Raw genomic sequence first — 72,089 nt, forward strand, 5'->3', positions numbered from 1 at the left:
ACTTCCTGGACTCACATGTTGAATGCCAATTCTGGACTCCCTCAATCTCCCCAGGCAAGCGTTGGAAGGGCTGGAGACAAGGAATTACAAAGGAGACAAGTACTCCATCAAGATCTCCTAGTGCTCCAAGTGCTCCATTTATTCACCAAAGCAACATTGCCTAAATACCTTTCCAGTCTCTAATCCACTCCCACTCCCATGGTAGTTAGCCAAACAACCTTCTGATGCTCAAAGGAACCAGGTGATGATAATAATAATTCACAATGTTTCCCAACAACCTTCGACAAGTCACTTAGCCCCAATGCCTTGCAAAAACAAAATAAAAACAATGATATAAACAGATCTTCTGGATACCAATGTGGATTTGGGCAAATTATTGGAGCCCCAAGTGACTGGACAGTGCTCATCTACTAGATTTTTACAGGGTCTTAAATCTAAGTTCAACAACCTGGAATAGGAACCAGAAGTCTAGAATGAAAAACTGATTCTGATTCCTACTGGTGAGGAAAAAAAATTCTCATGGGGAATTATAGACTACTTGATATTCAAACTCCTCATAGATCATGGGAACAGGGACTTTGGATAACCACTGGCTGATTGTACTTGGGTGACTCAGCTTCCCTCTCATGATATTTGGACTTCCCTGGGCCTTCTTTGTTTAGTGGGTCAGGGAAATTATGCATTCCTTTCACACTACCACCAAAAGGGCTGCTGTGGCCTAACCCCAAGAACCACCATCAAAATTCCACTTGCGATTGGAGGTACCACTGGAATTGCTAAACATCAGTGGTTTCAGTAGTGAAAGTAACAGTTCCCATGATGACGCTTAGCAGCTACATTCTGTCACTGGAAACAGTGGTCCTCAGGTACACTCGAAATCGATGGACAATACAGATTTAATTTAGAAAAAACATCTACAACTGCTTGGAAATGCAATCCTGTGCATAAGGTGAGATATGACAATGGACTCATGTTTTTAATGAATATCAAATGCAATGCCAAATAATTTATTGTATTTTTTAAATAGTTTATTATTTCCATTTTCCTAATCAATACTATTTTTTTGAAACATTGCCAAGAAAACTTTCTTGGGTTTAATTTGTTTTAGAATTTACAAAGAACATTTTGATTCATTTTTTAAGAAGTATAGCTAGAAAATGTTATTTTTACTTCTGGTGATATCTTTTCCTGAAAGATTTGGATGGTTGGTAAAGTTTGAAAGTAAAATACCAAGCTACACAGAATTGGCCTTTCACAATCGAAACTGACAAGTTCTTGTTCTTTTGGAGTATCTCCTTTTCTTATCAGCTTCCACAATCTAACAACAGATGTGTGTATAAGTGTGAAACCTAAACGCATTTCTAATCTACCCAAAGTAGAGGTTTGCCAGAAGTTTGCTCCCAGTTCACTCTAATTCTAAAAATGTTAAAAGATTTCTTTTTTCTTAATCCTTTGAATGTGTTTAAGTCACTTTATAAAAATTCTCTAAGATCATAGTCGCTGTTTTATTCCTAATTCTAAAATAATGGAATATGTGATACAAATATAATTAGTGATATTTTTGTTTATGATTTTGGAGCAGTGAACTTCATATCTTCATAAAGTAGCACATGTGCAAATGGGAATATAAGCATGCAATTCCTGGAGTCATTCATATAGAACTGTATGACTAATGAGAGTTGAGCATAGTATAGAGATGATATCATAACTGAATAAGTGAGGGTAATATGTTTTGTCTAAAATAAATGCATCCCAAGTTGGGGATTCATTATAATATTGAAATAAATTAAATATCACATTAAGATTTCTTATAATTATCTCACTTATCATCATGTCTTTTAGGGAAAAGATTTTTAAAATTGGGATGATATATTTTCAGGATAACATAACTACATACCTATGTTACCTACAAGATTAATATTAAATGTTTTGACATGTGATAGCACTTTGCAGCTGAAGAAGTAAAGTAAGTAGTCAAACAAAACCTCAAGAGTTTGATGACTCCTTTGCCATCCTACTCCCAGCAATATTAAATAAATATGTCAAATAACCCAGATTCTCCACCTATTCCTCCTGCTTCCATAAACTATAATGAAAATGCTCCCCCCCCACACTAAGCCTTTTCTAAGTCTGTTTTTTAAAAGTACTGTTTTATATTAAGTAGAGAATTTCTGAGGTTTTCTAACCAATATCATCTGGTGTATATATTTCTCCAGTAAAGTCTGTCTCATAAGCAATTCTACATATAGTTGTTTTTGTTTGACCATCATCTGATGTAGCCATTATATGCACATGATTTTCCTGATTTTGACTCAGATTAAAATTTAAAGATAATTAGTAGGGATTCAAGTTACATTTCATTTATGTTAAAAAATTGCCTACGATCTTTTTGTCAGGAGGATTAAAGGAAATTCTGTTTTAGATGAAATGGATTTTGATTTCTCTTTCAAGTTTCTTTTTCTTTTTCTGCAAGGCAACGTGGTTAAGTGACTTTACCAAGGTCACACAGTTATTATTAAGAGTCTGAGATTTGAACTCTTGTCCTCCTGAGTCCAGAGCTGCTGCTTTATTCATTGTGCCACCTAGCTGTTCCTCTCTTTTTAAATTTTAAATTTTATATTTCTATTTATGGTACTTCAGAAGTAATTCATGTTCTAAAAATTACTAATGACTACATTTCCTTTTTATTTCTTGTTTAATTGATACTTTGTTTTATTTTTCCTTCCTTAAAAAGTCAGTAAAAGTTGCATAGGGACAAGTTTTACATGTTTACATATTAGTCATTTTGAGTATGAGAAATTTGTACTAAAATAATTGAGAGAAAATCATGGGATAGGAAGGAAAAACATAAAAGAAGTTTCTAAAAAGTGACATAATATCCATTCAGATTCTGTGTTTTTTGTTTTTTGTTTTTGTTTTTTCTCTGGATGTAGATGGTATTGTCCATAACAGGTCTCGCAAAATTGTACTAGATCTCTAAACTGCATCCATCATAGTAGGTCATTTCACAATGTTGTTAATATTTATAATATTCTTTTGATTCTACTCCCATCACTCAGCATTAGCTCATGTAATTGTTTCCGTGATTCTCTAAAGTTCAACCATTCATGATTTCCTATAGAACAATAGAACTCTATAATATTCAAATGCCATAATTTATTCAGTCATTTCTCAGTTGATGGACATCCCCTCAATTTCCAATTCTTTGCCACTTCAGAAAGAGCTGCTAAGAATATTTTGGGATATGTGGAACTTTCCTCACTTTTTATGATTTTTTTTTTGGTTTTGGACTAGTATTGGTATTACTAGGTCAAAGGCTATGATTAGTTTTATTGCTCCTTGGGCATAGTGCCATATTGCAATCCAGAATGGTTAGATTAGTTCACAACTCCACGAAAAATGCACTAATTCCCCAAGTTTAGCATAATCTCTCCCACATTGATCATTTGCCCTTTTTTTATATTAGCTAATGTGATAGTTGTGAAATGGTAACTCATAGTTGTTAAACTTGCATTCCTCTAATAAAAATGATTTGGAGCAGTTTTTCCATATGATTATATATAGCTTTATTATCTTCATCTGAAAACCACTTGTTCATATCCTTTGACTATTTATCAGTTGAAGAATTACTTGTAATCTTACAAATTTTATTCAGTTCTCTATAAATTTTAGAAATGAGACCTTTTGCAATACTACTAGCTGTGAAAATTATTTCCCAGCTTTTGGTTTTCCTTCTAATCTTGGCTGCATTGTTTTATTACTGCAAAATATTTTTAATTTAATATAATCAAAATTATCTTTTTTGCAATTTATAATTTTTTATATTTCTTGTTTGGTCATAAATGTCTCCTCTCTCTTTAGATCTGACAGGTAGAATATTTGTTGTTTTTTAATTGGACTATTGCCCTTTATGTCAAAATCTTGTACCCATTTTTACCTTTTGTTTGTTATAGGGTGTGAGATGTGGATCTATGCCTAGTTTTTGTTATACTATTTTCCAATTTTCCCAGCAGTTTTTGTGGAATAGTGAGTTCTTATCTCAGAAGCTGATGATTGGGTTTCTCAAACAATAAATTACTATAGTCATTTACTACTGTTTCTTTTGTACATATTCTAATCCACTAATCCATTACTCTTATTTCTTAACCAGTACAAAGCAGCTTTGATGACTGCTTCTTTATAATATAGTTTTTAGATCTGGTATAGCTAGATCACCTTCTTTTGCTTTTTTTCCCCCATCAATTGCTTTGATATCCTTGACCTTTTGTTTCTCCAGATGAATTTTGTTACTATTTTTTTCTAGTTCTGTAAAATAGTATTTTTTTGTAGTTTAATTGATATGCCACTGAATAAGCAATCTAATTTGGATAGAATTGTCATTTTTAGTTTATTAACTTGGGCTAACCATAAGAAATTGATTTTTTTCCAATTGTTTAGGTACAACTTTATTTGTGTAAAAATTATTTTGTAATTGTGTTCATACAAATTCTAGGTTTGTTTTGGGAAATAGATTTGCAAATATTTTATGTTGTCTGTAGTCACTGTAAATGGAATTTCTCTTTTTATCTCTTGTCCTTGGACTTTGTTGTTCATATATAGAAATGCTTAAGATTTATGTGTGTTTTTTATGTCCTACTATTTTTCTAAGATTGTTAATTGTTTCAAGTAGGTGTCCAATTGATTTTCCAGGGTTCTCTAAGTATATCAGCATATTGCCTGCAAAGAATGAAAGTTTTGCTTCCTCATTGTCAAATTCTAATTCCTTCAATTTCTTATTCTTCTCTTATTGTTAAAGCTAACATTTCTATTACTATATTGAATAGTAATGGTTTTAATGGGTTCCCTCCTTTCACCCCAGATCTTACTGGACATGCTCTTCATTTATTCCCATTACATATAATGTTTGCTGATGGTTCTACATAGATATTGCTCAATATTTTTAAAGAAAATTCCATTACTCTATAGTTTTTTTTAAAGGAATGGATGTTGTATTTTATCAATGATTTTTTCAGCATCTATTGAAATAATCATATGATCTCTGTTGGTTTTGCTATTGATATGCTCAATTATGTTAATTTCCTAATATTGAACCATCCCTGCCTACATGATATAAATCCTACCTGATCGTGCTGTATTATACAAGTTATTTGTAATCTCTGCTAAAACTTTATATAAGATTTTTATCAGTGTTCATTAAGGAGATTGGTCTATAATTTTATTTGTTTTTGACTTTTCTTGGTTTAGGTATCAGCACCATATTGGTGTCATAAAAGGAATTTGGCAGAAATTCTTCTATTTTTAAATAGTTTAGATGTAATTTAAATTAATCATTCCTTAAATGTTTGGTAGAATTCAGTTATAAATCCATCTGAACCTGGAGACTTTTTTTTCTTAAGGGGTTTATTGATGTCTTCTTCAATTTCTTTTTTCTGAAATGGGGTTATTTAAGTATATTTATTAATCTGGGTAGTTTATATTTTTGGAAAAAATTATCCTCCCTCAAGTTGTCACATTTATTTGTGTTCAGTTGGGCAAAATAGCTACAATTTAGCTCTTTAATTCCCTCCTCATAGGTAGTGAGCTCACACTTTTGATTTTTGATACTGGTAATTTGGCATTCTTTCTTTTTTAAAATCATATTAACCAAGTTTCATAAAACTCACATTTTTTTAGGTTTTTGCAAGGCAAATGGGGTTAAGTGGCTTGCCCAAGGCCACACAGCTAGGTAATTATTAAGTGTCTGAGACCAGATTTGAACCCAGGTATTCCTGACTGCAAGGCCGGTGCTTTATCCACTACACCACCTAGCCACCAAAACTCACATTTAATTTCATTTATTAGATCAGTGATTTTTTTTGCTTTCAGTTTTATTAATCTCTCCTTTGATTTTCTGAATTTCTAATTTATTATTTAAATGGGGATCTTTAACTATCTCATCTTTCTCTTTTATTCATATAAGCATTTAGAGAGAAAATTTACTCTAAAAATTGCTTTGACTGCATTCCATAAATTTTTGTATTATGTCTCATTGTTGTCATTTTCTTGGATGAAATGATTGATTATTTCTATGACACGTTCTTAGATCCATCCATTCTTTAAAATTAGGTTATTTTAATTTCCAATAAATTTTTGGGGTGGGGGAAGGGTTATAAATAGTAGAACATAACTGGAAGAACTGAGCAACAATAAATCTCATAAATCATGAGGTTCAAATTATGTGGTATATGATGAATGCTATTAAACAGTGTCATATAAATATGAATTGATCATTATTATTAAGGAGACTATATGGCACAATAATATATTTGAGTCAGAGGATATGAGTTCAAATTCTGTCTCTTGACTTAGTTAATAGCTTAATCTCATAGAATTTGTTTTCCCATCTATTATATAAGGGGTACGGACAAGGTGATCTCTGATGTACCTTCTACTTCAAGTTCTTTGATTTTATGATTATAGTTCTTTTTAGAAGACAAAGTCAGAAAGACTTGGATCAAGTTTCTGACTCAACATTTACTCTGTGAGGTCCTTGATAAGTTCCTTGGCTACTCAGTACCATAGACACCTCTTTAATCAAAAAAGTTACATATTAGTTGCTAATCCATGTCTTTAGAGGGGATGTGATGCTATTAATACTGTTTCTCAAAAAACAAATTAGTGTAAAGGAAACAAAAGGATATGTAGACATTATTGCAAAGGAAACACATGCACTATCAATATCTATATGTGATATTATTTATTGACCTAATGAAACATTTGGTGCCATAAATAGGTTAGTTGACCTCTTAATATTTAGTGATCTTGAGCAGATGTTACATTTTCTAACTTTTTGTGTGTGTTATAGTTATCAATTATTAATCTCTTTATTCTCAGGAATGAAATTATATATATTATTCATATATATATATATATACTTGCATAATCATTTTGATTGTCTATTGTCCATAATAATATTTATTCTCCTATTGTTCATAATAATAATAATAACAACAACAACAACAACACAATAATAAAAATTGAATGAAGTTCAGATAGAATTGGTCCAAAAACCATTTGCCAATCTGCTCAAAACCTGCATGATTTTTCAGCTGGAAACTAAGGAGGGTAGAGAGGATGATATATCAAGATCTGGTATGACTAGGAGAAAAGATTTACTGGAACAAATCAGAAACTAATATTCCACAATATTCCACATTCAGGACATAAGCACTTCCCTCTAATAAGGACAATGCTTAGTACTCATGAAGATAGGAATTCATTAATGATACAGGATACCACATTACAGTTAACTTAGAAACAATTTTATTATCAATTGATGGTAAGACCTTTATGTTGATTTTTCTCAATTGTCCCTGCAGCTCCAAGTCACTTAGCAATTGATTAGACTAAACTTAAGAAGCAATGTCATTAGTAAGATCAGATTAGACAAGAACTGAAAGCAAGGAGATACTAAAATCTGAAAACGATAATGAAAAAAATTGAGATCATTGAAAATATTCACTAAAAATCTGCTCAAACCTCATTTGAGAAAATGGATGTAAACTAAAAACAATACTGCAACCCCAATAGTCTTGAAGAATAGAGATGCATAATTAGAGTAGAATTGAAAATCTTTTTTAGGCGTGACAGTACAAATCCAACTAGAAAACAACTATCTCATGAAGGAATAATTTGAAAAAAACTAGAATTTTCTGCAGCTACTATAAAGGAATATATTCTTACACTACCTGTGACAAACATTGTCACAGTAAAAAATCATAAGAGTGGATGCCATCAGACTCAAAAAGTCACACAAAAGAATATATTAAAGACCTAAAAAAGGGTTGGGAAGATTAGATCAATAACTAAGTCCTACTCTTTACCAAATGAATAATTATAGTCTCCAGTTAAAGTCAACATAAAAGAATCATCTGAAATAGAATCCAGAAAACAAAAATATGCTAAAAATTCTATATTCCCTTAATCAGACAATGAAAGCAAAAGTCAAAAAATTGAGGACATTATAGTCAAAGAATATCAAAAAAGAAGAAAAAAAATTCAGAATCAATAAAAAATGTCATTTTAGTGTCTTGGGGAAAACTAAATTGGAGGTGCAAAAAGAGACAGAGACAGAGATAATCTGTTACAGACAGAAGGATAGAGAGATGGAGAGAGAAAGTGACATCCTTAAAGAAATAAGTGGGAAATGTAGGGTCTCAATATCTTGCACAAAAACAACACAATGAAAAGATAAATTGAATTAAATGAGAAACAGAGTATTCCATTAAGCATAATGAATGCCAGAATAATAACATCAAGGGAAGTGACTGGAACTCTAGTTTCTCTGAAAAAGTGGACAATGACTGGGTTAGATAAGACACATAATTAGTAATTATTTTCTTCCCAGTTTCACTTGACCAACTTCCTCTCTGATGTGAGTCTGATATCACCTTTCTTATCAGAACCCAAAGATAACACCAGAGAAACTTTCAAATATAGTTCAATAATTTATTTACTTTACACAAAGCATTCTTGGCATGTATTACTATTAAAAAAACTATAATAACTTAAAATAAAAAGTTCTGTGGGGGAAAAAAGTGTCAAAATGCCCCAGTTATAAAAAACACTGAAAAATTAATTCTGCAATTTAACAAGCCACCAGAATGTCATAATATTCATATTAATTTGATTGAACATTGCAAAGAGTTCGACAGAGTTCCTCATTAATGCATTATTTTTGAAATTTATTTGTATTACATATGTCCCAGTGTAGATAAGATGAAAGATTGTCTGATGTTCACTTGGAAAACTATTCATTCATTAGAAAATTGAACCAGAACGAAAATATTGAGAACAAATGGAATTAAATGTGAAATTTAGGAAGATAATTTGAGTCTCTTATAATTCTTAGTATCATCAACTATATCAGAACTCAGTATGACATCCAAGTTAATGAGCAAGTCATATCAAACCAGTTGCAACAAATTCATTGTGACCTCATATAGGCAAAGATATTGGAGCGATTTGCAATTTCCTTCTCCAATGGATTAAGGAAAACAGAGGTTAAGAGACTTGCTCAGTCACCCAGCTAGTAAGATCTGAGGCCCAGTTTTAAAGTCAGGTCTACCTAATTCCAAATCCACGGTTTAATTCACTGAGTGATATAGTTGCTTCTTCATGTAACATGGATAACATCAAATTATCTGATTCTACTAAATATACACCCATATTACATACATATGCATACATAATACACACACTAAGCTATGGTTTGAAAATGTCATCTGGATTCAATTAGGGTAAAATCCTGAATGTATGACAAACAGTGATGGTGATTGAAGGCATTGAACTGCTGCCCAAGGTCTACCCAGCATATTTGTTTTTGAAAAACAGATCCTTATGATATTTGTAGTCTCCAAGCTACATGTAACAAAAAACTCTAAAAATGTAGATACTTCTAAGAAGAGATCAGAATCTTAAACCTTTGAAGGTACAGGTAGATATAAAACACATGCTTTTTGTTTTGTTCACTATGGGAAATCATATTAAGAATGTTTGCAGAAAGCCTATAGATAATGAATTGATATCCTTATAATTTTGATCAACTACAAAAAAATAGTTATTTTATTGACTGTTAACAATAACTCAAAGAACATCAGATACTAGCGTAGTTAATTGTCCTTGAATCATTTTTAGTTTAACTTATAAAAAAGCTAGTCGACTGAGAAGACAAGAATAAGAGTAATAGTAGTAATTAATAATAAAAATAATTGCTGTTCTAGCATTGTTATTTGAACTCAAAAGAACAGAATAAGGTAACAATAACAGTAGTCAATCTATTTATTTAGCCTTTCTCCAAGTGTTTCTTCATTTTCAATAAAAATTTTTCCCAAGCTATATAATCCTACCTTGGTCCCAGTTATGGATTAAATAAACTTTAAAGTATGAACAGATGAATTTTCTTGAAAATTGTTATATAAAACCAAATCCACTGCTTATTAAAAATTTAACTATAATTGTATATACAACTACTAGACCTTTAACCTACATATTGATATTATGTGTGCTTTGTTGTACTGTTATTTAATTCATGAAATGTCTTCAAATTAAATTTGGTTCAAACTACTCTTGGGAATTTTTTGAACCTCATCTATATGTTTTTGATACCTCTGTTTAAGAAGACCTCAAGAGCAACAATGCAAATGGTATTGATCTAACTGGTTGAGGGAACACTGATTTTTATTTTCTGATAATTTGTTAGTGATCTTGATTATTTTAGCCATATTTTTCCTTGAAAATTGTTCAACATGTTTTACCAGATTGAATGTCTTACATATTAATATAGTTTCCTGCCTAGTTATTGTTTTGTGTGTAAAATTGTTCACAGTTTGCCTTATCTGTGAAAAAAATTAAAAAATATATTTTAAAGTCTTTCTTTTGTCAAAGGGTTTTAAAAAGTTTTCCCTTTGGATTTAATAAAGAGATAGTCATAATTATTCTTGAAATTCATAATAAAACAATTTTATGCTCAAAAGTCCCATGTATTTATATCCTTCCCAATATATTTAATTTGGTTAGATATTTCTGCTTTATTTTAAATTTTTTTTAATATTTGCTATTTTAAAATTCTGAGCTCTAAATTTCTCTCCTCCATTTTTGAGAATAGAAATAATTTAAAATATATTATAATTGTGTATTCATGCAAATATATATTTCCATGCTGCTATATTGACAAAGAAAGCTCTCAGCTTATCTCACAATTTTGCTGTCAGGATCTGTTGATTCAATTGCATTCCTGAAACAAGATGATGAAGGTCAGAGTCAATGGATTTTGCCATATTTGGCCCCTGCTGACCCCAGTTGCATTCAGCTCATGGAGAATAGACATTGTGGTTATCAATGACCCCTTCATTGACCTCAGCTACCTGGTTCTTGTGTTTCAATATCATTCCATCCATGGTAAGATCAAAGGCACTATTCAAAGCAAGAATGGAAAGCTGTTGACAAATGAATAAATCATTACCATCTATCAGGAAAAGAATACTGCCAATATCAAATGGAGAGATGCTGGAGTCAAGTATGTCATAGAGTCCACTGATATCTTTAACACCATGGAAAAGACTGTGGCTCACTTAAAGGGTGGAGACAAATGGATCATGATCTCTGTCCTTTCTGCTAATGCCCCAAATATTCATGATGGAATTGAATCATAAGAAACATGATTATTTCCTGAAGATTGTCAGTAATGCCTCCTGAACTACCAACTGCTTGATCATTTTGGTCAGTCATTCATGACAATTTTGGCATTGTGAAAGGACTCATGACTACAGTCAATGGCATAACTGCTACCCAGAAAGCAGTAGATGATTCCTCTAGCAGGCTGTGGCATGATGGGTACATTACTCCCCACAAGCTCATCCTTATTTCCACTTGTGCTGCCAAGGCTTTAGGCAAGGTCATATCTGAGTTAAATGAGAAATTTTTAGGCAAGGCCTTCCTTGTACCTATTCCTAATGTATCAGTTGTGGATGTGACATACCACCTGAAGAAAGTTGCCAAATATGATGATATCAATAAATTGGTGAAGCAACCATCAGAGAGAAATTTGAAGGGCATCTTGAGCTACACTGCAAACTATAGTAGAAACAGCTACTCTTCTACTTTTGATGCTGGCTCTGTTATTTCCCTCAATAACCATTTGGTCAAGCTCATTTTCTGTTATGACAATAAGAATGTAGACTGCATGATCAAGGAATAAAGAGGAAAGTCATGGACTGTTCCCAGTCAAAAAATGAATTCCTTCACTGGGGAGTTCATTTCTAACCTTTATTCCTATGCTAGTGATGCCATGCCCCATTTACAACCTTTCCCCAAAGAACACTGTAAGAGGGTGGAGAAATCTAGGGTCCTATGCTATGTCCCATCAATAAAAGCACCTTATTCAGTGCAAAAGAAAAAATCATGAATAAAAAAATGAAAGAAAAATAAAGAAAATTGTAAGTATCTTTCATTCTACATTCAGACTTCATTAGCTCTTTCTTTGGATCATTGTACAATATTTCTATTACTATGTACAATGTTCTCCTGGTTCTACTCATTTTACTTTGTATAGCTTCCTGTAAATTTTTTCCAGATTGCAAACAGTCTGCTTCTTTTAAACTGCAACTTATTCAGTCATTCCCATCTTGATGAATAACCCCTCAATTTCCAATTCTTTTCCACCATTAAAAAAGCTACTATAAATATTTTTGTGCATCTAGGTCCTTTTCCGTTTCCTTTGATATCTTTGGGGAAAAGACAGTAATGAAATTGATGGGTCAAAGGGTATGAATAGTTTTATAGGCCTTTGGACATAGTTCCAAATTGTTCTCCAGAATAGTTAGATCACTCCCCAACTCCACCAACAATGAATTAGTGTCCTTACTTTTATACATCCCCTCCAACACTTGTAGTTTTCTTTTTTTGTCATATTCACCAAACTGATAGATATCAAATGGTACCTCAGAGTTGTTTTAATTTGAATTTCTCTAACCAATAGTGACTTAGAGAATTTTTATATGACTATAGATAGGCTCTAGATATGTTCCTGAAAACTACTTCTTCATGTCCTTTAAGCATTTATTAAATGAAAAATGACTTCTTGTTGGAAATTTGATTTAACTCTCCATGTATTTGGGAAATGATATCATTATTAGAGGGAATTGCTATAATTTATTTTTTACCCTGGTTTCTTTCTAATCTTGACTGCCTTGGGTTTTCTATTGTTTCTGTTGCTATTGTAGTTCAATACATTTTTAATGCAATGTAATCAAAAGTTCCATTTACCTTGTATAATGTTCTTTATCTATGCTTATTCGTAAATTTATCTTTTATCCATAATTATGACAGGTAAAAGTTTCCATAATTCACTCATGATACAAACATTTCCATCTAAATTATGTATTTATTTTAACATTACCTTAATATATGGTATGCCATATTGGGCTATACCTAATTTCTGTCAATATTTTCCAGCAATTTTCATCAAATAGTGAGTTCTTATCACAAAGTCTTGGCTATTTGGGTATATCAAATGCTAGAGTTACTGTGTCAAATACTAGTATGTGTATTATATATCTTATCAATTTCACTGATTGGCCACTCTATTTCTTACCAGTATCAAATTGTTTTGAGCACTTTGGTTTGAAAAAATTCCATCCAAAAAAAAAAAAAGAGAAAATATGAAAGAAAAGATCAGAGAGAGAGTGAGAGCGAGAGCAAGAGCAAGAGCAAGAGAGAGAGAGAGAGAGAGAGAGAGAGAGAGAGAGAGAGAGAGAAAGACTGAGGGAGCATAGATCGGTCCAAACCCTCCTTTTTTGCAGTTGAGTAATTTGATTCTCAGGGAGGTTAAATAACTTGCTCAAGATCATGACCACAATTATTAAATATAATGTTTGGGCAGTTGTACTATTGCAACTTCTGATATTTGTTCCATCTTGTTTCAAATTTTAATTAATTTCTTATTTAAGAGTAATTCAAGGAGCAGCTAGGTGGCACAGTAGATAGAGCACTGGCCCTGGAGTCAGGAGTACCTGAGTTCAAATCTGTCCTTGGACACTTAATAAGTACCTAGCTGTGTGGCCTTGGGCAAGCCACTTAACCCCATTGCCTTGCAAAAAAAAAAAAAAAAAAACCTAAAAAAAAAGAATAATTCAAGAGCATAAGACCAGAGATTTTGTTCTGAAAGAAACCTAAAAACCTACTTACTCATTTTGCAGATGAGGAAATTGAGGTCTAGAAGTTGCCTTTGAAATGCTATGTTCCCATTTCCAGTTTTCTTCTTCTTAGGGTCATGTATTTCTTTATCAGAAATGTTTGGATGTATAAACTTGAAAGTTTCTCACAATAGTCCCTAACAATTGAAGATTTAGTCTAGTGACTACTCCATGAAGAATTTCAATAATCATTAAAAGCATTCTGAAGTTAGCATGTCAGTAGAGACTTCAGCTTCAAATTACTTTGAGAAATATGAGCCAAAATAGTTTCCCTGTGCTAACATTAAACTTCACCAGGGAGCTTCCATATGCATTTGGTTATATGGTTTGCACTTCACAACATTTCCATGCAAAGATAATGCTTTGCTTGCTTAAATAAATAATATCCTTTCAATAGTTCCCCAGTCCTGCAAAACTTCCATTAGAATGTTTCACAGCAGGGTATGACTTTTGATTTCATCATAGCATCTTTGCTCAAATATGATACAGGTTTCAGATATACCCCTGGGCATAAGAAGGGAGGAAAAGTTCTTCCCAAAAGAATACACTATAATAAAAAATATTGCTCCCCCTTTATTTTGGTAGATGAATTTAACTCTGTTATATTCCTTGAGAAGTGAAAAGTCATTCTTCTCATGCTAAACTAGCTTCAAGGGAAATGTACCCATTTGGTTTGATGAAAGAATGACAACTTGTCAGAATTGATGGACATCTTCAACTCAAAATGTTTTCAACAAAAGTTTTGCTAAATGATCCTAAAAACCCAGGTGTTCTGAAATGCTGAAACATGGCTTCTGAACAAGTATTTAAGTTCTCTGATAATATGCCATAATTTACTTCATTTTCCTTTTAGAAAACTAGATGTTATAAACACAGAGGTGGCATTGCTATTATTTTAGTCTTCCAGGCTGAGAATTAGTATTAGAAAGCCCCAGTAATAAAGAAGAGAGAAAAAAGTATCTGATGTTAACCACAGAGCCTTGCAATTGAAGCTTTCTTCTCTTCCAGTGTTCCCCAACATTTTGTCCCTAGTTCAGAACTTTAGGTCACACTAATGACTACACTCTGGTAACAGAAGACACACTAACTCATGAATAATTCTGAGATATTTTCCTTTTATCTTATTAGTCTATTACATTAAGAAGTACTTTTCAAGAGAAACTTTATTAAAAACAACTAAAATTACATTTAAAAAGAGAGTTCAAAGAACAAAGATTTTTCTGTCATCCTAGGCTTCAATCCAACAACAACTAACATTTGATTTAGGCTTTGTATCTGGAGTTATTTTGATAACTCTTGAAGTTAAGTGTGTTAAGTGTTATTATTGCCATTCTACAGATGAGAAAATTAAGACTTAGAAAAGCTTAATGATTTTATTCAAGTATGATTTGGAAATTCTGGAATTCAGACCCAAGCCCCACATCTATAAATTAATCCTTTTTTGACTATACAACAGTTCAGGTAGCTTTGGTAAGCATATTACATAGATAGATAGATAGATAATATCTCTCAGTCTTAATTTTGTCTTTTGTAAAATTAGGGGGTTGGACAAAATTAGCTCCCTTTCTAGTTCTAGGTGTATTAATTAAGATTCAGTGTGAGAATATGAAGAACAAGGATGGTGAAATGTGTCAAGTATTTAGGCTGCTTAAAAATAAACAATTGGGTGGATAAAGAAGAAAATGATGTCTGTATCCAAATATCTGAAAAAGGATTCAGAAGGCAAAATTAAGAGCAAAGGATAAATGTGATACAAAGGCAGATGGAGGTTTAAAGAGAGAAAGAAAAAAGACTTTTAACATTTTTAACTATCCCCAGAAAGAATATGATGCTGTGAGAGATGATGGACCTTTCCTAACTAGAGATTTTTGAGCAAAGCATGATGACTTCTTGTTGGAGATATTATAGAAGGCATACTTGAACTATGGGGGGTCATCAGACTCTGTCTTGGACCCCTTTATTTCTCCATACAATTTCAACTGGTGATAACATCAGTTCCCATGGATTCAGCTATCATTTTTATGTAAATATTTCTCAGATGTATTTATCCAGCCCTGAAATCTCTGTTGACCTACAGTTTTGCACCTCCAACTGCTTATTGGATGATCTCACATTGGGAAATTCACTGATTATTAAACTCAAGACACAGAAGAAACACATCCATAGTCTTCCATCCTTCTCCGTTACTGATAAAGGTACCACCATCTTATCATTTCCCTCAGGCTCCTAACATAGTTTCATATTAGAATCCTTACTTTGTCATCCTTACACCCCACATCTATATCTATCTATTTTACCTTTATAAGATCTGTATATACTTCCTTCTCTCTTCTAATACTGAAGAAACTCTCATCACTTTATGCTAGAATTATTGCAATTACTTACTGGTTGGTCCCCCTGACCCAAGTCTCTTCTCACTTCTAAGCCATCCTCTACTCAGCTGTCAAAGTAATTTTTCTAAAGCATAGGTTTGATCATGTCACCCTCTACTCAAACAACTCCAGTGCCAACTTTAAGGCAGGAAGAACAGATTGAATTTGTGAAGGGTCACTCATTACATTTAGAAAGGGGTAGTTTATGGACTCTAGGATCTTTTGGCCTTGTGAAAAGAGTGCTGGTCCTAGAATTAGGAATATCTATGTTTAGATGTGAATTCACATACTTAGTAGATGTGGATCTAGGTCCATCACTAACTTAATCTCATCCTCAGTTCCTTATCTATAAAATGGGATAAATAACAGCTTCCTCCTAGGATTGTTGAGAGGATAACATGAGATAGTTTTTATAAAATTTTTATAGCTAATTTTCTATAAAGACTAAAGGATTCTGGGAAAGGAAAAATGTTGAGATTTGTTAAATCATTCATATCTGATAATCTTACACTATTGCTGTTATTTTGTACAATACATTTCACTTGTATCAGCTTTTGTAAGATCAGGTTTTTCTGAGAACTTCTGCATCTTCTAGCACAATGGCATTCTTTCATAATCACATACCACAATTTGTATAACTGTTTCTTAATTGATAGAAATTCTCTCATTATTCAATTCTTTACCTCCAAAAACATGTCTTAAAAATTTGTGTACATATAGATACTTTTCCTTTATGCTTTTTTTTATCTCTTTTTGGATATAGACTTAGTAGTGTTATTGCTAGGTCAAAGGGTATGCATACTTTTATAGTCCTTTGGGCATAGTTCCAAATTACTCTACATAATGGTTGAATCTGTTCACAATTCCACCAACAGTATATTAATGTCTCATTTTCCCACATTCCCTTTAACATTTCTCATTTTCATTATATTGTATTACTCAATCTAATAGTACCCCAGAATTTTTTTACCATTAAAAACGACTGTGTGAAGGATGAAGCCCAGAGAAAAAGAGGTATTCTGACTCTGAGCTACCCCACTGAATATGGTATTGTTATCAAGTGAGATGATATGGAGAAGATCTGACATATTTTCTACAATGAGCTTTGTGTGGTCCCTGTAGAACACCCTGTACTGTTCACAGAAGCTCCCCTGTACCCCCAAAGTCAACAGAGAAAAGATAACAGATTAAGTTTGAGACTTTCAACATCCCAACCATATATGTTGCTATCCAGGCTATCCTGTCCCTGAATACTTCTGGTTGTACCACTGCTATTGTGAAAGACTCTGGTAATGGTGTGACCCATTGCCCATCTATAAAGGTTATACCATTCATCATGCCATCCTCAAGCTGACCTAACAGGCTATAATCTGACAGATGACCTCATGAAGATCCTGACCAAGAGACAGTACAGTTTCACTACCATAGCTTAGAGGAAAATTATGCATGACATCAAGGTAAAACTGTGCTATATCATCCTAGACTTTGAGTAGCATGAGGCAACTTCTGCAACTCAGGAAAAGAGTTATGAGCTCTGTGATGGGCAGGTTATCACAACTGGCAATGAGAGTCTTCGATATCCAGAAACTCTCTTCCAACCACCGTTTTTAGGTATAGAATTCTGTGGAATCCATGAAACTATCCTCAACTCCATCATTAAGTATGATGTTGACAACCAGGAGGATCTGTATGCTAATATCAAATTGTCTGATGGTATCACATCCCCCAGACATTGCTGACAGGATACAAAATGAGATTATAACCCTAGTCCCCACAATGAAAATCAAGATCATTGTCCCAACTAAGTGCAAATACTCTGTCCTCATTGGACTCAATTGTTGTGGTTCTTTTTGCCTTCCAGCAGATGTGGATCAGCAAGCAGGAGTACGATGAATCTGGGCCTTCCACTGCCCATGCAAATGTTTATAAATGGACTGCTTGGTTTTTTTTTGTTTTGTTTTGTCTTTGTTTTGTCAAAAGGGTGTGATAATTTTCCAAAATAAGAGATGAGATTGGCATCGCTTTGTTTTTCTTTTATTGTCTTTTTTTTTTAGCACTTGACTCGGGATTTATAAAATGGAAGGTAAAAGTGATGAGCAGACTAGATATGTTGGAGGCAACTTCCAGCCAAGATGGCAGAGAGAAGAAAGGCACAGTTCTAAAGTCTCTTGATCTTTCCCATCTATGATATGAAATAAACCTCTTAACAGAAATCCAACCCACAAAACCCAGAAAGAAAAGCCAGGAGAAAGAAAATCTACCTCAGGATTTATATTCCACAGCCATTGGTAAGTATGGCACAAATGGCAGATCAGCCACAGATCAGCCAGATAAGAGGCCCCGAGCCGCCATACCATCCCTTAGGCCCAGCGTCCACCTGGCCCTATGGTCCCAGACAGGCTATCCCAGCCCCTTGCAAGAAGTAAAAAAGAAAATGTGTTATATCTGACCACTTGCCCCCCCATGGTCCATCCTCTCCTCCATCACTCACATCCCCCCCTTCCCCCTGTCCCCCCACTCCTTCTTACTCCAGATGTCTATACCCCATTGAGTGAGTGCAGGACCTGCTGGATCAGCGGTGGGGCTAGACCTTGGGAGCTTAGGTCTACTAGGGAGCAGAGGCACTGGTGTTGGTACTGACCCTTTGGAACTTGTCAAAAGGGCTGGGGGAGAGTTCCGGTGCAGGAGAGCTGTGGACACCATCCCAGGGCTCCTCTGGTCTGAGGAACTCTGATTCCAAGCCTCCATTGCAGCTGAGGCCTCTTCCCAGAACAAACACAATTGAAGACTACTAAATAATTGTATAGTTCATCATTATAGAATCACTTGCCTCTATGAAGACTATTGATCTGCAAATGAGTAAAGGAATTACTTAACAGAAAATACAGAAGTGAAGAGGAAGGAGGGGGTTTTACTAGTATTGCTTTACATGTAAATTAATGTAATTCTTAAAAAAAAAAACCTTTGAGTATCTTCCACCTTAATACTTATTACTTTTTGTCAGTCCTAATGGATGACCCCCTAAAATATCTCCCTGCTCCCAACTTGAATGTCAATGAAGATTGATGCCAGTACTTAGGGAAGGGGAGGGACTTTTCCTATACATTGACTTTAAGACCAACTCAAATAAAAATGAATTCATTAAGGACAAAAATAGAATGCCTGAAAGTCCTCTATTTCACTGTATATCCATTCTTTTCACCCTGAAGAATGACCATGATTCTATTGCCTATTCTGAAAGCATCTATTTTCTCTTTATAAAATGGGGGGGGGGTTAAAAAAGTAATTCCTAATTTGTTTCTAGTTATAACATCAAGATGTGAGATTGGATCTTCATGGACTCCTTTTTTTTTAACTTTAAATTTTATTTATTTATTTTCATTTACTCGTACATGTATATCTTCAAGTTACAAAATTTCCCTCTACCCTCTCTTCCCACCTCCCTCCCCTCAGCAGGGAACAGTCTGGTTAGCATTTTACATGCATATTTTGTTAAACCTATTTCAAATTAGTAATTTTTGGCATGATGAATTAGGATTGAGGGAAAGAGATACATAAGAGATACTTTTTTTTAGGTTTTTTCAAGGCAAATGGGATTAAGTGTGCCCAAGGTCACACAGCTAGGTAATTAGTAAGTGTCTGAGACCAGATTTGAACCCAGGTACTCCTGATTCCAAGGCCGGTGCTTTATCCACAATGCCGCCCAGCCGCCCCATAAGAGATACTTTTTATCAAGTGTTCATCAAATTTGTACTGTTATTTTTTCCAGTTTTGTTTTGTTTTTCCTCCCTCTTTGACTCCACTTCAACAAAGCCTCTTCAGTTTTCATAATAGTTGATCAAACTTTCTTCTGTGATTTTCAGCAAAGCACATCCCTTATCTGGGATCTCAGTTTCCTTTTTTTTTTTGTAATCTTGTAGAGCTGAGCTTAGATGATTTGTAAAGTTTTAGAGAACCAGAATAATATTTTGATGAGTTAGTTTAACCACTATCACTTCCTACCAACTTCCTACCCCAACTTGATTTCTTAGAAGCTAGATGTGATAAAGCAACTGTATATCAAGAATAATTAGCATCTAAATAGAAAGAATAATTAGTAAATAAAGGAAACTATCCATCTTATTGAATACTTGGGAAAGTTCCCCACATTTCCCATCCCTACCCCAGATCTAGTCTTCTGATATCTAGATTTCTATCTCTTCACCTGGGGGCAGAGCTTGCCCCTCTCTTTCTGCTACTGTCACTTGTACCTGGCTCAATTTGAGAAAGGTGTAAAATTTCCTATAATTTTGTTCTGAATTAAAGAGATTAAGAGATGGGGATGGTAATTCACTAAACATGTGACAGAGAAGGTGCAGTAGTTAAGAATTGCTCATAGCTCCACCATCATACCCCTTCCTTGAATGAATAGGAATCAGGAGCAAGAAATGATTCCTTTGAAGAGGGACTCCAGTATAGGTTAAGTATGAGCTCTGTAGACTACATTCACCCTCTTTCTCCTCTTAACTCATTCTCAGTAATCCCTAAAGACTTATAGAGAATTGTCTACCTACCTATGCACTGCCTGACTTATGGTCAAGGCATACTTCCAAACTTTCACACAACAAAGGGAATTGAAAGCCTCCTCGCTTTTGAAATCCTTCCAACTCTTCTCCCTTTTTGGGGGGACTGAAAGAATCAGAAATTGCTAACCTTCAGAGAGTATCGGAAGAATTGATGGAAATTCACATGTTCAAGTATGCTCATATTCCATCATTCCTAATATATCAGAAGTCAATATTTTTAACTGTCTCTATTTCCCCAATCCCATCTCCATCTGTTTCTGTCTCTCTGCCACTCTCTCTTATCTCTCTTTTTGTGTCTTTGTGTGTCTCTAAATTGTTGTCTATTTATTTCTACCTCTCTATGTCTCTATCTTAACTGTCTTTTTTCCCCTCTATCTTCCCTGTCTCTCTCTTTTCTCTTTTTTTTTTTATGCACTCAATGGTCTATAACTTCTCCAGAATATGAGTCTATGACTTAGGTAGACAATTATTCCAGAAAGTTGCCTGAGGAAGAGAAAGGTTAAGTGATTTATCCTGGATTAACACAACTGAAAAAGTCAGAGGGAAAATTAAATGAAATATTTTTAGATTCATAGACCATCAGAACTCTATACTACTTCTATAATAAACAAAGTGAATAAATCATAAAAGTAGAAAAATGTTCCCTCCTAAGTGAGAAGAGAATATGTGGAGAAAGAGAAGCTGCCTAAAATGGTACAAGAAAAACTTTTGATTTGGCATTAAAGAATCTGAATTCTAATCCTGGATCTGTCACTTCATATCTGTACACTCTTGGGAAAATCATTTCCTCTTCCTGTATTTATTTTTTTCCAGTTGTAAAATGGAAATGTTAGACTATCTATGAAGTTTTTAATCTCCAAATCCATAACACTATTGCAGCTGCTGGCTACTTAGGTTCAATTCTGCCTATGAGGAATCATTATTCAGACTGGGAAATCATGGGTGGAAATAAAACAAAAATTTATTTAAAAAGTTACAAGACCTAGGAAGGGCAAGAGAGAGAGAGAGAGAGAGAGAGAGAGAGAGAGTAAGAGAGAGAGAGAAAGAGAGAGAGAGATAAAAGAACAGCTAAGCATCTTTGGCTATGCCATGTTTAGAGAAGCCTGAGCTGGCCCTGAACCGGAGTCCAGCTCAAGTTATTATGTCTTGTCTCTCATACAGAGGGCAAAAGGTGAACTCCCTTCCCCTATACTGGACCCAGAATTAGGTAGAGCCCAAGTAGATCAGGATACAAATTTTACATTAAACAATGGTACTTTAAGAATGGGGAGGGGTACCCACCCAAGATTACAATTATTTCTATTAGAATCATAATCTTCTACTTAAAGTTAATTTACATATCTAGAGTCAAGTTACATCTCCACCCAAATTCTTTCTGTTACATTCAAATTCTCTTCATCTTCCCCTGCATCATTCCTTCTCAATCATTTTAGGACCAGAATGTTCTGGGCCTTTCAGAGTCCATTTGGAGATGAATATATTACACAGAGGGCTTCATTGAGGCAGGGTCCAGGGAATGATTGGCTGGCACAGCTGCCTGGCATCTGCAGAGGTCTGGTCTTGGAGCTATACAGCTAAGAGAAACAAAAACTCAAGGGAAAAAAATTGAGTAAGCAGAAACCAGAGATATTGTAACAGAGAAAGCGATTTAACAGAGGTCAAATTATTAGGAAAAATTTAGAAGGTCTATAAGGGGGAGGAATTATATTTTATGATCCTAAGCTAGTACCAAAATATCTTTTTATAAGAAGAAGAGTTCCAATATAATAGATTCATTGATGGATACCATAAAAGTTGCAAACAAAAGCTCAAATAATATAAACAAATGTACTGAAAAAGCATTTTAAAACTGCACATGTCCATAAAGTAATTTTCTATGGCTTTCACCATGGTTAGAATAAATAAAAATTCCATTTGAAGAATGGATCTCTCTTTAAAGCAGTTAAATATGTCAATAGGCATTATCCTGATCCACTGGCTCACTTTCATACTTAATTATGATGCACTTGGAATGATCATGGAAGTTTGCTATTACAGAGTAGAGAGGGACACCAATATGTGTTCCCTTATACAGACAATATTTTTTAATGGGCCAGGTGAGGGAACTTTTAGAAGAATCCTAACCCAGTTGAGGCTAGGGCCATTCTTTCAAAGGTCACTTATTCCAACTTAGAATCAAATCCCATAGGACTAAATGACTTCATTGGCATATTGTCTTTCTATTTTATTATACCCAATGTCAGGCAGATCAATATGTTGTAACATAGCAATTACTTATAACCAGAGCTTCAGGTGGCTTGAGGACAAGGAGAAACAAGAGTGTGTCAGAGAAAAAAAAACACAATTCAATTGTTGCTCATGTAGCTAAGGACAGTGCTGTAAATGAAATACAATAAACAGATTTTGAAATGTAAAAACAAAAATTCTAATTCATATATACTTATAAAATCAACTTTTTTCAATGAACCCATTTAGTTATTAATTAGGTTTAAAAGAACTAAACATCTCCTTCTGGCTAGAAGGTTGCCCATCATCTCCATATTTCTCACATAACAATTTGCTAGAGATAGCCACAGGGAAAATCTCAAATTATCATCATTATTTTATCTTCCTCATGTTATATATGTGCTTTTCCCTCAAAGCAAATAACCACAGTTTAGTCCCAGTTCACATCTATAGCTAGACATTTCTATGAATTTTTAACTACTAGTCATCTTCAGAATACAAATTGCTTTCAGAATTCTTTAAAACCATTACATCACCATTTTGTCTTGGGTGGAGCCAAGATGGCGACAGAAGAGCCTCTCCTTGGTGTTCTCCCCATAATATTTCAAAAATTAAAAAATTACGACTCTCACTAAATTTTTGAGAGACAGAACTCACAGAGGGATCCAGTGAGACAATTCTCCAGACCAAGGTAACCTGGAAAATAATGGAAAGGCCCTGATCCACAGGGTTAGAGGGGTGGCCCACCAGAGTGAAGGAACTTCAGCCTCCTGGCAACAGCCCCAGGGCACCTGGGAGCTGTGACTCAGGCCACAGGGGCAATTTCCTCACTTACACCCCAGGGAGCACCAGGCACAAAGTGGAAGATCAGCATGGGCTGGGCGGGGAGAGGGGGTTCTGCTGGAATGAGTGCATGAAGCTCAGCCCTCAAGGCACTCAGCAGGGAGCATGGCCACAGCAACCCAGATCCAGGAAATGGAAGCAGGTGGAGCCAGTAAGCAGGAGCCCCCAGGCAACTGAGCCTTAAGTGCTCAGCCTACCAAAGGTAAGGGATTAGAGAGAGACTTCTGAAATTTGTCTTCTGTACCTGGAACAGGACTCTGGGGCCCTTACCACATGCAGGTCATGATAGCAGTCTAGGCCTCCCATAGAATAGCAGCCCCTCCCACCTCCGCCCCATGGCAAAAGAGCTCTCTTGTGGTCGTTCAAAGACCAGGAGGAAAGACAGAGCTTCACCCACTGAGATTCTTGTGAAGGGGTGTCCCAATAATACTCAAAAGCTCAGGAAGCACCCCCAAAAATCAGACACAGGCTGGGAAAATTAATAAACAGAGGAAAAAAGAAGAAATACATTGTCTATGATCCCAAGAATGATCAAAATATTCAACCTGAAGATGGGGAAGTACAAGCTTCTGCATCTAAACACTCCAAGAAAAATGGAAATTGGGCTCAGGCCATGATAGAACTCAAAAAATATTTTGAAAAGCAAGAAAGGGAGATAGAAGAAAAATTGGGAAAAGAAATGAGAGAAATGCAGGAAAAAACATGAAAAAGAAGTCAGCAGCTTAGTCAAAGAGATCCAAAAAGATGCTGAAGAAAATAACATACTAAAAACCAGCATAAGTCAAATGGATAAAATAGTTAAAAAAAGGTATTGAGGAGAAGAATGCTTTAAAAAGCAGAACTGGCCAGATGGAAAAAAATAGATTAGAAAGCTCTCTGAGGAAAACAAATCCTTCAGATGTAGAATGGAGCTAAAGGAAGCTGTTGACTTTACAAGAAGTCAAGATACAATACTTCAACACCAAAAGAATGAAAAATTAGAAGAAAATGTTAAACATCTCATTGAAAAAATAATTGATGTGGAAAACAGATTCAGGAAAGATAATTTAAAAATTATTGGGATATCTGAAAGTTATGATCAAGAAAAGAGTCTTGACCTCATTTTTAAAGAATTCCTACAGGAAAATTGCCCAGATATCCTAGAAGCAGAAGGCAAAATAGAAATTGAGAGAATTCACAGATCTCCCCTGGAAAGAGATCAAAAACAACCCCAGGAATATTATAGCCAAGTTCCAGAACTTCCAAGTCAAAGAGAAAATATTACAAGCAGCCAGAAGGACACAGTTTAAAATCATGGAACTGCAGTCAGGATTACAGAGGACTTAGTAGCAACTACATTAAGGGCTCATAGGGCTTGCAATATAATATTCTGGAAGGCAAAAGAGCTCAGAATGAAACCAAGAATCAACTACCCAGCAAAACTGAACATCCTCTTCCAGTGGAAAAGATGGACTTTCAATGAATCAGGGGAATTTCAATTGTTCCTGTTGAAACAACCAGAGCTGAACAGAAAGTTTGATATTCAAATATAGAACTCAGGTAAAGCACAGAGAGTGGAAGAGAAGGGTAAAATATAAGGGACTTAATGATGATGAATATTCCTGCATAGAAAAACAATACTGATAATATTCATATAAAACTTCTCATTTAATAGAGCAGGTAGAAGGAGCTTTTCTAGATGAAGCACAGGAGAGAGCTGAATTTGAAGATATAATATACTGTAAAAATGAAGTCAATGGCTAAAAGGGAAATGTAATGGGAGTAAGAGAAAGGAGAGGTGGAATAAGCTAAGATATTTCATATAATAAGATTTTTTTGCAATGAGCTATTGCAATGATATGGAAGAGGGAAGGTGAGGAAGAATGAGGGAACCTTCACTCTCATCAGAGATTGCTCAGAGAGGAAACAGCATATAAATACAATCAATGGGTTATAGACATCTAGAGTAAAAAAGAGAGAAGAGGGACAAGGGGAAGGGGAGGGATGAGGTGAGTGATGGAGGAGAGGGTGAACCATGGGGGAAAGTGGTCAGATATAACACATTTATTTTTTTTACTTCTTGCAGTGGGCTGGGATTGGATGGCCTGTCCATGACCACAGGGCCAGGTGGTTGCTGGGTTTTATGGATGGTATGTGGGCTCGGGGCCTCTTGGCCCCAGGGCCAGTCTGCTGTGCCACTCAGCTAACCTACAGAACATTTAAGAAGAGGGACAGAATGAAAGGAGAGAGAAAATAAAGTATATGGTAGTGGGGAGGTATGAATGGAGGGAGTTGAAATTAGCAATGGCAATGGTAGAAAATTATGGAAGTAGTTTTTGTGATGGACTTATAAAAAATGTGATCCACTCATGACAGAGCTGGTGGTGTTGGAACACAGACTGGAGCACATTTTTTAAAATTTTATTTTTATTTTTTTCTTCTATGCTTTACTTTATTGCTAATGAGGGTCTATATATTTTGGGGAGGGGTATTATGTTTACTCTTAAACAAGAATATTTTAGTAATTTAAAAAAGTCATTTGTACAAAAAAATTAAAAAAATAATAATAATAAAAGTTAAAAAATCATTAGACCACCCCTTCAAAACAGTCACATTCAAATAGCTTACATGTTCACAAAAGAACCAAACACTTAGTATTTCTTTGAAGTTACAAAAGAATATCACACAACTGATACAAATATATTCCCTTCCATAAACATGATGATAGATGAGACAAAGATTACAAACTTTCTTTTCCACAAAAGACCTTGTGAGATTGTTGACAATATATATCAATTTAACATCAAAACAAAGCAGATTACAAAATTTAGCAAATATCTCTTCCCCAAAAGAGATCAGTAGATATTATATATGATTAAATATCACCAAATTCCTTGACATACAATTTATCCCGATTATATTTTCCATCTTTTTTTTTTTTAAATACAAACATTTATTTATTTATGTTTAGGTTTTTGCAAGGCAAACGGAGTTAAGTGGCTTGCCCAAGGCCACACAGCTAGGTAATTATTAAGTGTCAGACCAGATTTGAACCCAGGTACTCCTGACTCCAGGGCCGGTGCTTTATCTAGTACGCCACCTAGCCACCCCTATATTTTCCTTCTTAATAACACACACAGATTCTCAAGACTTGTTACAAAACTTAGGTTACTAAATTATTCACCTTTAGCTCTCAGATAGTTTCTTTTTAAACACAAACTGATGACCTTTTCCTCTATCAAAAGCTTCTTGAGGGCAGGGAGTTAGCTCACAGATGATATAGACACAGACACAACTCTTTTGTATCAAATTTTCCAAGCTGAGATTGATACCCTGGCCAGTACCAGATCTCAGAATATAGAGACGTTTTCCCACCTCTCCAGGTCAATAGAAAGATATGAAAACATCCCATTTATATGTACACACATATGTTATATATATATATTATATATATTATATATATATATAATATATATATATAAATGTAGATATATATATATATATATTTAGATAGATAGATAGATAGATAGATAGATAGATAGATAGATAGATATAGATATAGGTATTTAATGTATCAGTTAAGACAGGAAAAGGGGATGAAGGACAGGAAATGAGTGCATAATCAGTAAGGGAATATCTTTGTTCCATGGAGATGAAACCACATAGAGCTGCATATCCAGAGTAAAATGAGCTTAAACACTTCAGTTCTTCCCTGCTTAGACAGTATTGAGGGAAGTTTGATATTCTACACTCTAGTTCTCCTACTAGAGGGTCGAAGAGACTTAGACAAGAGGTGTCAATCAAGACGAGTTAGCAGCATGATAATGATATTAATGATATAGATTGAAAGATTAATTATTCCTACTGGAAAATAAAATGGCAAACCACTTCACTATCTCTGTCAAGAAAAACTACATGAACCATGTGTTATGATCATGACTTCATGAAGTCATGAAGAATTGATACCACTGAATGACTGAGTAGTAATAGACCCAGGATACAGTTTTTGGAGAGGAGAGGGAAAAGCAACTTTGTGGCCCAGGGTACAGAGTGCTAGGTCTGGTCTCAGACGATCTGAGTTCAAATCCAACTTCAATAATTTATTATCTATGTAACCCTGGGCATGTCACTTCACTTCTGTCTGCCTTTATTCATTGAAGAAGGAAATGAAAAAACATCCCAGTATCTTTGAAGGGAAATCCTATGGACAGTATAACCCATGGGGTCTTGAACAGTTGGACATGCCTGAGTGATTAAACAGCAACAATAATATTTAATAATATTGTGATGAGTTTAACCTTAGAGGGAAATCTTGTACCAAGGAGTTGAAACCAAATAGACCAGCAAATGTCAATTGAACTTAAAAAAACATAGAAAATGAAGCTTTCTTCAGTGAAGTGAACTGCTGATGTTACCAAGTATTTTAATAAATGATTTGTGCTTAAAGTATTAGTAAGTTTTGAGGGTCTTAATAGTCACATTGGGTATGTAAATGTCTGCACAATGATCACAAAGTTAATATGTATATGATATTAGACTCTTATCCAGGTCTTCCTGATTCTAAGACCTAGCCATCATTCCACACTCTGTTATCTAAATTTCCAGCTTCATGGGACTGTTAAGAATTATGAGTTTATATTCTTCTAAGTCAAATCATATTTTTCAAATATCTAATACCTTTCAGATCTGGTTGCATTGTTTCTCTGTCATTCTCATCAATTTGAGCACATACAAGGTTACTATCAAAAATTAACTTCATGAATTATTGTTTTTAGTCTTGCATACAGGAAATTAATATGATCATAAATGAATCTTGATGCTCATATTTTAGAGTTCCTTTATTACTCTCTTATATCCTAATGGAAAAAAAGAAACTAGGAATGAAGTTTGAATTACTCAGTATAGGAAGCAAAGACGTATGAGTCACTGTGTATCGTTTTTTTGTTCCAATTTCAATGCTCTGTTTATTTCCAGAGCATTTTATCATTCTAAAAAGGGAGAAGTCTGAAATTTGGTTGCTCAGTTTTAGCAAAAATAATTCTTTGGCCAAAACTTACCAAAGCAATGAGATTATAAGTACACATGAAAGAGAAGTCTAGGAAAAAGCAAAAAGTCAGCACTTCATTTAGCATTTCAAAGAAATTCCATTCTTTTTAGAAATTTTACATGGGGATTTGAGTAGTAATGGTAGTAGTGGGAAAAAAGGACTCAAATCCTTCTCCCAGAGAGATATAAAAGATGTGTTTGCACTCAAAAAGGTAACTTTTATTATATGAATTGGGTATTGCTATGGACAATTTATGTCTATTCAGTCCTCACTAATCTTATCCCTAAAGAAAGGAAAAAAGGGAGACTGGCAAAGAGACCTCAGATTCCATGTGGTTCACCTCATTTAAAAGATGAGAAAACTGAGACACTTAAGAGTCTGACTAACTCTCTTATCCAAGGCCACCAAAGTAATAAGCATCAGAAGAAGAATTTTAAATAAGGTTCTTGGATGCCAAGATCGCTGATCTTTCTATTATATGAATGTGCCTCCACTTGGAAATGAACTCAATTTTATTTAAAAAAATAGTCAAATCCATCTTTTTAACACAAATTAGTCATGTGACTTTGCACAAGTGATTAATCTAGTGTGTCCCTAGACAACCATTTAAAAAAGAATCTAAGTTATGGTAGAGTTACAGATCTACATTGTAAGATGGAATTTTTTTTCTTGCTGAAAGCTCTCCTATAATGATTATATCAGGAGCTGGGCAACTACATGGCACAGTGGATAGAGCAATGGACTTGGAATCAAGAAGTCAGGAGTTCATTTCATGAGTTCACTTCTAGTCTAAGACAGTTTCTAACTATTTGAACCTGGGCAAGTTACAATCCTAGTTGCCTCAGGTCCTTATTGAGCACTCAAGATAGTAACAGGGAAGATAGTTTTCACAATGAGAATTCCTTACGACAATGAAATCATAGATTACAGGTAGTTTTCACAATGAAAATGTCTTACAACAATGAAATCACCCAAGCTGTCCATATAAAGAAGTTCTTATCATTTTTACATTTTCTGTGGCATGTTATTCTTTGACACTGAATCAGTTCTCTACTTTCTGAATAATGTAAATGTAAATAAATGTAGGAAATAAAATAGTAATATTAAGAAAAATGATTATTTTGAGCCAGTTATTAAAATGCATATATATATTCAAATGTATATTATATGTTTCAACATGTATATATTTATATGTATATGTGTATACACACATATGCATATACTTACATATGCCAGTATTTATTAAGTACTTATCTATGATCCAGTCAGTATGCTGACTAAAATTTTTGGCTATTTTTGGCTATACAAATCTATTGGCTATATACTGGCTATATAAATCCAAACAAAAAGATAGTCCCTGTCCTTAAGGAACTTATATTCTGGGGATGACAACTCACAAAAGATAACTTAAAAAAATGCATCCAAGGTGAGTGTTGAGTGGGTACTCACGTTAAAGGAAATGATGTTGAAGTCTGGAATTCAGTAGCTGAAGAATGACCAGTTTAAGTCAATCCAAGAAATGGAGATCCCCAAAGGAATTCACCAAGAGGAAGACAGACTAATGGAGGTATACTACTAGCAAGAAAACTCCAGAGTGGTTAAGATCCCAGGAGAGGAGGTCCAGAAGCTGAGAGAAATTCCAGAATGAGACAAGTTGAAGCATTATTTGGAAACCTAGAGGATCTTGTATACTAGCATTATTACTCTCCAAAATTTCAAGAATCCTTGAAGGTCATTTCTCAAATATATAGAAAACACAGTCAAATTTATATGAATATAAACCATTTCCCATTTCTCAGATCATAAGTAATCAAAGGATATTAACAGGAAATTTTCAGACAAAGAAATCAAAACTTTATATTCATATTGAAAAGATCTCTAAATCACTATTGATAAAAGAAATACAAATTAAAACAACTCTGAGTTACCACTCTACACCTATCAGAATAACTAATATGACAGAAAATATCAGTCCCAATGTCAGTTCTTATCTTTTTTCTATATATATCAAAAATATTTCCCAAATAATACATAAAATGAAATTCAAGGGATATCTTTAATAGAATAAACTTCTTTTTAATTAAAGATTGGAAAGTTTCTTAAGTATTCCAGGAATATCTCACCCACAGCTGACCAAAGAGTTAGGTTCTCTGCCCAGACCTCAGCTATGACAAGAGATAGAGAAATATTTAATGTCATAAAGAGCAGATTGCAAAATGAAAGGTTTGATTTGATCCCTCCTCCCCTTTGAAGTTGATGTAATAGGAGATAAAATGAAGCATTACTATGGTAACATATTTAAAGAAGATGTGAGGTCCTTGTGATACTTTATGACACTTAAAGAGATCTTTTGAGTGAAAAAATATAACCAATTTATTGTTTGAGCAAAGAAAATTGGGGGAAGGGTATTTAAGTAGATAAGCTCAGGTTCTGCAATTTTTATGCAGGAGATATTTGTAGCAGGAAAGGGGAGGATTCATGGAGAGATGGCATTTATTTTTCTTTTTGTCTTCTTCAACTATAGCATCTAATACAGAAAATACCCAAAATAGCTACGTAAAAATTGTACAGAATAGCAGTCAACTTGAGAGAAGGAAGCAATTTCACTGGCAACAGAGAAATGAGCCAGCTACAGTAAAGAGTAGATTCTGGGAATTCAGCAGAATGACTTATGCAGCACAGACGCTCCACCCAAGGACTCTGTGAAGAATGATAGGATTTCCAGGACATGTTACACCTGGAGTTGCATTACCTTTGTCACATGTGTATTTTTTTTTATTATTCTACTCTGAACCCCTAAGCAGCTGTAGCATGAGCTGCAGCCACACCGTAGTAAAACCATCTCAGCAAGTGGACTAAAAATAGACTAAATATAACCAAACCCACTGGTGAGTTGAAGGAGTGCTTACCTCAAGCAACTGAAGTCTTTCTCTGGTGAATGGGTAGGTGAAAATAATTTGTTTCAACTGTCATAAAGGTAACTGAAGCAGGTATTATGGAGCACTTAGAGCTTGGTCAAAAATATAAGACACCATGTTTATCCATTGCACCCAATACCATCACCAGTTGTGTTATCTTTTTTTCTTGCCACTGGTCCCTAGAAGAGAGAGTGAGACTGACAACTATACACAACACTGCCTCACTTAAAGCCAATTCACATACAAGTTAAAGTTTCTGTGATGCCATAGGTCCTCTTTGAAAAGAAAATATAGCTCATTTTCTGAGCTTACTTTTCATACTTTGTGTGAATTTCTGGGAGCATATGCCATAGGCTTATGGGAGAGTGATTTGAGGCTCTCTTTTTACTAATTAAAATTTTTTGTTAACAGTTAATTTTAGGGGCAGAGCCAAGATGGTGGTGTTAAGGAACTTGTTCCCCCCCAAAAAACTCCAAATTCCATCAAATTATGACACTAGTCAAAATTTAGAGGGGCAGAACCCACAGATTGAGTGATACAATTTCCCAGTCCAAAACAACTTAGAAGTTCCACAGAAAAAGTCTGCTTCACCAGGTCCAGGGATTGGAAAAAGCCAAAGGGCAGCCACAGAGCAGTACAGTTAAGGGGGCACCTGAGTCCCTGGGGATGCCTGAGTCCAATGCAGAGGGAGCAATTTCCAGGCCTCTTGGTCCAGGGATCACTGTGAACAGCCAGAAGGGGTGATGAGAGAACTCTGCCTCACCAAAGTGAGCACAGAGCTCTAGCCTCAAAGCAGCCCTGAGGTGAGAACCTGCGACAGGGATCAGGGAAGCCACCCAGCACTTCCAGAGGGCAGCCCACAGATGGTAAGGAGCTTGTAGGAAGACTTTGGAGATCTTCCTGGTCTCCCTGGGGCAGGACTCTGCTCTTTGCCCACAATCAGATCCAGGTTGCAGTCGGGAACCCACACCACCATAGTCAAACAGGGACCCTCCTCAAAGCTCCAGGGCAGAGGGGAGAGGCTGTGGTCATCCACTTACCAGAACACAGGCAAGAGAGCAGTCAGAGCTTCTCATAAGACCTTGGAGGAATTAAGGGCCCTGTGGGTTGTCCCCAAATCCCCCCAAAGCCTTGGATGTGCAGCAAATCAGTCATAAGCTGATGAGATGAGCAAACAAAGAAGAGAATCTGACCATGGAAAATAACTTTGGTATGATGAAGTATCAAAATACGTACTCAGAAGAGGACCAAGTCTAAGATTCTGTATAAAAGCCTACAAGATAAATAGAAAATTGCCTCAGGCTATGAATGAGCTCAAAAAAGACTTTGAAAAGCAATTAATGGTGGTAGATGGAAAAATTAGGAGAAGAAATGAGAGCAATACAGATAAATCATAAAAACAAAGTCAGCAGTTTGGTTAAAGAAATACAAAAATTACTGAAGAAAATAATATGTTAAAAACTAGTTTAGGCCAAATGGAAAAAGAAACACAAAAGGCAAATGAGAGGAATGCCTTAAAAAGCAGAATTGGCCAACTGTAAAAGGAGATAAAAAAAAGTCTCTGAAAAAAATAACTCTTTCAAATGCAGAATGGAACTAACAGAAGCTGACAGGAAGAAATTAAACTATACCAAAACCCCTCCTCCCACAAAATTAGAAGAAAATGTGAACTGATGTTGAAAACATATCCAGGAGAAATAATTTAAAAATTATTGGACTACTGAAAACCACTACTAGGAAAAGAGGCTAGACTTCATTTTTTAAAGAAATAATAAAGCAAAATTGTTCTGAGATCCTAGGGAATTCACAGATCACCTCTTGAAAGATATCCTAAAAGGAAAATATACAGGAATATTATAAACAAATTCCCAAGTCAAAGAGAAAATACTAAAAGCTGCCAGCAACAAACAATTCAACTATCATGGCTCTATAGTTAGAATTACACAGGATCTGGCAGCATCTACATTAAGGGCTCATAAGGTTTGGAATATGATATTCCAGAAGGCAAAATATCTTTATAACAAAGAATCAGCCACCCAGCAAAACTGAATCTTCTTTCAGGGAAAACATGGACTTTCAATGAAACAGGGGACTTTCATACTTTCCTATTGAAACAACCAGACCTGAACAGAAAGTTTGATTTCCAAGTATGGGACTCAGGTGAACAATAGAGGGGATGGATGAAAAGGACTAATTATGAGGAACTTAAAGATGTTGATACTGTCTGTATTCTTGCATGAGTGGGAGATACTGATAACTCATATGAACTTTCATATTTATGAGAGCAGTTACAGGGAACATATATAGACAAGGCACAGGAAGGAGCTGAAAATAATGGTATAATAAAGGAAAAAAGATGGAGTCAATAGGTGATAAAGGAAAATGCTGGGAGGAAGGGAAAGGAGAGGTAGAAGGGGCTAATACATTTCATATAAGAGTCAAGAAAAAAGTTTTTGCTATAAAGTGGAATGGGGAAGGTGAGGAGGAATGAGTGAGCCTTCATTCTCATCAGAAATGGCTCAGAGAGCCATACATACTTAATAGGGTATAGAAGTCTATCTTACCCTAGATAAAAATGAGAGGAAATTGATGGGATAAGGGGGAATGGTGGAGGAGGGAAGGGAGGAGTAGATGATAGAAGAGTGGGAAGATCATGGGAGAGGGTACTCAGATACAATACACTTCTAAACAGGGACAGGATGAAAGGGGGGAGAGAGAGAATAGAATAAATGAGAGTGGGGAGGAATAGAGTGGAAGGAAATATAGCTAGTAACAGCAAGTATAGGATAAATATTCAAGCAAATTTTGGTGGACTAATGATAAAGAAGGAAACTCCTAATAAAGATAGAGCCATTGGAATCTGAACACAGACTGAAGTACATTTTTTTTTTCCTTCTCACTATTCTTAGGTTTCTCATCTTTCGGGGGGGAGGGGGTTTTATGTCTACTTTCACAAGAAGATTATTGTAATAATATAAAATACATAAACCAAAAAAGATTTAGCAAAAAAAGAGTTAATTTTATCTGCCTCCTGATACTTGAGGGAGGAGGGGAGTCTATGAGCTATATAGTAATAAGAGTTCATGCTTAGAAGGCTAGCCCTAGAACCCAAGATATCAGCCACCCTCTCCTGTTTCCATCCCACAAATATGAGTGCCAACTGGGGAAGTATCCCAGTTAGGGTTCCATATCCTCCATCAACAAAATAGCCAATGAAGGAACAGTTTGTCTATCTGTACATGACCACATATGGGGTTTTCTTGGCAAAGATAATGGAGTGGCTTGCCCTCTCCTCCAGTTCATTTTACAGATGAGGAACTGAGGCAAAATGGGTTAAATGACTTGTCAAAGGGCACACAGCTACTAAGAGTCTGTGAGGCCAGCTTTGAAATCATGAAGATGAGGTTTCCTAATTCCAAGCCCAGTGACTATCCATTATGCTGTTTATATTTCACAAATAAAAATCAGTGCTTTGGTCTTGGATGAATTCAGTGAATATGCAGTTGGAAAGTCAGGAAATATAATATGGAATTCTAATGGAATTTAAAGGAAGACAATGGTGGAAGAAGGAATTAGTTAACATAAGGTCAAGGGTGAAGTATAAGACAAAATGTTCAATGTAACAATTTCATATACCACTATATGAATGTGTTTCTTATGCTAGATGAGAGGAAGAATTACCCTCCCTTCATTGTTTCTTTCCTTCCCTCACTGAAGCCCAGATTGCAGAGAATCAAAGAAGAAACATTAAAGTTAAGATACATGTGGTTAGTATGTTTAGACTATTCATTTTTTTAAATTTTTTTTGCAAGGCAAATGGGGTTAAGTGGCTTGCCCAAGGCCACACACCTAGGTAATTGTTAAGTGTCTGAGACCAGATTTGAAGCCAGGTACTCCTGACTCCAAGGTCAGTGCTTTACCTACTGTGCCACTTAGCCACCCCTAGACTATTCATTTTATAAGTTTGGCATAAATCAGGAAAGTAATAGAGTAGAAATACCAACAGAAAACAAAAGCAAATCACAATTATTATGACGCTTTCTTGTGTCCCAATTAGATTTTGATGATGCCTATATATTTGCCTACATATTCTCCTTTTCCTTTCTATGGTATAATTATTCATCATTTATATCCTGCATATCCTCTTGTGATTATCTCTATTACTAGTCAACTCTACTGCTTGATCTCTCCATTACTCTTTCCTAACAGTGTCAGATCTTCATTTGGGCCTCTGTTGCTCTCTTCTACCATTTTCTGAAGTACAGTTGTTAGATCAAGGTCCTCAAAGAGAAGTTTTAGACATTTTAATAATAATCCCAGAATATTGCTCAAAAAGTACTCAACACACACACACACACACACACACACACACACACACACACACACACAAGCAATAATCCTTCCTTTAAGATTAAACCTGTCTTTTGACCTGTTCTTTTCCTCATTATTATTGCAAGTTATTTTGGTTACTCATATAAGAGGACTGAAAGGAAGTTATATGGAGCTTGGGTGATAAGGTTCTTTTCTACTCCTAATCTCCCTATCTTTATGTAAATTTACTTAGAAATGAAATTTCATCTTCCACCCTTACCCATCACCCCAAAATATAGTCAAGTAGAAGCAGCCAAACTGTCATCCTCCTCTTTTTCCAATATTTCTGCCATTTTCCTGAGATAATTTTTTATACCTAACAACATTAATAGCACTGGCATCCCTATAATAAAGACTTTTAAAAGTTTTTGTGACTTTTTGTAAATAATTCTATGTACTCTTTCAAGCATCTTTTTTAATTAATCAAAATGTAAGCAGTACATGAATTTCAGTTTCTCTCTGGAACATAAAAGTACTTTTAATCATTGGTTCATGCTCCAATATACCATCTCTACCATTCACTATATTTCAGAAAGAGACTGAACAGGATAGTCCTACTATCATTTTACATTTATCAACATTCTAATTCTTTTTCATTCAGTGTCTAATGTGTTTTTTTCTCAATAAGTCCTTTTCTTGACATTCCTAGTCTTGTTCAAATACTCTTCTGACTTCTGTCAAACTTGTTGACTTCAACATTATAGCTCATTTTTACAAAATGCTTTATACAAAGTGTTTTTTATACAAAATTCTTTCCCTATAATAATCCTGTGAAATAATTTGAATATTATGAGGAAGAGAATTTATTGGTAAATATCATAGTGTTATGAATTCAGAGCTTGATGGAAATGTACAGGAGATCTTTTCTGGGGGTGGGGTTTACTAGTCAATAGGGTCAAGTGACTTGCCCAATATCGCAAAGTATATAGTAAGTGTCTGAGTTCAATTTTGAACTCAGGTCCTCCTGACACTAGGGCCAGTGCTACAGCCACTGCTCCATCTAGGTGCCCCAATACCTTCATTTTCTTACAAGGAAACTGAGTTAACTTCCAGCAAAAAAAAGAAGGGGTATGAGAATTTCTATGATATGAACTTGTTTCCACATCTTATATTTTTACTTTTTTTTATCAATTATCTCTCTCATTAATTTAGGATTCCTTTGAAGGTATTGAACATATTTATATATTCATTTAAACCTATTTTCCATTACTCTACTCCTAAGAGGATAGATACAAGTACTGATCTTTGACAGTTATGCTCAAAATTAATTTTTGAGAAGATGCAAGTAATTTCTAAAGATTAATGTAACCATTAGAAGATATCATCCCCTTTAAGATTAACTTTTTTAATTCTATAATTTAAAATAATATGTAATTATAATCATTTGATTAGATAATATCAATGAATAAATATTAACTTACCAATAGGCTTCCAAAAATGCATTTCCTTGTCTTATTCCATCTAAAAGACCTAATCATTTAATCAAAAATATTTCTGTAATCATCCTAAATTATGGCTCCTAATGTCAAAAAAATTATATCCACAATTGGAAGGAAATGTCATTGTGAGCAATTTGTAGACTGTGTGCACTCCAAATGATATATATGTATCTTTATCAGATGTCATCATCACTATCTCAGAGGGATACTAATGTGTATGTGTATGTTTTGTGTGTGTGTGTGTGTGTGTGTGAAAGAGAGAGAGAGAGAGAGAGAGAGAGAGAGAGAGAGAGAGGGAGAGAGAGAGAGAGATAGGTTTTTATGGCCTTATAAACTGAAAATTTATTTTCTTTCATTGTGTCCAAGAACAATCAAGCAAATTGTTTTTGGTTAAATCCCATTTTTTGTGGTAGTATCTCTATCACCAGTGAGAAAACTGAATTGCCATCTTAGGATTTGTTTATGTATACAAGTTCAACAAAAAAAAAAGAAATAAAAGGTTGAATAAACTAAGAATATTGGGATCAAATAGTGTTGAAAATATCATATTTTTTAAAAAAATTTAATTTAATGATAGTTGATTTTACAAAGCAAGTGTCTTTTAGCCAATTTTTATATTTTCTGTACTTGATGTCTTCTTCAAAACAAATGGTGTTGATAGAATAGAGAGATCATGCCTGAGTCAGCATTGATCTACCTAATAATCAATTGCAAAATTAAAAAATTTACTGACTACCATAATATAAAACATCTGAAACATTTGTGTGAATAGAAAAAAATAATCAATGCCATAATAAACATTTACTGACAATGGGTTCGAATTTGGAAGACAATATAGTCAGGATTTATTTCATGGGCCTTATCTAGTGATAAGAGAGTTAGATTTGAAAGCAAGGAACTGGATTGAAATTTTGGAATTGACACTAGTCATAAGACAACAAACAACTTCTCCAGGTTGGCTTCCTCATCAGAGAAATTTGAGTGATAATAATGACTTATAATACTAAAGTATTAAGTGGTTGTGAAGGAAAACACTTTGCAGATATTAGAAATGAGAGTCATTATAATGTGTTTATACCTTGCCTTCAAATTGTGATTTTGACCTTGATTTTTATACTTTTTGGTTTCCTTTGATCCATTCTTTCTGTTTTCTTCAAATACAAAATAGAGAAATTACTTTGGAGAGAAATTATCCCATGTTTTAACACTTTAAAGAATTTTCATTTGAATATAAAGATTTCTATTACCATCTCCACAATAATTTAAATACAAATAATATTATATTTTTATTAATTTATATTTTAAGATAATATATATATATATATATTAATCACAAAAGATTTATCTCATCAATGAAATGAAAGTGATAATTTTATTTGTGGATTATTCAAAAGTTAAATCTAGGGGAATCCCCTAGGGATTATCAAATCCATTCTTCTCTTTATTACCCATATTTCTAAGAATTGAGGTTAGAAAAAGATCGACTATTCTTTTGAAAAAAAACTTGCCTTAACATCCACTTTGAAGAACTTCAATTTATGTGAAAGAGCAAATATTTTAATTTTTTTAGTTAATATAAATGTTTCTGGCTGGGTGACAGTGGTATTTATAATTTTTTACGAAAAATAAATTATAGGTTCCTGATGTTCTTTACTCTGGAGCTAAACACAAACAGATGTGTAGGTACAAGTTAGTGAAGCAGATTAATCACAAGGAAGATACATAAATCCAAAGGAAGGAAGCTACACCCTCATCTCATCATCTACAATCTAGTTCAATAGTGTTCTAATTGAAGCCTATGATTTTGACATTTAAAGGCACTACACCCATAAAGATACCATTAGGCTTTCATTAGATATTTCTAAATCATACCAAAGTTATATGGTTTCCTTTACTCACCCACATTTTTAGAACTAAAAGGGAATTGCTTGCTCTTTTTAAAAATGTTTGACTACAAATTTTCTGATGCAATTTTAAGCAGAAAGTTTTAGAAGTTGAGTTTCATTGGTATATACTGACTTTTCTGAGGTTAAATACTGAAGAATATGATTTACACTATGAGGCAAGTCATAGAATTATAAAACTATAAGTAGGAGAAATAGTGATGGTGTCATCTCCAAGTCACTAAGCCTAATGATCTGAAAGAAAACAAATTTCCATACAAATTAAGACACCTTTAACTGTCAAAGCTTTATTAAGCATCTAATATATTTCAAATATATAGCTAATATATATCTATATATCAAATATATCTAATATATTTGAAATAATTTGCTGTATGCTTCACTATCTTTACAGTGCTAGGAAAATGTAGTTGGGAGAAACAAATTTAGCTAAATTCAAATTTCTGAGTACATAAAAATGAATACTGACTATGTCCAATGGATCTTAATAGGAAGCAAATTCTATTGATTGTTAATAACCTAAATTATTGAAGATTCATTTCCTATTATTAATCAGAGAGAAACTAATCACAAAGTAACATGCTCAAATTGGTAATATATTTTCTTCTAAAAATAGTAAATTGCAAAATATGGCAAATACAAGTATGCTCAATGCAATAGTCTTTCCCTCTTCCATTTCTTTTAAACATAGGGTTTATTGGAAATAAAAATTTTAAATAACTTTTAAAAACTCATCCATAATCAAATTGCATAGACTCCTAAAGTTGAAAAGGACCCCAGCAACCAATAGCATAAATGGCACCTAAAGAGCAATATTTCTACATTATCTTTGATAAGTGCTCATCCAGCTTGTACAATAAATCCTCCTTACATTCCAAAGCAACTCATTCCACTTCTGGACAGAAGTAATACTTAGGAATTTCTTCAACTTCAGTCAATCAGTACTCCTAATTTTGTCTTTCGTTTTGTTCTATTGAATCAATTTTTCATAATCAGTAAATAATAAACACAGGATCCTGTATTGTCTATATATCTTTGACACCATTGGTATAAAGATAAAAAAAGGATTCTTTATAGAGCAACTCTTTCTTTTTAGTTTTTTTGCAAGGCTGTGGGGTCAAGTGTCTGAGACCAGATTTGAACTCAGGTACTCCTGACTCCAGGACTGGTGCTCTATCCACTGCACAACCTAGCCACCCCTAGAACAACTCTTGAAACAGTTTTTGTGTTTCTTACTATATAAACTTAATTGAGATTTATCTCTATTTATGTGAAAAGGAGTGTCATAAAGATTTTGTATATAAGGGGAAAGTAATCATGTACTCTTGTCAGTTCTTCTAGTTCTTCTCTGACTTAATCTTATTATTTTCTACTTTCCTTCCTTCCTTCCTTCCTTCCTTCCTTCCTTCCTTCCTTCCTTCCTTCCTTCCTTCCTTCCTTCCTTCCTTCCTTCCTTCCTTCCTTCCTTCCTTCCTCCTTTCTAATGCAAGTTAGAATTTGTATTCTAATCTTGGCAACTTTGGTTCCTATTTTGCCTCACTTTGCAAATTAATTAAATATTTACTAATTAAGATCCTTTTTAGGATCCAGCAAGTCACTGTCATCAATTCCTAATAAAATCAAATTATTCCATATAATTATTAAATATATTGTCAATGCAATTTCCATTTATCATTTTAAATGAGTTTATTAAATTCTTTGTGATTTGATTTCTCCATTGGATACCATGTGATATACTAATTAAAATTATTTGTCATAATTTTAATCTTTACTTTAACAGATTCCTTTTCTCACGAGTTGTGGACAATTGATTCAGGGTTTATTTCTTCATTAATTATCAGTCTTTGCTTGTAAATTAAAATAAAACTAATTTCTTTTTTGTTTCTTTGATATTTGCTTTTGCAATGCTCAAACTCTATCAATTCTTATAATCTATGATCCTAGGTAAATAAGTTCATTGAAAATAGTATTTTTTTAAAAAAAGCTCAAACATTAGTGCTTCACATATTAAATGATACATAATAAGAAAATACTGAATGAATGAAAACTCTTAATCAGTCTCAGCCATAGTCTCATAACTTAGCTGATTAGACTAAATTGCATTTATCTGAAAATTCTAAATCTTATGATCATAGAGAAAAAGAATCTATCATGTAGGCATATGTTAATTAATCTTGTTCATGTTAAATCATTAAATTTTATATATGTGAATTAAGATTTTTAGTTTTGGTTTTGTCCAAAGTTTGACTTTTATAAATGTTAATTTTATCAAGGGGTCAGAAATGATTAACAATATAACAAAAAAAAATAGTTGATTCATTACAAGGGATTCCTAGCTTTCCTGTCATTCCTTGTTGCATAGAGGGGACCTAGACTGTTAAGTTGGCTCATTCATCCTTGCTAAAAAATCAGCAGCCCACTATCTCTTTTAATAAATTGTCTAACTACTTCAACTGTCCATGATCTTCAGCATGTCTTCATTTGACCTTCAGTCATAAAAGAATCTGCTTTTTATCATGCTGAAACACAATAAACTCTGATTTATTTGTTCTTCTTTATGGAATTGCATTCTGATGTGTAGGAAGTGTTACATTAATTATCAAATACTTGGGAGAATAGGAAGTTTTGGGAAAGTGACACCATTGTCTTAAAACAGGTTTCAGAAAGAGAATTGCTGTTATTTGAAGGTTGCAGTAGATTTCATATTTTTAAAGCATATGTTGGAAAGAAGGAATTTAGAATTGAAAAGTTAGAAAATAAGATTCCACTGAATAAAATTTATCTCAGCTGGGAAAATTGGGAGACAAGAACTTGTTTAAAAAGTATCAGGGAGGGGCAGCTAGGTGGCTTAGTGAATAAAGCACCAGCCCTGGAGTCAGGCGTACCTGGGTTCAAATCCGGTCTCAGATGCTTAATAATTACCTAGCTGTGTGGCCTTGGGCAAGCCACTTAACCCCATTGCCTAGCAAAAACCTAAAAGAAAAGAAAAAGTCAGGGATCTCTGTGAAGGAAGAGTTTTTAATTATTTTTCCCAAATTATGAGTTTGTCTCATTTTATGAAAGTATTTGCAAAAAAAATAAAAATGAAAAGTATCAGGTAGATCATAAAAAAGGGAGTAAAGACCCACATATAAAAAATATTCATAGCAACTCTTTTTGGAGTGGGAAAGAATGAGGGAATGTCCATCAAATGGGGATGGCTGTACAAAGTGTGATATATGAATGTGATGAAATACAATTGTTCTATAAGAAATCATGAGGAGAAGGACTTCAAAAGAGCCTGGAAAGACTTGCATGAACTGATATTGAGTGAAGTGAGCAGAACCAGAAAAACCTTGTACACACTAACGGCAACATTGTGTGAAGATCAACTACGATGGACTTGCAGTACAATAATTAGTAATGGAAAATACCATTCACATCCAGAAAAGGAACTTTGGTATCTGAATGCAGATCAGAATTTACTATTTTCACTTTTTTTAAATTTGTTTTACATTTTTCCTTTCTCTTGCTTTTTCCATTTTTATTTTGAGTCTTCTTTCACAACATAACTAATATGGAAATATGGTTAACATAATTAAACATGAAAAACCTATATTAGATTGCTCTCTGTCATGGGAGAGAGAAAAACGTGAAACTTAAAACAAAAATGATTGTTAAAATTATTTTTGCATGTAGTTGGAAAAATAAATTAATATTAAAAAGTAATCATGAGCAGGTGAATTTCAGAAAAAGCCAGAAAGACTTACATAAACTAAGGGTGAGTGAAGTGAGCAGAACCACCAGAACATTGCAAATAATAACAGCAACATTTTGTGATAATCAGTTCAATGATCAACATCTATTCCAAAAGACTTGTGATGTCAAACGTCATCTACATCCATAAGAAGAAAAAACAAAAACTATGGAGTCTGAATGCAGACTAAAATGTACTTTTCATTTTTTAAAATTTGTATTATTCTTTTTCTCTTTCTTATGTTTTTCCCTTTTATTTTGATTCTTCTTTTTCAACATGATAAATATAGAAATGTGTTTAACATGACTGTTCACATACATCCTCTTTCAAATTGCTCACTATCATGGAGATGGGGAAGAGAGAAGTAGAAAAATATGGAACTCAAAATGAATGTTGAAAATTATGTTTTGGAATTGGAATTGGGAAAATATGATGAAACTGGAAAAAAAGAAAAAAAGTACTAGGGAGAATTAGGCAGAGTGTTTTGGTGTTGTGAGAAGTTCATAGAAGTGTGACCTGAGGGACCTAGGTGTGATTTTTATCACTATTGCTAATTTGTCTTCTGATTTTCAACAAAGCCTCTTTCCTCTATTTAACTTCTTGGACTGTCAAGTTTTCATAGAGGCTCTATATATAATCCAATTCTAACATTGTAGGATTTTAGAGGACTTTAGAATGCTAATAGGTGTGGAGAAGTTCTTTTCAGCTTGAGTTCTGAGAATGAACTTGAAGCAGAGCAAGAAAGAATTGCCTATCCCCTTCCTCCTCCCCACCCCCACAAATACAGAGTAGAAAGAAGAAGGAGCTGGTTGTCCTGGGTATAAAATAGTTTGAAATCATAAAAAAAACTAATTGTGTAATAAAACTTGGAAACTATATCATAATCTTTTTAGGTGAATCAGATTTTGTTTTTATTTATGATAAAAAATATATGAACTGTGAAAGTATGGGAGAAGTCTAATCAAATGCATGTGTGTCTGTATGTGTGTGTGTGTGTGTGTGTGTGTGTGTGTGTGTGTGTGTGTGTGTGTGTAACACTTGGACACACACTGTTTTCCACAGAACTTTTAGGAGAAACAGGAACCAAAGGAATCACTGAAATGATTTTTCAAATGGATAAACTAAAGAACTGAACTTCTGAATTTTTCCTTCATTACAAAAAATGAGATGTATCCAGAGAGAGATATCTTTACTTGATGGGAAAACAAGCATCATATCTGAAGCCTTTGTGGTATGTGTATAAAAATAAATCAATGCAATTCATTCCTATTATTTTTCTAGCATTGCTGCAAAATCTTTAGAACATATCCCAGAGGAACCCAATCATTGCAAATCTACAGTCACTTTACTTGTTAATTCAATTCACATAAGAGCTTAAACAGTTGACCTATCTATCTAAAAGTCAAACAAGGTTGTATAGAAAGTAACTCTAATACACAATTATATTTCACAGATTTGGCTATAAAAATTCTGGCAAGCTTTCCTTAACCATCGGTACATTTAAAACTAAGAATGAAGAGATCTTCCTCATTGTATCTGGTCCCTGATTTATCTGAGAACTTCTGCCTGTTTCATTTATATCTATTTCAGTTTCAAGAACCTTCAAATGTTTTGTATCAATTTATTCTTATTTTCTGGTTCTTTTTACTCAGTTTAATCAACCAAATGGTTAGCAGTGATAAATCCTAGAAAAAAATCTGATACTAAATTTGATAAACTTTGTTGAATCGAAGATCATTGTAATGAAGCTGATTTCTAAGTAGCTGGGGATTTGAAGTCAATCCTATATGCAGCCCATTTTTAACCATATATTTAGGATTGATAATTATTTGCCTACATGGGATTTTCCCAGGGAAACCCATGACAATCATGACATCAAATTTCTGGCTAAGGAAGTCATTTACTAGTTCTTACAGCCATTCAGACTTCGCAACTTTTGATAGTATTCCACTCTTAAGATGTGAAATTTTCACCTAAATGCTGTTGAGGTCTTCCATACTTGCTGCTGTTGTGGTGTCACTGACTAAATTTATTTTTCCAGTATTATGGAAGAGATGAAGCTTAAAGTCTTAAGTCAAGCAGAGATTCCCAAAAGATAGTAAAGTCCTCCAGATTTGTCCTTTTTGAAGATGACATAAATTTACCAATATTGAATTTTGGGGGTTTTTAAATACCATTAGAATGTAACATTATTTTAAACCTTATTTGGACCAGGAGTGAAAGAGAGAGAGAATGGGAAAAGACAGGAGCTATAAGATTAAAGTTTAAGAAAGAAATAGGAGAATCCCTTTCTAAATTAACTTGAATGGCAATATAAATGATCATTTTTTTTATTCAGCAGTCACAAGCTTTAGAATGACATAACCCAAGGTATCTAGGTGTCTTCTAAATTTAAACAATCATCATTCTCTTAGTATGTCAAACACATTCAAAAATAAATGTTCATTTGATGCCTAAATTTCTGTGAGTTATTGTGAAGATTATAAATACTTGAGTGTTCACTTGGGGTGATCAGAGTAAATACTGGAAAAAAGGAGTAGCCTTACCAATTTAAAGAGAAGTATAAAAAGAGAAATTACTCTTACAAAACTGGGGGGCAAAAAGTCCATCAAGGGGAAAACTTTATCAGAATTGACATTTTTTTTCAACTCAAGAGGAGCAGTCATACTTGAAGTAAAGAAAGTCCTTCTAGTAGAAGATGTCTTTAGAAAATCCATCTCTCAATAAAAATATGTATTTATTGATTTATGATTTTTCATTTTAATATGCTATAAAATTTGATATTTTCTCCTACCCAGATAGAACATTTTAAAAAACAATTAAATGTACTGACTTTGATTTTTCAGTAAACTTAATTTAATCAAGGGATGGCAAAGGAATTTTAAAAAATATTTTAAAATTAGCTCATGATACTAACAATGGTCATATTAGTGATTTTAAAGGTCTGAAATGAATATCTATGAAGTCTAATTAATCATTATATTTTGTTTACACTACCCTTCCTATTATTTATCTCCCCCTACTGCCAGTAGAGCCATCTTGAGGATCTGGAGCATATAATAGCTACCATGGTAACAGAGTTCATCATAAAATGGCCATTCTACTAATGATTAGAGTCTTTGTACTTAACTATGTTGGACCTCATAAATTAGAAGTCTAGTACTAGGATTGTATTCAAAGCTTTTATAACATGGCAGAAATTGCTAAAGCCTTCATAGTTCTGACAATGGAACATCAGAGTATCACTTTGGGAAAATGGTAAGACATGTAATCCTTATAGGGTATTGCATAGAGTAATCATATTGATGAGATCAGCGGTATTGTATGGCATTAATGATCTCAAAAAATTGACCAGTACCTACCAAATGGTATTGAACTCAGAAGGGACAGTGCTCTATCCACTGAACCACCTAGCTGTCCCATAAACTATTTTTTTGATAAAGGAAATATATTTTAACTCAATAGTCTTTTAAAAATTAATTATGTCAGGGGCAGCTCAGTGGTGCAGTGAATAGAGCACTGGCCCAGGAGTCAGGAAGACCTGAGTTCAAATACAGCCTCAGGTACTTAATAATTACCTAGTGACATGGCCTTAGGCAGGTCACTTAACCCCATTGCCTTGCAAAAAAACAAAAAACAAAAAAAATAAAAGTTAGCATAAAAAACTTATGAAATAGGGGCGGCTAGGTGGCGCAGTGGAAAAAGCACTGGCCCTGGAGTCAGGAGTACCTGTGTTCAAATCTGGTCTCCGACACTTAATAATTACCTAGCTGTGTGGCCTTGGGCAAGCCACTTAACCCCATTGCCTTGCAAAACCTAAAAAAAAATTATGAAATCACAAACTTGGATTAGGTCTTAAGAGATCAAAATCAGTCAAATTTAAATGTTTCTCTTAGGAAAGGATATCCTTCATTACATACACACACACACACACACACAGACATATATATGCACACAACATACATAAATATAACATACTAATTGAATCATTTGCAGAAAGAACAGTTCAAGAACAGAATGTTGGCTGTATATAAATAACAAAGCCTAAGGGGCAAGAGATAGAAAGAAAAATTCCATTTAAAGAAACTGAAGACAACATAAAGTACTCAGCAATCTACCAACCAAGACAAACCTAGAGACTGTATGAACATGGTTATAGAACACTTTTCTTTTCTTTCTTTTTTTTTTTGCTATTTTTTAAAAAAAAAAGTATTTATTTAAGGCAATGAGATTAAGAGTGACTTGTTCAAAGTCACACAGTTAAGCAATTATTAAGTGTCTGAGGACAGATTTGAACTCAAATCCATTTGATTCCAGGGAGGGTGTTCCATCTACTGCACTATCTAGCTGGCTCTATGACACTTTTCAACAAATAAAGTCAAATCTAAAAAGATGGGAACATTCCAATTTGCTCATCATTAGAGCAAGCTAATATAATAAAAATGACAATTCTACCCAAATTATGAGTAATTACTTATTCAATGCCATAACAAACACCAAATAACTATTTTATCAAGATAGAAAGAATAGCAATAAAATTCATCTGGAGCCATGAAAAGTAAAAAATATCAAGAGAATTGAGGGAAAAAATGTAAAGGAAGGTGGCCTAACTGTACCAGATCCAAAACTATACTATAAAGTGGCAGCCACCAAAACTGCCTGGAACTGATTAAGAAATAGAATAATGGACCAGTGGATTAGAATAGATACAAAAGAAAATGTAGTAAATGACTATAATAACCTATTTTTTGACAAACCCAAAGATATTAGCTTCTGGGATAAGAACTCACTATTCAACAAAAACTGTTGGGAAAACTGGAAAATAGTATGGCAAAAGCTAGGCATAGAGCCATATCTCACACACTATACCAACAAAAGGTCAAAATGGGTATAGGATTTAGGCATAAATTGTGATATAGAACAATTAAGAGCTCAAGAAATACTCCGTCAGATGTATGGAAAGGGGAGAAATTTATCATCAAACAGGAAATAGAGTAAATTACAAATTGCAAAATGGATGATTTTGACTATATTAAACTAAAAAGTTTTTGCATTAATAAAACCAATGCTGCAAGATTAGTGAGAAAACAGAAAGTTGGGAAACCATTTTCACAGTTAGGGGCTCTGATAAAGTTCTCATTTCTAAAAAATATAGAGAATTGAATCAAATTTATAAGATTACAATTCATTCTCCAAGTGATAAGTGGTCAAAACATACAAATAGGTAGTTTTCAAATTATGAAATTAAAACTATGCATTATAATTTGAAAAAATGCTCCAAATCATTATTGATTAGAGAAATGCAAATTAAAACAATTATGAAGTACCACCTCATACCTATCAGATTGACAAAGATAACAAACAGGAAAGCAATCAAAGTTGGAGAGATTGTGGGAGGATTGGGACATTATTGCACTGTGGGTGGGGTTGTGAACTAATCCAACCATTCTGGAGATCAATATGGAATTATGCCCAAACAGCAATACAACTGATCATACACTTTGACCCAGCAATACCAACACTAGACCTATATCCATAAGAAATCATAAAAAATTGAAAAACTTCCCAAAGTCCAAAATATTTGTAGCAGCTCTTTTTGTAGTGCCAAAGAATTAGAAATTGCAGGGATTTCTATCATTGGGGAATGACTGAACAAGTTATGGTACATGAATGTTATGGTATACTGTTGTTCTATAGGAAACTATGAAGGATTGTACTGTAGAGAAGCATGGGGAAAAACCACAGCATCTGATACTGAACAAAAGGAACAGAACCAAGCGAACAATGTACACATTAACAACATTGTGAGTAGATGTACTATGATGGATGAAGCTAAGCTCCTCTCAACAGTTTAGAGAGGAAGGACAATCCTGGAGATCTGTTATAGACATGCTATCCACATTCAGAAGAAGAGAAGGAAAAAAATAACCCACAAAATCTGAATCAACAATATGTTCACTTATAAAGAATTTGTCTTATATTTTTTCCTTTCTATCCCATGGTTTCCTTTCTTTTCCCTTAGTATAACATTCACTACACTGCTGATGAGGGGAGGGTAATAGAAAGAGAGGGTGGAAGAAAATTGTGTAACATAAAGATGCAAGTGGAAGAATGTTGAAGAACTTTCATAACATACAATTGATAAAATAAAATAACATATCAACAATAAAAGGAAATTAAGAGTCTGGGGAAATATGCTAGGATTTAGACCTAAGAACATCAAATACCTCTTATTTGATAGATGAAAACTGAAATTCAGAGAGATAAACTATCTTAGATATGAATCTAAGTTACTGATTCCAGACTCACTATTCAGTTTCATTGTATCATATTAACTCCTTAAAGTTTCATTAAATCAATTTCTTCTCTAACCATAAGTAGGGAGACTGTATCCTTCTCTTTAGATTTACTTTCTCATAATCATTGACATTTTCTCTATATAACATAGTATTAGAGAGACATAGTAACAAGGGTTTTTCACATAATGCTATTTAAATCCAATTTAATTTCTGAATAAGCAAAAAGAAAGAATATCTGGGTTTCTTAAAGATAAAATGAAATTTACTTTCTATGGTGATCATCTGGTTTTAATCAGTCCTTTTCTTTGTTACAGTTTGCTTTTGACTATTACTATCCATTTAATTCAAGGCCCTAAAAAGTACACCAATTATCAGGCAGTTCTGAGTGACTCATTCATCATGTCATGGATATTTTCAGACTGGGAACAAACCTCAGTGATAAACTTAATAGACTTAAATAGTGAATCCCTATACATTATGCCAAAAACAAATTAAAAAAACCAAAGTGAATAAAATCTCTACTGCTTTCAAAAACAGTTATAACCTTTCCAAGATAAAAAAGTAAAACAATTTTGTCTAAGACTGATATTAGACAAAAAAACAAGAAAGTTGCCAAATAGCATACCTTATCATAGCAAATATCTCTTCCATACACACTTTATACTGAAAATTCCTTAACAATCCACAAATCCTTTTGTTCCACTTTCACCTAAAAGGCATATTTAGTAACTCTACCAGCATAAAGTATTTACATTCTAAGTCATAATTATTCTAATTATAACTTATTGATTTAAATTGCTATGCAAATGATTGGTATCAATTCCTTTCTTGAGCAGATGTTTTGATAGGTGCCACCTGGAGGAAACAGATGCCTAAAAGAGAAAGAAGAATAGGAGACAGTTGTTATTAAAAAGCAAACTTTCCCTTTAACAGTTCTCATCTGTCTACATTACAGACAAACTGCAATTTTCTGTTTTCTAGATAACATATTCCATTTTTGTCTCCATGTCTTTACATTAACTGTTTCTCAAGCAGTCAATATTCTTCTTCCTACCTAATTCCTAAACCAAAGTTTGTTGCAAATACTTTATAATGCATTTTCTCATCCATCTTCCACAATAACAATAGTTTTTTCCAGTCTTTGTGTGTGTGTGTGTGTGTGTGTGTGTGTGTGTGTGTGTGTGTGTGTGTGTGTTTATGCATAAAAAGCTAGACGCTTCTTGTGTTTACCTTGTTGGTTATGGTACCCTGCCCTGTTAAGGGGGCAAGAAGTGCAAGTGTCAGTTTCTCTAGAGTACTTAGAAAGTGGACAAAATTTTTTCTTTCTTTGTTTATTTGTGCCATTTCATTAGGCTAAAGGGAGGAGGTTATTCTGAAATAGATCAATGGTCAAACATGAACATTTTGCATTTAAAAATGCAAGCATCCAACTATAATTTTAGAAATTGATCCAAATCACTAATAGTAAGAAAAATGCAACAAAAAATTTAAACTTTTACCTCAGACCCATCGGGCTAAGATGAACAAAAAGTGAAGTGGAAGGACTATGGAAAGACAAATAGATTAATATACTCTTGGTGGAGCTGTGATTTGTTCCAAACATTCTGTAAACCATTTTAATTTATGGCTCATTTATTTGTCTTTTCAAAAAGCTAACATTTTAAAAAGGCAAAGAATATAAAAAGGAAATTAAAGTTAATTAATATCTTCTTTCCTGATACAAATAAATAACTTCATCAATATTCCTAATGAAATAACACACTAAATACTCTTTCTCATTATTAGAGGTATTTATTACTACAGGTAGTTATAGACACATATATTTATGTGCCTATGAGTGTGTATACATATGTATATTCATATGTGAATATATCTATACAAAATTCTAATCTTAGAAATGCATGTTTTTATATTTATTTGACATCTGTGTCTATGATTTATTGAGTTCTCCCCTCTAATGTCTCCTAGGAAAGTCCATTATATACGTGAATGCTTCAAGTGAGCTATCATGCTGCTCATGCTGGTGAGAGAACAATAATATCTGCTCTAATTCTAATATCTCCAATCTTTCAACTCTTCTTCATATGATCAAATTTAAATATCATTATCATTTCAGTCAATCTATTTATAAAAACCCTTCTAAGTGTAATACTCATAATTGAAGATGGTACTCTGGATGTTATCTGACCAGCAGGGAATACATTTTATATCCATTTTATATCCATTAATGAAATCATCTTTTTAAGTTTTTTTCAATTGATATTTTACTTTATTTTCTCAATTACAGGTTATGAAAAGTTTTCCACATCCATACACTTCATATGCATATTTTAAGTTAAATAATTTCCTTCAACCCTCCTTTCCCATCCCCCACCACTCACAGCAAACAGTCAGGAGAATATTATACATACACATTTGTGTTTTATCTTTTTCACAGATTAGTCATTTTCTATATGAGGAAACAGAGCTAAAGGAAAAGAAAGAATGCCATGAGATAGGAAAGAAATACATTAGAGAAATTTTTATAAAGGGAATAATACAGTTTCTGCAGGGGGGGGTTTTTTTGGTATTGTTTTGTTTTGTTTTTCTTCCTCTGGATGGGGATAGCATTATCCATAGCCAATCTCTGAGGTTTGTCCTAGCTCTCTGAACAGAGAGGAGCTGCATCCATCAAGGCTGATCCACTCACAAATTTGTTGCTAATGTGTACAATATTCTCCTAGTTCTTCTCCCTTCGCTCAGCATCAGTTCCTGTAATTCACTCCATGCTTCTCTATCGTCCAACCGTTTATGGTTTCTCACAGAACAATAGTACCCCACAACAATCAGTTATGATAATTTTTCAGTCATTCCCAAATTGATGGGCATCCCCTCAATTTCCATTTCTTTGCCACTAGAAAAAAAAAAGCTGTAATAAATATTTTGGAACATGTGAGACTTTTCCCATTTTTTATGATTTCTTCTAATATTGGTATTATTGGGTCAAAGGGTATGATCAGTTTTATTGTTCTTTGGACATAGTTTCATATTGCTCTCTAGAATGGTTTGATCAGTTCACAACTCCACCAACAAAACATTAGTGTTCCAGTCCTTCCATAACCTCTCCAACATTGCTCATTTTCTCTTTTTTTGTCATTTTAACAAATCTGATATGTAAGAGTTGTTTCCTCATAGTTGTTTTCATTTGCATTTCTCAAATCAATAATGATTAGGATCATTCTAATTTGAGTATATATAGCTTTAATTTCTTCATTTGAATATTGTCTATTCATTTCCATTGACCATTTATGATTTGAGGAGTGACTAGTAACTCAATAAATTTGATATAATTCTCTATATATTTTAGAAATGAGACTTTTATCAGAATCCCAACTGCAAAAATTATTGCCCAGTTTCCTGCTTTCTTTCTAATTTTAGCAGCATTGGTTTTATTAGTGCAAACCCTTTTTAGTTTAATCATCCCTTTTTGCAATTTATAATGTATTCTAATTCTTGCTTGATAATAAATTTGCCCCTTTCCCATAGATCTGATAGAGTATTTTTTGATCTGTTAATTGTTCTATGTCTAAATCCTGTACTCATTTTGATCTTATTTTGGTATAGAGTATAAGATGTGGGTCTATACCTAGTTTTTGTCATACTATTTTTCAGTTTTTCCAGCAATTTTTGTCAAATAGTGAATTCTTTTCCTGGAACCTGATGTCTTTGGGTTTGTCAAACAGGAGATTGCTGTAGTCATTTAGTATTATTTCTTTTGAAACTAGCCTATCCACTGATCCATTACTCTATTTCTTAATCAGTACCAGGCAGTTTTGATGACTGATGCTTTATAGTATCATTTTGCATCTGGAAGAGCTAGGTCACCTTCCTTTACATTTCTTTTCATCAGTTCCCTTGATATTCATGATCTTTTGTTACTCCAAAAATGAATTTTGTTTCCATTTTTTTTCTAGCTCTGTAAAATTGGTAGTTTGAAATGCTAGTTTGATTGGTTTTGGTTTGGGGGGGGGTTGTTTGTCCATCATTTTTGAAGAAGACCATGACAAAAGGAAGGTGATGTCATGACAAGCACTTGAACTGGATTTGAGTGAGGCAGGGGTTGTGCTAAGACACCAGTCTCACTTTCTCTTCCCAAGCCATCTGGGTTCAGTGGCCAGATATGAAACAGGACATCTGGAGATGGCCCTGAATGCCAGGCAGTCAGGATTAAGTAACTTGCCCAATGTCACACAGCTAATAAGTTCAGAGGTTGGATTCAAACTCCTATCCTCCTGATTCCAAGAGCAGTACTCTATCCACTGTGCCACCTAGCTGCCCTTGGCACTGAATAAGTAATTTAATTTGGGTAGAATTATCATTTTGGGGGCAGCTAGGTGGCATAGTAGATAAAGCACTGGCCTTGGAGTCAGGAGTACCTGGGTTCAAATCCGGTCACAGACACTTAATAATTACCTAGCTGTGTGGCCTTGGGCAAGCCACTTAACCCCATTTGCCTTGCAAAAACCTAAAAAAAATTATCATTTTTATTTTATTAGTTTAACGTAACCATGAGCAACTGACACTTTTCCAATTATTTTGATCTGACTTTATTGCTGTAAGAAGTGCTTTGCAATTATGTTCATATGGTTTCTGAGTTTGTCTTGGGAGGTAGATACACAAGTATTTAATGTTGTCTATAGTTCCTTTAAATGGAATTTCTCTTTCTACCCTTTGCTCTTGGACTTTGTTGTCCATACATAGAAATGTGATGACATGTGGGTTTATTCTATATCATGCTATTTTGCTGAATTTGTTCATTGTTTCAAGTAGTTTTTAATATTTTCTCAGGTTCTCTAATATACCATCCTCTCATCTGAAAAGAGTGAAAACTTTGCTTCCTCTTTCCAAATTCTGATTCCTTCAAATTAGTTTTCTTCGTTTATTGCTAAAGCTAACATTTCTAATACTGTAGTGAATAGTAATTGTTATAATGTGCTTCCTTGTTTCACCCCTGATCTTATTGGAAATGCTCCTGATTTATTTCCATTACACATAATATTTGTTGATGGTTTTAGATAACTATTGCTTACTATTTTAAGGAAAACTCTATTTATTTCTATATTTTCTACTGGTTTTTTAATAGGGATGGATGTATTTTGTCAAAGGCTTTTTCAGCTTCTATTGAAATAATCATATGATTTCCATTGGTTTTATTATTGATATGTTCAATTATGTCGAGTGTTTTCCTTATATTGAACCATCCCTGCCTACCTGGTATAAATTCTACCTAATCAAGGTGCTTTATCTAGCAAAAACTTGCTATAATCTCTTTCCTTAACTTTTATATAAGATGTTTGCATCAGGAGCTACTAGGTGGTGCAGTAGATAGAACACTAGCCCTGTAGTCAGGAGGACATGGGTTCAAATTTGACCTCAGATACTTAATAATTACCTAGCTGTGTGACTTTGGGCAAGTCACTTAACTCCATTACCTTGCAAAATCCAAAAAAATAAATTTTTTTGCATCAATGCTTATTAGGAAGATTTATCTATAATTTTCTTCATCTGTTTCGGTTCTTTCAGGTTTAGGTATCAGCACCATATTGCTGTCATAAAAGAAACTTGTTAGATATCCTCCTATTTTTTTAATATTTTTATAAAATTGGAATTAATCATTTCTTAAATGTTTGGTAGAATTCCACTTATAAATCCATCTGGGCCTGGAGGCTTTTATTAGGGAATTTATTAATGGTTTCTTCAATTTATTTTTCTAAAATGTGATTATTTAGATATTTTGTTTCCTGTTCTGTTAACTTGGACAGTTTGCATTTTTGTAAATATTCACTCATTTCACTCAGGTTATCAAATTTATTGGCATACAGTTTGGCAAAGTAGTTCATATTATCTCTTTAATTTTTCCTCATTGTTGTTTAGATCATCTTTTTAATATTTGATACTAATAATTTGGTTTTCTTCTTTCTTTTTTTAAATCAGATTATACACAGGTTCATCTATTTTGTTGGGTTTTTTTCATAAAACCACACTTAGTTTTATTTATTAAATCAATGATTTTCTTACTTTCAATTTTGTTCATCTTTCCCTTCATTTTCAGAATTTATAATTTTGTATTTAATTGGACATCTTTAATTTGTTCTTTTTCTATCTTTTTTTAGATGCATATTGATGCATTGATCATTGATCTCCTCATTCTCTATTTTATTCATATAAGCATTTAGAGAACTAGAAATTTTGGAAGTTCTCTATTTCATTGAACATTCATTTTGTGCCCTGACAGAATATGCTGAATTTTGCAGGGTAGTAAAATATTGGTTCTAATCCAAGTCATCAAAACTGCCTGGTACTGATTAAGAAATAGAGTAATGGATCAGTGGATTAGGCTAGTTTCAAAAAAAATAATACTAAATGACTACAGCAATCTCCTATTTGACAAACCCAAAAACATTAGGTTCTGGGAAAAGAACTGACTATTTGACAAAAATTGTTGGAAAAACTGAAAATAATATGGCAAAAACTAGGCATAGACCCACATTTTACACTCTTGGTTGTATTCTAGGTCCTCAAGTCCTTCAGAGTTGGAGTTGATAAGCCCTGTGCAAGTCTGATTGTTTTTCTTTTGGATTTAAATTGCTTCTTTTTGTCTGCTGGCAGAGTTTTCTCCTTTATGTGAGAATTCTGGATTTTGGCTATGATAGATCTTGAAGTTTTTCTCTTAGATCTCTTTCTGGAAGAATTTTGTGTATTCTTACAATGGCTATTTTCTCTTCTTACTAAAGTATATTTGAACAGTTTTCCCTAATGATCTCCTGAAAGATATTTTCCAGGCTATTTTTTTAAAAAATCTAGGCTTTCTGGTAGTTTAATAATTCTTAAAATTATCTCTGATGGATCTATTTTTTTGTTTGTTTTTTCCTAGAAGGTACTTTTAATTTTTCTTCCATTTTTTCAGCTTTTTTAGCTTTTTTGATGGTATTTTGTAATCTCATAGATTCATTGGTATTCCATTTGTCTGATTTTTAGGGTTTTATTTTCCTCATTTAACTTTTGCGTTTGCTTTTCCAGTTGGTTAATTTTGTTTTTGATTTTTTTTGCTGAGTTGTATTTCCTTTTTCAGGTGATTGATTTGAGTTTTAGATGAATTACATTCTTTGTGTAGCTGTTCAATTTGAGGTTAAGATGAGTTGCATTTCATTTCCAGTTGGTCGAATTGAATTTCAGATGAGTTGCATTTCTTTTCCAATTGGTTGATTTGAGTTTGGATGAGTTGTATTCTTTTTCCAGGTGGTCAATTTTATTTTACTTTTAATGGATTGACTTCTTTGGGCAATTTTCCCCTAATTTTCCTCCATGGTTCTCATTTCTTTTTTCCATTTTTTCCTATTCCTCTCTTCTTTTTTAAGCTCTTCTATGGACAGTGGATTTGAGTACAATTCATAGACTCCTTTGTGATATCCCCTGAGGGTAATTTTTCCCTGCTTTCTTCTTCTGAGATGGCATTGCTATCATCTCTAACTGCATAATATCTCTTTATGGTTAGCATTCTTTTAGCATTTTTGGTCATTTTGATTGTTTGAACTGCTAGGGTATAGGAAGTATAGACCCAAGCTTTTTTTTTGTTTGTTTGTTTTTGCTGAGGCTGGGGTCTGATTCCTGGCTTATTGCTAACCAAGATGTTGCCTATATAGCCCAGGCATTGCCTTTGCGGAGGTATGTTTCCTCCTTTATATCCAGGTTCTGCCTATACAGTGGTTTGTTCCCAAAGCAGATTTGTCTTTTCTCCAAGGTTCCCAGGGTTCAGACTTTTGGGGTTGAGACCCTCCCTGCTGGCCTGCTATCTAACTGCTGAGACCTATGCTATTGTAATGTTTTGGGGACCTGGGATGCACTGTGGCTTATAGTCTCCCACAGGCTTTCCCACTTTCCATGTAGCTGGCCTTTACTTTCCCTTTTCTCCCAAAGAGACAGACCTTTTCTGAAGATCTTTCATGATATCTATGATTGAAAACTTGTTTTGATATTGACTTTTTTGGTGGGATCTGTAACTTTAATGTCTGTGTAGAGACTTCATTTAGTATTGTGTAGGAAAAAGCTCTGGAAGAATACTATTATTGCCACCATCTTGGATTCACTCTGGAAATATGTGCCATTAACACAATCTAAGAAGAAAAGCATGGTGGGAATGTACAAGCTGCATCAAATTACAAATTAGGAATTACATAACAGAAGTGGTATAAAAGAACATATGCCTGGGAAAAATGGACCAATTACATAGTGAGCATGAGATATGACTAATAGTACATTGGTATATGCACAAGATCAGGAGAATTTGGGAATGGATCTCAATATGCTGGATAGATCTTTAAGTGAAGGCATGAAAGAATCACACAACATGGATAAGAATAAATAGGTTTAAATCTAAAGTCTTGAAGGGAATACCTATGCCAATTTGAGCATAGTTCCACTGGAATATTCTAATAAGAAAGCATTTGGGGAGTACCTATTATTATGTCTTGCATAAGTAGGTGATTAATTGATGGGTTTTTGGTTGTTGAATGAGAATCCAAGTCATAGTGCTTGTTCAAAATCTAATAGTATCTATTCTTGTCTCTGCTGCTTCAGCTATCTACAACTCTTCTTCACTTAGAATAAAACCTCAAGAAGAGAACTCTACCAATTCTACAGAATTATAGAGTAAGATAATGATTGATATCTGAAAGACATCTTAGAAGTTGTCTAACAGAGTCCCTATTTTTATAGATAAGAATCTGTGTCCCAGAGAAGTGAAATTACATGTTTAAGACTATATAGGTGGATGGGGCAGTTAGGTGGCACAGTGGATAGAGCACCAGCCCTGGAGTCAGGAGTACCTGAGTTCAAATCCAGCCTCAGACACTTAATAATTACTGAGCTGTGAGGCCTTGGGCAAGCCACTTAACCCCATTGCCTTGCAAAAAAAAAAACCCTAAAAAAACACAAAGAGTATATAGGTGGTAACAAAAATGACATTTGAACCAAACTAACCTATTCCAAGTCCAAGTTCCTTTCCATTGTATTATCCCTTAGACAAACTCAAAAATTTTAACCTCTTAAAAATAATTGGAAGGTACTTCAATGACCTTCCAATATAAATATCTTTGGAAAAGAATCTCCTCTATAACACATCCAAGAAGCGGTCTTTCAACATTTGCTTGAGGACTTCCTTAAAATGTATCTCACTACTTACACTACTTGCACTAAACACTACTTGCTTTTCTCACCTTGGCCTAGCTCTAATTTTGAAGAAGCTTCCCATTATCAATACTATTTGGCATGTACTACCAAGGAGGTTTTTGACTAAAGGAAAACTTCATATAATTCAAAATAGTTTCGCAACATTTTTATGAGAGCAGAAAACTGGAAACCAAGCAAATGTCCAACAATTTGGAAATAATTAACTTGAGTCATAGGAGTATAAAAGAATCTTACTGTACAGTAAGAAATCAAGAATAGTTAGTTCAGGGAAATATGGCAAAACTTAAGTGAACTACTTCAGAGTGAAATAAACAGAGCCAGAAAAACAATATACAAAATAATTACAATATAAATGTAGAAGAAGCAAAAATTTCAAAGTCATCTAAAATGAATGTTGTAAAATTAAAAAGTACAAGCTAGCTTCATAGGAGAACTATGAAAACCACATTCCTTTACAAAACTGTGGAGGGCAAGTATGGCTCATGGATATGGAACATTGCATATAATGTCATGTTTAATGTATTAATTGTTTTTTTCTCCCTCTCTCCTCTGCTTGGAAAAGTTGGGGAAAAGGGGGAACAACTAGAAATTCCAGCCAAATATGACCTCTCCATAGCTACCACTCTGGGTTAAGAACATATCACCTTTGACTTGGTTTTAAATGGTCTCCCTGTTTCAGGATTCTCCTCTCTCTAAACTATCCTATACACAGTTGACAAAATATTAGACTCCTAAAAATGCTACAGTTCTCAAAAATGCTATTATATCACCATTTACTATAGGATTAAATGTTTTTTTCTTCTTTTTTGGTATTTCAAGATCATAATAAGTGAGTCTAGCCTATATTTTTTTGGATTACTATACATGACTGCTTTATTACCTCTAAGTTCTTGCCAAACTGGTTTACTTGGATAAGTTGCTCATGTTTAATATTCTATCTCTCATTTTTGCATATCAACAGAGTCTGCACTTATCTATCAATCTTTCCCTCCACTCTAACTTAGAATGTATTATTTGTAGATTGCTTCTTAGAATCTCTATCTTCTTCCAAGGGAGGAGGGAGTGAAGATGCATTGATTAAATACCTACTATATAACAGACACTGTGCTCCAAACTTTACATAATATTATTTTATTTGATCTTCATAACAACCTTGTAAGGTATGTATTATTCAATTTCCCTTTATACTTGAGGAACCTGAGGTAGACAGAGATTAAATCACCCAGGTTCATACGTGTAGTAAGTGTTGAGGTGAATCAGAACTGAATCCATCTTCACTCCAAGTTTCTATCCACTGCTCATACCACATCAATCAATGAATAAACATTTATTAAGCACACACACATGTGTCTTCCATGGTCCTAAATACCGGTGATACAAAAAGGAAGTAAAAGTCAGTTCCATCAAGGAGCTTATAATCTAATGTAGGAGAAAGCATTCAAACAAAGTTATAGAAAATAAGTTATAGATAGAGATATATATATATATATATATATATATATATAGAGAGAGAGAGAGAGAGAGAGAGAGAGAGAAAGAGAGAGAGAGAGAAAGAGAGAGAGAGAGAATAAATAAGGAATAATTTACAGAGGGGAAAGGACTGGAATTAAAAGGATGTGGGAAAAAAGCTTAAAAATTGAATTTTATGTGTTGAGTCTGTGTGGGAGGGAGGGTAGTGTTAGAGAATTTTTCCCCTAAAGTCAGATAAAATTTTCAACTAACCATAAGATCATTGCCCACACCAGTGCCTACATTCCTCCAGCTATATTGTGTAACTTATTCTATTGAAGGAAAGGAAGAAAGAAATACTTTCCTAAAAAGCAATAATTGAAGGACTTCCAAAAAGAGAGATTGAAATGTTGATTTGTCAGGCTCTCAAAAATTTTATCACATAAAGGTGTCCCCCATATTATTATTGGCAGTGAATGAATGATAATTGCAATTATAGGATGAAGTTTATAGTGATCAATATTTTGGAATTCTTCCTCAATGACCTTGACACTAGAGAATAAAAACACCTGCTCTGATTTATAAAATGGCAGCTTCTCAATACACTCAAATTGCACATCCTTATGGCCACAGTTAAGTTTGGTACAAAGTTTCATTTAGTTGTACCAGATATTTGTGAATCCAAACATTTTTAAATCTTATAGGGAAATGGGAGAATATTTTATCCATCACTCTCAATTTAAATAGAGTAAACTGAGACACAAAGAAGTATTTTTGATTGACTAATTGTGCTTAGAAACAATTATTTTTGTATTTTACACTACTAGTCATCTGACAAAATCTCCTGTGAACCTTATAACCAAGACGGATAAACATGGGTTGAATTCATGGTTAGATGTATTCTAAATAATGGGAGTCATCTTACCTAAAGGATGTTGATTAATGAACTAATATTAATGTATAAGGGCAACTATAATATATTGCCACAGTGAACTCTTTTTGGCCCTAGCATGTTCAAGACTTATTGATGACTCAGATGATTATATGGAGAGAATACCTAACAAGTCTGTGAATAACAGAAAATGAGAGAGAAAGTAAATATGTTGAAATTATAGAATCAGACTCCAAAAATATTTCAACAAGCTGGGACAATAAGTTAAATCTGACAAGATGAAATTCAACAGAAATAAATGTGCATTCCTGTATTTGGGTTCAAAAAGTTAACTGAATGATAATAGATTGGGAGAGACCTGGATTAACGAGTTTACATGAAAAAAAACAGAGGATTTAGCTGACTAAAAGTTTAACATGAGTCACAGTATATTAGATTGGAAAGGACTTCAGAGATCATCTTGTCCAACTCCATGTGACAGATGAAGAAGCTAATTTTGTCCCCTGGCTCCAGGTTCACTTTTCTTATCCATGAGATAGAAAAGCAGAAGTGAATAAAGGCCATATGTGGTGTGACAGAGTGTTATGAAACAAAATTCCTTCTCTTTTGTCCAATCCTTTGTTGACATTTTAGTGATAAAGCCTTGGACTTCAATGAGTGCTTCTATTCAGGTTAAATGGCTACTCTGTAATTTCAAGATATAACTACTTTTCTTTTCTTTCTTTCAATATAATTGATAAAAGAATTCTGTCTATCTAAGAAATAGAGATGGTTTAATTCAATGAAAATCACTGCCAGATATTCAAACCAATCTATTGAACAAAAGATATCAAGGATCCCTTTGTTTTTTGATCCCAGTCACCTGTGGTTCAAAATATCTGGCTCAGGTCCTGGGAAATGGGACAGCACAAATTTCAAATACAGTCAGTTTTGCCAGACTGCAGGCACCGTGAAAGTAAAAGTTACTATTGTTTTGACCAAACAGTGAAATAAAGAAAAGGGGAAAGCTAATTTAATGCCAAAATGTCTCAGACAAAAGGCAGGACAACAGAAAAGACACACTTAAGTTGGACATGATCTTTGGAATCATGGTTTCATCTGAAGGCTTTTCTAGTCGAAGAACCAATCAATGAATAAAGCATTTATCAAATATCATCGATGTATCAGGCACTGTGTTAGGTCATGGAGAATTAAAACAAAACAAAAAAAACAACCCAAAACAGTGCCCCACCTCAGAGATATTATTTAATATCAGGGAAAACAAAATGTATATATATAAGGAAATGTAAACTATATATGAATGTGTTTGGGGGAGTGGAGATACCAGGAAATACTTCTTCAAAAATTTCCTAAACTACATATAATGCAATAGACCAATTGCCCCTACTCATTAAACTGCAGTAGCTTCCTATTGTTATCAGAATGATTTGTATCTGGCATTCAAAGCTCTTCATAACCTAATCCCTTTCTACCAATCCTTTTTTCATTTGCATGTTTGATATATGAACATTATCAATTTTAGATTCAAATTCCCAAATTAGATAATTTTTGAGGCAAAGTTTCCCCATATTAGTCAACAACTATTTTAGTTACAGGAGTGTTTAATAAGCTAACTTACTGGTTTAAATATTTTTGTATGTTTTTGTTCATGACATTTTGATCTATCAAAATGAACTATTACCACTTGCCACAAAAATTCTTGAGTTTGAGAACCTTGACAATCCTTTAAAAACAGAGTGATTTTAAATGAAATATTTTCACTGAAGCAAAATATACTCCATATATATATGTATATATATATATATGAATAATTTATCTGCTATTAAGAATTTAGCAACCTGTCACAAGAGGAAAGGAGTTTGATTTAGTGTGACTTTTTCTTAGCAAAAACATGCTAGCTCTTAAACATCATTGTGTTCAATAGTCATCCACTTTATAAGCTATTCCAAAATTTTGAAAAGGATTACCAGTTAGTTCAATTCAATTCTACAAATAAATAAATTTCCTGTAATAAGTAAGATTTTTATTGGGAACTTGAAGCCAGGAGAGGCAAGTAGTTAAAGCAGAGGAAAAAGAGTATCCCAGGCATGGGAAACAGTCATAGAAAAGTCCCAGAGCTGAGAGATTGTCTACTTTATGGATCTAGTGTCGCTAGATTTAAGAGTATATGTCAGGGAATAAGGTAGAATGGGATGAGGTTATGAAGAGATTGGAATGCCAGATGCAAATCATTTTGATGGCAATAGGAAGGCACTGGAGTATATTGAGTAGGGGTAATTGGTCTATTACATGATTAAATCTGTACTTTATAAAAATTTTAAGAAGTATTTCTTGGTTTCCCCAAATTCATGGCAGTCCTTGACTTTATTTTGCCATCTTGGCTCCACCCTCAGAAATTTTTTTAACACTTGTGACCAGTTTTTGAGCTGTGCTATGGAATTCATCAGTCTCTTTGTTAATTCAAAATGTCTTAACATTTCTTTTCTCAGATAGGTAACTATTTCTTTTCCCCAAGTGCCACAAAGATGTAAGATGATTGCAGTTATTATAGAGTGCTATCTGAATATTTTTAAATAAACTAGGCTTAATGTTAGAAAAAAATAGCTGCATGTGTTTGATAACAGAATTATTTGTACTAAAGAAGAAAAGTCATGTAATTGAATATAAATTATGAATTAGACTCCTCAGAGTTTTTTCAAAGTTATAGGACTCTAAAATCAAAGATGTAGAACTAGAATGGATCTTAGAGTTCACCTAGTTCGATCTTCATCATTTTGGAAATAAAAAAAGTGAAGTTCAGAAAGGATGTGTCTTGTCCACCTATACACAGATGATAGGAGGGAGAACCAGGATTCAATTCTAAGTTCTCTTAGTCCAAATTAAATGTGCTTTCCACCAAATAGTCTCCAAATTTCAATTTTTCAATTTGCCAACTGGCTATTATATTTTCCTAGCAGGATATTGGCTATAACTTCACTGCTGGGGTATTTTTATCAAAGAAGCATATTTAGATTGGCTATCTTTGCATACCCTCCATTGATGCCAGAACAGAAGTGCATTTAGGAACTGACTGTTTATCTTCCTGTATAATTATTTTCCTTTTCTTCCCTGGGAGAGGAATACCCTTAGGCAAAAAAGTAATAAGCCTGGTCACACCAAAGCAAACAGACTCCAGTCATCTAGGAACAGATCTCAGGGCACCCGGATCCCAGACAGCAAGGACAGTTTCAAGCTTTCTCAGTTGAGGGATTGCCAAGGACAACATGGAAGGTCAGCAGGAAAACTCTGCCATGTCAGAGTGAATGAGGAGCCCAGTCCAGCACAGGCCTTAGTGCAGATTGGGCCCTAGGTGATAGGAACAGGCCTGGGGAGCTACTCAGCAGCTGCTTCCAGAGAATTCAGCCCCCAACTGAAGGAGATTGCAGAGCTCTCTTCATTGTCTCTAGCTTTGCCCACATTCAGATATAGTGTATCCTCCACCTTGGAAGCAGAGTTCCACTTTAATAAAGAGTTTACATCAAGTCATAGGCTGGGGAAATGAACAAACAACAGAGGAAAAAAAATTGAACCATAAACAATTACTCTAGTCTTGTAGAGGATCAAAATACACACTCAATAGACAGCAATGTCAAAATTCCTACATTCAAAGTATCTAAGAAAAATATAAATTGGTCTCAAACTACAGAAGAGCTAAAAAAAGATTTTTGAAAATGAATTAAGGGAGGTAGAGGGAAAATTGGGAAGAGAAATGAGAGTGATATGAGAAAATCATGAAAACTAAGTAGTTGGTGATGAAATTACAAAAAAATACTGAAGAAAATAACATCTTAAAAATCCATTTGGTTCAAATGGAAAAAATATAGTCCAAAAAATCAATAAGGAGAAGAATGCCTTTAAAAAAAGCAGAAATGACCAGATGGAAAAGGAGATACAAAAGCTCTCTGAAAAAAAATAATTCGTTAAATTGTAAAATGGAACTAAGAAAAGCTGATGACTTTGTGAGAAATCAAGAAATAATAAAACAAAACCAAAAGAAGGAAAATATAGAAGAAAATGTGAAATAGTTCAATGGAAAAACAACTGACCTGGAAAACAGATCTAGAAGAGAGAATTTAAAAATTATTGGGCGGGGCAGAGCTAAGATGGTGGCAGGAGTGCAGCCTTTCTTAGGAGCTCTATCTAAAATATTTCAAAAACATTAAAATTATGGCTCTAACTAAACTTTAGAGACAGAACTTACAGAAAGATCCAGTGCAGCAATTATCCAGCCCAGGGTACATGATCAAATCTGTACTTTATGAAAATTTTAAGAAGTATTTCTTGGTTCCCCCAAATATTGGTAACCCCCCCAACACACATACACAAACATACACACCACATTCAAGAAACTGTAGGGGAATGAAGGAGCTCCAGCTTTCTGGGAACAGCTTGCAGGGCACCTGGATCCCTGGGAGCCTCTGCTCTTGGCAGCAGAAGCAGTTTCTTGATCTACCAACCCAGGAAGTACCAAGCCCAGCTTGGAAGATCAGTGGGGAAACCTCTGCCAGAGCAAGCACAAAGCCCAGGACAGCATGGCCCTCTATAGGATGGCTGTGGCCCTCAGTGCAGCCCAGATCCCAGGAATGGAGGCAGGCCCACAGAGCTACCCAGCAGGAGTCACCTAGCAGGTACTTCTAAAGTGCTCAGCACATGGAAAGTAAGGGAGTGTGGAGAGACTGTTGATGTCTCTCCTCTGTTCCTGGGGACAGGACTCTTGTGCTATGTCCATATTCAGACCCTGGTTGCAATCTGGGACTACTTATTGGCATAAAGCAGGGACCTTCCTCACAGCCCCAGGGCAGAGGGTTGCACTTGTGGTCATCCAAAGACCAGAGCACAGATAGGAGACAGAGCCTCTTATAAGACCTTGAAGGAACTGAGGTCCTTGCAGGGGTGTCCCATAATACTCAAAAGCTCAGGAAGCATCCCAAAACCAGGGCACAGGCTGGGGAAATGAGTAAACAGGAAAAAAAGGAATCTGACCATAGACAATTACTTTAGTCACATGGAAGTTCAAAATACTCAAAAGATGAAAAAGTACAAGCTTCTGTATCTAAAGACTCCAAGAAATAAAGAAATTGGGCTTAGGCTGTGACAGGATTTTGAAAATCCAGTAAGGGAGATAGAGGAAAAATTAGGAAGAGAAATAAGAGAGATGCAGGAAAATATGAAAACCAAGTGTACAGCTTAGTCAAAGAGATCCAAAAAACTGCTGAAGAAAACAACATGCTAAAAACCAGTTTAGGTCAAAAGGATAAAAACAAGCCAAAAAGTTAGTGAGGAGAATAATGCCTTACAAAGCAGAAGTGACTAGATGGAAAAGGAGATAAGAAATTTCTCTGAGGAAAACAAATCCTTCAAATGTAGAATGGAGCTAAAGGAAGCCAAAGACTTTGCAAGGAATCATGTCACAATAATTCAACACTAAAAGAATGACAAACTAGAAGAAAATGTGAAATATCTCATTGAAAAAACAACTGCTCTGGAAAACAAATTCAGAAGAGATAATTTAAAATATAATAGGCTACCTGAAAGTCATGATCAGGAGAAGAGCCTTGACTTCATTTTTAAAGAATTTCTACAGGAAAATTGCTCTGATATCCTAGAAGCAAAGGGCAAAATAGAAATTGAGAGAATCCACTGATCTCCCAGAGATCCAAAAAAAAAAAATAACCCCCAGGAATATTATAACCAAGTTTCAGAACCCCCAGGTTAAAGAGAAAATGTTACAAGCAGCCATAAGGTAACAATTCAAATATCAGGCAATTACAGTCAAGATCACACAGGACTTAGCAGCATCCACAATAAGGACTCATAGGGATTGGAATATAATATTCCAGAAGGCAAGAGAGCCTGGAATGCAACCAAGAATCAACTGCCCAGCAAAATCAGCATACACTTAAATGGGTAAAAGATGGAATTTCTCAATGAAACAAGGGAATTTCAAATGTTCCTTTTGAAATGACCAGAACTGACCAGAAAGTTTGATCTTCAAGTACAAGGCTAAGGTGAAACATAGAGAGAATGGATGAAAAGGGTAAATTATGAGATATTTAATAATGTTGACATGCATGTATTCCTGCATGGGAAGATGATACTGATAATACTCATATGAACCTTCTCATTTATTAGAGCAGTTAGAAAGAGTTTATATAGACAAGGCACAGAAGGGAGCTGAATTTGAAGGTACAATATATTGTAAAAATGGAATCAATAGGTGTCAGGGAAATGTACTGGGAGAACGAGAAAGTAGAGGTAGAATAGACTAAGATATTTCAAGTAAAAGAGTCAAGAAATAGTTTTTGCAATGGTATGGAAGGGAGGAAAATGGGAGGGAATGAAGGAGCCTTCATTATCATCAGAAAGGGCTCAGTGAGGAAACAGCATACATCCTCAATAAGGTATAGAAATCTATAAGAAAAAGGAGACAAAGTGGATGGGAGAAAGGGGACAGGGGGAGGGAAGGGGGGATGTAGGTGATAGAGGAGAGATTAGATCACAGAGAGGATAGTCAGATATAACACATTTTCTCTTTTACTTTTTGTAAGGTGGTGGGATTAGGTGGCCTATCTGGGACCAAGGGGCTGGGTCTCTGGGGTGGGATGTGGGCTTGGGTTCTCCTGGTCAATGCTCTGTCTATTGTGCCACTTTGGGGCCCCACAGTACGTTTGTGAAGAGAGACAGACAGAAAGGAGAGAGAAAATATAATAGATGATAGTGGGGAGGAATGGATAAAGGGAATTCCAATTAGCAACAGCAACTGTGGAAAAATGTGGAATCATATCAGAACACAGACTGAAACATTTTTTTCTCTTTCTTTCACTTTATTTGTTATGAGGTTTTAAATTTTGGTGGGGGAAGGGGGGTTAAGTTTACTCCTACATCAAGAATATTTTAGTATTATATAAATTAAAAAGAAAAAGAAAAAAGAAAAGAAAAATAAGAAAAAAATGAAAATTATTGGACTACATGAAAGTCATGACCAAAAAAAAGATGATAGACTTCATTTTTCAAGAAATTCTCCAGGAAAACTGCTCTGATATCCTAGAAGCAGAGGGTAAAATAGAAATCAAAAGAATCCATCAATCATATCCTGAAAGAGATCCCCAAAATGAAAACTGCCAGGAATATTATAGCCAGATTTCAAGTCAAGGAGAAAATATTATAAACAACTATAAAGAAACAATTCAATTATCATGAAGCTACATTCAGTATAGTACAAAATTTAGCAACTTCTACATTAAGGGCTCGTAGGACTTGGAATATGATATTCCGGAAGGCAAAAGAACTTGGATTACAACCAAGAATCAGCTACCAGCAAAACTGCACATATTCTTTCAGGAGAAAAGGTAGACATTCAATTAAATAGTTGACTTTCAAACTTTTCTGGTAAAATGACCAGAGCTGAATGGAAACTTTGATCTTCAAGTATAGAATTCATGTGAATCATAGACAAGATGGATGGAAAGGATAAATCATATGGGATAATGTTGAACTGCTTGTATTCCTGCATGGGAAGAAGTACTGAACCTTCTCCTTTATTAGAGCAATGAGAATGATTCTATATAGACAAGGCACAGGAGGAGCTGAATTAGAAACTATAAGATATTAAAAAGATGGAGTTAATGGAAGGGGATGAAAGAATGTCTGGGAGAATGGGAAAGAAGAAGCTTCATGGGTTAAGTTATTTCACATAAAGAGGCAAGAAAATGCTTTTCAAGCAGAATGGAAGAGGTGAAGGTGAGGGGGAGTGAGTAAACCTTATTCTCACCAGAAGGGACTCAGAGAGAAAATAACATACATACTCAATTGGGTTTAGAAATCTATCTTACCTTAGAACAAGGCTGTCCAAAATGCAACCTGTGTGGCCTGTAGTGTTATTAATCAAATGTTTTAATAAAAGAAATTGGGCTGCTTCAGAACTTCTACTAAAAGGATAAATCAAAATATTTTGTCTATTGTTTCAAATTAACTTTTTAAAATAAAGTTGGACAGCCCTGTTCTAGAGGAAAGGGATGGGAGAAAGGGAACAGGAGGAGGGAGGGGATTGAGGAAAGTGATATAAGAGAGTGAAGATCTTGGGAGAGGATACTCAGATACCTCAAACTTCTGAGGAGGGACAGGGTGAAAGGATAGAGAGAATAGAATAAATGGGGTGGGGGAATAGGATTGAGGGAACTACAGTTAGCAATATCAACTGTGGGAAAAAATGTTGAAGCAATTTCTCTGATGAACATATGATAAAGAATACTGTCCATCCTAAAGACAGAACTGATTATGTCTGAATACAGACTGAAACATACATCTTTTTTTCCCCTCACTTTATTTTTTGAGAGTTTCTTTCTTTGTGAGGGGGAGGGAGTTATGTTTACTTTTGCAGTGACTATTGTAGTACTGTTTTTCATGGCTACACATTTTTAAACTACATCAAATAACTTACTTTCTCAATGGGGGTAATGTGGGGGAAAGAGACACAATTTGGAACTCAATACTTTGGAAGTAAATTTGAAATTTACTCTTGCATGTAGCTGAGGTCAAAATTTAAATAAAAAATTAATAAAATTTAATAAAATCAATTAATTATAAAATAATTTTTGAGGTTTTTAAAAACATTTATATTATTTTAAGATATTACATACATTTGTTTAATTTTCAATTCCTTGGAAGAATTATTTTTGAACTCAGAATCTAGCATGGTAACTAACATATGGCCAATACATAATAGATATCTCTTGTTTGATATGGAAATAAGTGACCCAGAATGCTTCTGAGGTTATAACTTGGGTGATTAAAATGATGGTTGTCCTCCCCGCAAAAACAGGAAAGTATGGAAGAAGAAGTGAAATTAAATATGCTAATGAATGAGTTCAGTTTTAGACATATTGAATTTTAGATGCCAGTGGTACATCCATATAATTATATCCATAGAGCAATAGTTGAAATCAGGAAAGAAACAAAGCCTTTCTTATTGTTATTTGGTTATTTCTCAGCTATGCCCAATTCTTTGTTGATCCCCTTTTGGAGTTTTCTTGGCAAAGATTCTGGAGTGGTTTACAATTTTCTTCTCTAGTTTATGTTACAGATGAGAAAACTGAGGCAAACAGGATTAAGTGACTTGCCCAAGCCCATCTAAGTGTCTGAGGTCAGATTTGAATTCAGATTTTCCTAACTTCAGTCAATAATTTAATACAGGGCTGTACAAAATGCAGCCTGTGGTGTGATTTTATGCAGTTCCCTGTAGGTTTACTAAATGTTTTAGTAAATGAAGCAGAACTCTCACTAAAATGGCAAATCAAAATATATTATCTATTGTTTTATAAAAAAACTTTTAAATGTAAAGTTGGATTTAATGTACTGTGGCACTTACCAGGCCAGATTAGAACAAGACTGAACTGAACCCATAGGAACTGATGTGATGAGAGTGTGTAGAAAAAGAAAATAAGAAGTTCTATGAAAAATGTTTTGGGACCCCTATTGTGAAAGGAGGAGGATCTAACCAAGGAGATTGAGAAAGAGTAGTTTACAGATAGGAGAAGCATTAAGATACAGTACTGTCCTTTACCAATCTAACCCCTCCAAAGAAAAACAAGCAAAAAGATTTAAAAGTAAAGATAGTAGGTTCTTTAACTAGGTTAATCTCTTATACTTATGCAATAATTAATGTCCACTTGATTTATGCTTTTATTTTTGTTTTACAAATTCCATTCAGCAATTCATAATCCTCTAGATTGTGTACAAAATGAATTAGTATAACTAGCATGTTGGTTCAAGCAACCAAAATCTAAGGTAACACTATTCACTTTGTAGTAGATAACTAAATTACAGTCATTGCATCTATGAGGAAATAAACTTCCAAGAAATAGTCTTGTAAATTCAAGTTCATACAGTGGTACAATAATAGTAACTAACAACCAAATTTATAATCTGAAAAGGAGAGCTGTTAGAGGAATCATATTTTCTCACTAATTTTTTTTTAAATTAGAATCTTTTCTGTACTTAGAAAATTTTGGTAAGCCAGATAAAATATATGCTAGGTTTACATCACGATGTATACCAGTAAAGCAGACATGTCCAGAAAAAGAGTAAACACTTTCCCATAATGTAATGGATTTACAGAGAGGAAAGAGGTCAGTCATATTCAGGGATGGCATGCATCTTTCAAACAAGGCAAACATGCTGCCTGTCATGTGGTAAAATATGTTGAATTTAAACCAAATATAGATGTGATCATTTCTATGATATGCCAGGTATTTGAGATGGTATACATTAGAAAAATGGATTTCAGAGCAAGTAAATAAGAAGATTATTTAGGGGAAGTGAGAGTTAGGGAAACATAAATGCTTCCTTTACCAAATTTCACAACTCCACTCCAAGCTACTCAAGTTTCCCATTTAGTGTTGTATATTTGTTTCTGGTAAAGGGAGAATGAAATGGACTTATTTCTTTGGTAACTAGGTTCAAGTTAAATCTAATTTCTGTTCTTAGATATTTAGAATAAAAATATTTTATATATGTATTGAGAGGTAGCCTGGAATAGTATATTGAGACTTGGCCTTGAAACCAGGAAAACTGAATTCAGACAATTTCACCAGCAGCTTCCTACAATAATGAAAAACCCAAGTCCAGTTCTCATCATCTATCTATTTTTAAGTACTAACTACTAATGGTGTTATTTTAGATAACAGTTCAAAATAAAGTAAATCTATTTATTCCTAAAGTGGCTTTTATTCAGGGACAAACAAGCCATTTTAAGATTATTAAAGAGACATTCCTATACCTAAATGATAATATACCTGTGCATATGCTTTGCCTCAGCAATACCACTACTACTAGGTCAAAATCCAAAGAGATCAAATAAAAAGTAAAAGATTTTATATGTTCAAAATACTTATAACAGCTCTTTTTATGATGTCAATGAATTGGAAATTGGAGGGATACCATCAAGGGAAGAACATGTTGGCTGAACAAGTTGTGGTATGTGATTGTAATGCAATACTATTATACTATAAGAAATAGTGAACAGGTGGTTTTGAGAAAAACTAGGGAGAT

General features: G+C 34.1%; 1 pseudogene; it reads left to right on the top strand.

Moving 5' to 3' along the window:
• The first annotated feature begins 10,784 nt into the window (after positions 1-10,784).
• LOC141504762 (glyceraldehyde-3-phosphate dehydrogenase-like) lies at positions 10,785-48,988 on the top strand (annotated as a pseudogene).
• Positions 48,989-72,089: the final 23,101 nt, after the last annotated feature.

The sequence above is a fragment of the Macrotis lagotis genome, chromosome 1, assembly GCF_037893015.1.
Source record: "Macrotis lagotis isolate mMagLag1 chromosome 1, bilby.v1.9.chrom.fasta, whole genome shotgun sequence".
Lineage (NCBI taxonomy): Eukaryota > Metazoa > Chordata > Mammalia > Peramelemorphia > Peramelidae > Macrotis > Macrotis lagotis.